Source organism: Eleutherodactylus coqui, chromosome 6 (assembly GCF_035609145.1).
Source record: "Eleutherodactylus coqui strain aEleCoq1 chromosome 6, aEleCoq1.hap1, whole genome shotgun sequence".
Taxonomy (NCBI): domain Eukaryota; kingdom Metazoa; phylum Chordata; class Amphibia; order Anura; family Eleutherodactylidae; genus Eleutherodactylus; species Eleutherodactylus coqui.
Genome location: NC_089842.1, coordinates 31,444,535 through 31,516,623, shown reverse-complemented (window position 1 = coordinate 31,516,623; position 72,089 = coordinate 31,444,535). Strand labels below are relative to the sequence as shown.

General features: G+C 44.9%; 1 protein-coding gene across 1 annotated transcript; it reads right to left on the bottom strand.

Moving 5' to 3' along the window:
• Nucleotides 1-24,054: 24,054 nt before the first annotated feature.
• On the bottom strand, nucleotides 24,055-46,253 carry LOC136572030 (phospholipase A2 inhibitor and Ly6/PLAUR domain-containing protein-like). Its single transcript, XM_066572649.1, has 5 exons — nucleotides 46,139-46,253; nucleotides 45,106-45,219; nucleotides 35,708-35,854; nucleotides 24,819-24,959; nucleotides 24,055-24,381 (listed from the first exon to the last, which is right to left on the bottom strand). Exons 1-5 carry the CDS (start codon nucleotides 46,191-46,193, stop codon nucleotides 24,194-24,196), a joined length of 645 nt encoding a protein of 214 aa, XP_066428746.1. The 5' UTR covers nucleotides 46,194-46,253; the 3' UTR covers nucleotides 24,055-24,193.
• Nucleotides 46,254-72,089: the final 25,836 nt, after the last annotated feature.

Here is a 72,089-nt window from a genome sequence, read left to right as displayed (position 1 = left end):
TACCTCATTTGGCCAGTTCATAGCCTTTAAAAATAAAAGAACTAAAAGTAGAAGGAAACCAATGTGGCTCGACAAGACTGCAAGACGGGCAGTAAGTGAAAAAAAAGCGTTTAAATTAAAACAAGATGGCAGTGAAGAAGCGCTAAAATCATGCAGGGAAAAAAAACAAGGTATGCAAGGAAAAGATCAAAACTGCCAAGGAGAAAGCAGAAAGACTGATCGCCAAAGACAGCAAAAATAACCCTAAACTATTTTTCAATTATATAAACAGTAAAAGGATTTGCACTGAAAGCACCGGCCATTTAACAAATAATGATGAGGGAAAGGCAAATCTATAAAATAGTTTCTTCTCAAGTGTATTCACAAGCGAAAAAGAAATGTCACACGAGATGCAAATGGATAAAACGAACGCCCACTAAATATTACCTGCCTATCGCAGGAAAAAGTAAAGAGCCAGCTAAAAAAGATTAAAAATCGACAAATCACCTGACCAAGGTGGAATACACCCAAGGGTTCTGAGGGAACTAAGTGACATGATAGATAAACCGCAATTTCTTATATTTAGTGACTCTATTGAGACTGGGGTTGTGCCACTGGATTGGTGTATTGCCAATGTGGTTCCAATATACAAAAAGGAGTCTAAAAGAAAGCCTATTAACTACATAAGCACGAAAAATCTGGTAACATGGGCTGTGTGAAATATTTTCCTGCTTCATTTAACAATTAGTGCTCATACATCAGGATGAATGGATAACATATTTCGATTGCTCATAACCTTGTTCACCTCGTCTCAACATCATATCCTGTTCCCTTAAAAACCAACATTCATTAAAATCACCTGATTTTTAACCTCTTACCATCCTATTTGTCCCATTCCCTTGCTAGTTCGTCTTACTGATTTTTTTTCCAAGTAAAAATTATATATTAATTATACCATACAAGTCATGCTAGTCACAATTTGCTGCAATATATGCCACTTTGAAATGTTCTTTTGGCCCACATTTTATTGGTGTGCACTCCACAGACCCGACCTGTATATTAGTACTTTTCAGAGAATTATTTTATTTTATTGCTTCTTAAAACCATATTGGCTTGTAATTTTAGTTATGTGTTTTTTGTTATCTTTAATCCCTTAGTGACGAAGCCTGTTTGCGCCTTAGTGGCGGAGCCAAATTTTGGAAATCTGACATGTGTCGTTCAACATAGCATAACTCCGTAAAGGTTTTGCATATCCAAGTGATTCTGACATTCTTTTTTTGCCACATTTAGATGGTAAAAATATTTTTTCACTGAAGCAGGAGAATCTACTAGATTGGTACCTACCATAAGGGCTGGTGCTGCTACTCTTTTTGTTATTTTCTGCTCTAACCTTGGGGCCGGGATGGGGTGTGAATGCTATGCTAGAATAGCTGCAGCTAGATAGGATCGGCTATCACTCACCCAGCTATAGTTATATGAGGATCAGAAATCTTAGTTCCTTTTTGCAGCAGCTTACTGATGTGGCTGCTGGCAGTTTCTTTTTAGTTCCTGATGAAACCAGGCTTACTGGTGGAAACGCGTCAAACCGTTTTATGGAACCGGGTCGTGATAACGATCTCCTTTTGATTTGCTGGTTGTGATAATGATCGCCTCTTTGATTGGCATATATTACTGGTTTATCCAGTCTTGGGACAGAAAATTGAATATTTTTCAGGATTTAAAGTCACAGGGACATATAATTGTCCCACAGGACCCTTTTATGTTGATGTGAGCCAAGCGCTTTTTGGTCTGGCTTTCTTGATTAAAGATACCTGTCCTGGTATAGAGGGCTTTTTGCATAGAGGCATTGTTTTTGGCCTCTCCCTCTTGCCCTCTTTCTTCCTTTCCCTCCTGCCCTCATATAATAGGGCTATGAGGAATTTTTTGTAATTTTTTTTTTATGTTTGTGTGTCCTATCTCTAGACTTTCTTAAGTCTATTTTAAGTTTTGAGTGGATATATATTAAAAGTTACATTTTAAGCTGCATAGAATCCTAAACCGTGAAAATTCTAGGTGGTAAAAATAGACCCATGGAATTTGTGTATATTTATTAAAAGTGCCAATATTGTCATTTTTTCACATTTTCAACTGTAATATCTCAAATATGTGCAAACATACTGTACACATTTTTGATAGTATATATATTTCCATCTGTTTACTTTATTCTGAATGCATGTTTGAAAAACCTGTGTTTTTTTTAACCATTTAGATGACGTACAAATTTAACATTACTTTTCAGCATTTTGAGGAACACCTTGTTTTCTTACAGCAAGCCAAGTTTGCAAAGGCTCATAGGTGTCAGAATAATAGATACTCCCCCCAAATGACCCCATTATAAAAACTACACCCCTTAATGTATTCACTGAGGGGGGTTATGAGTATTTTCACCACACAGTTTTTTTTTTCAGGAATTAATTCAATTTAGAGGAGAAAAAATAAAATTTCATATTTTTGCAAATACGTCATTTTAAAGACATATTTTTTCCTATAGTGCACGTGAAAATGAGGATTGACACCCCAAAATGGATCCCCCTGTTTGTCCTGTGTTAGAAATATACCCATTGTGGCCCTAATCTTATGTGTGGATGCACATTGGGGCCCAAAACAAAAGGAGTAGTCAGTGTCTTTCAGAACATTAATTTTGCTTGAAGGCGTTTTAGGCCCCATAGCACATTTGTAGAGCTCTTGAGTGGCCAAAACCATAGATAACACCCACAAATGAACCCATTTTGAAAACTAGACCGCTTACCGAATTTACCTAGGGGTGTACTACCCATTTTGACGCCACGGTTTTTGAATGAATTCAAGCAAAGCAAAGGGAAAAAATTGTGGTTTTCGTATTTTTTTTGGCAATTCTGTCATTTTAAAAACAGCTTTTTTTGTACAGCACACACATGAATGAAGACTTGCACCCCAAAATGGATACCCCTGTTTCTTCCTTGTTCAGAGACCCATTGTGGCCCTAATCTTATGTCTGGATGCACAACGGGGCCCAAAATGAAAGGAGTAGTCGGTGGCTTTCAGAACAGAAATTTAGCATGAAGGTGATTTAGGCCCCATTGCCCACTTGTAGAGCCCTTGAGCAGCCAAAACGACAGAGAACCCCCACAAATGATCCCATTTTGAAAACTAGACCCCTTAACGAACTCATCTAGGGGTGTACTTAGTATTTTTACTCTACAATTTTTGAATAAATCTAAGCAAAGCAGTAGGAAAAATTGCAATTTTCATTTTTTTTTGTCAGTTGTGTCAAATTAAAAACTGCTTTTTTTTGTACAGCACACAAATGAATAAAGACATTCACCCCAAAATGGATACCCCTGTTTGTCCGGTGTTTAGAAACATACCCATTTTGGCCCTAATCTACTTAAAGGACACATGGCTATGCCTATAATCAGGGTGCAAAAGTTCAGCTTGGGCCCCCCCCCCCCCCCCTTGGCCTCCACCCCATACTCCCCCGTACCCATACCTAGATCGTGCTGCATACATGATCAAGCACCTTGGCGTAATGTTTCCAAACATGACGCATTTCCTGAACCTGAAAATTTGTTTGTAGTCCCGCAGGCCACTCTCACACACACTGCTTTTTACTGCTATTAGCGCGATGTCCCGAGCGCCGTACTAACCGCGGTATAACACTCCCATTGATTTTAATGAGTTTACTTAAATCTGCGCTTGAACACGATGTTTCTAACGCTGTGATTTTCGAGAGCTGTCTGTTCTATTTTTGCATTTTCATGGTTTTTAACACATCTCATCACCCATTACAATGGGGTGCATTAAAAAACGCTGTCAAACGCTGTAATCTGTGTTCAAAAACGCTGCTCGAAATTCCGGCAAAAATGCCACAATTTCAAGCTGCTTTTTCTGAACACGTGTGTGAGAGTTGTCTTAGGGGGGGTCATGGTTTCGTTGCACTTTAGAACCACAATAAAGAAAAACACATAAAAAACCTGCAGGCGGTATTTAAAGACCGCATATGTTATTAAGAAGCTGCAGACACTATTAATAACTGCATGTGGTTCTGATGCGTTTTTTAATTGTGTGTAAAGTGTGCAAATAAATACAGTAAATCCAGGGGGTTGTATAACTTATACCAGAGAGAGCTAGAGAGATAGACAGACAGACAGACAGACAGACAGACAGATAGATAGATATTAGATAGATAGATAGATAGATAGATAGATAGATAGATAGATAGATAGATAGATAGATAGATAGATAGATAGATAGATATGGGATAGATAAATAGATATGAGGTAGATAGATAGATAGATAGATAGATAGATAGATAGATAGATAGATAGATAGATAGATAGATAGATAGATAGATAGATAGATAGATATGGGATAGATAAATAGATATGAGGTAGATAGATAGATAGATAGATAGATAGATAGATAGATGTGAGATAGATAGATATGAGATATCTATATATATATATCTATATATATATATATATATATATATAGATATATATATAGATATCTCATATCTATCTATCTTATATCTATCTATCTATATCTACTATCTATCTTATATCTATCTATCTATCTATCTCATATCTATCTATATATTATCTATCTATCCCATATCTATCTATATACTATCTATCTATCTATCTATCTATTCATCTATCTATCTGCTATCTATATACTATCTATCTGCTATTTATATACTATCTATCTGCTATCTATATACTATCTATCTATCTGCTATCTATATATTTTCTATCTATCCATCCATCTATCTATATACTATCTATCTATATACTATCTATCTATTCATCCATCTATCTATATACTATCTTTATCTAGCTATCCATCTATCTATCTCATATGAGATAGATAGATGAATAGATAGTATATAGATAGCAGATAGATAGATAGATACATAGTATATAGATAGATGAATAGATGGATGGATAGATAGAAAGTAGATAGATACCAGATAGATAGATAGATAGATAGATAGATAGATAGATAGATAGATAGATAGATAGATATGAGATAGATAGATAGATATGAGATAGATAGATAGATATGAGATAGATAGATAGTATATAGATAGCAGATAGATAGCAGATAGATAGTATATAGATAGCAGATAGATAGTATATAGATAGATAGTATATAGATAGCAGATAGATAGATAGATTGAGGGAGACAGATACACACACACAGACACACATATATACACTTACCCCGGGGTCCGGTCCACTTCTCCCCCATGTGACAGCAGCAGGAGAGGCAAACTCAGAAGCTTCCCGTTCAGCAGGAAGCAGGGGGCAGCACATGATCACTGTGCCCTGCCATCACAAGTGACATTGACATTATAATCACTTATAGCAATGTTACAATCACACATAGAAAGCTTTTGTAGATTCCAACAACTCCTTCTAGGTGCGTGATTTTTTTTACGAGTATTGTGACAAGTGGGGGTTACTTGCCCGGCATCTTTCGCTTCCTTTCCCCTCACCAGGGGTGGCAGCACCGCAATGACGTCCGGAAACACCAGGTAAAGTCTAAGTGCTGGTTTCTCCAGCGTTTATTTCACAGCAAATGTATTCAGCATGTAAATAAAGTCCAGCATATCATATGCAATGTTGCACTGCTGTATGTCACAATGCACACGGCAACATATATCGCTACTTTCAGCTGACCTTCCAAGAAGCTGACTTCACCCCAATAGGCGAGGAAAAAGGGTCCGACTGTCCTCTTTCTGCTCCGGGCTTCCGGGTCCCTCACAGACCAGCACCAGGTCTATAGACCTCGGGGGCCTCAATGGACCGAAGCTCCACAGGCTTCAAGGACACTGAGTTTGTGAGAGAGGGGAAATTTAACCTGTGTAGCCACACCCTTGCAGGTGCAGGTTAACTAAACTAAACTAAACTCAGAGGCCCCCTACAGGCCAGTCTTACTACTGCATTGTCACAGTATACATATATTATTGTGCAAAAGCTTTAGGCAGGTGTGGAAAAAATGCTGTCAAAAACATGTTTGACTCAAAAAAATTTTCTGCAGGAGGTCAATAACACCAGACAGCCGATGTCATTAAGAACTATCATCAGAGTAAAAAAGAACAAGGAGTCCTGGAAGTGATGATTTGATCTCACGATCATCCAGTCTGTCTGGGATTACATGAAGAGATGGAGGGATCCAAGCGAGCCAACATCCACAGAAGATCTGTGCTTAGTTCGCCAGGGTGTTAGGAACAACCTCCCTGCTGAGTTCCTTCCAAAACTGTGTGTAAGTGTACCTAGAAGAACTGATGTTGTTTTGAAGATAAATGGCGGTCACACCAAATATGGATTTGATTTATTTCTCTTTGTTCAGTCACTTGGCATTCTATTAATTGACAAAAAAACTATCAATACCTCTATTTTTAAAAGAATTTTTTGCACACCTACCTAAAACTTTTGCACAGTATTGTATATTTATTATTTTCCTGATTATATGTGCTTTATATGTTTACCCACTTATTTCTATCTGTAATTTCTCTTCTTCCCTCTTCCATGGTGGCTCTTTGTTTTAACTCTGTATCCCATAACCCCTCTGCCTCTGGCTCTCCTCCAATACTTTATTTAATCTTTCTATCTGTGTTAAGGCTCCTTTACATGCAAAGTGAATCTTTCAAATGATTGAAAGATTGACAGTTCTAGCAATCATTTTACATAAGGTGCTAATATACACTAATGTTTATTAGCCCTTTATCAGCTTAATATGCATGTAAATGAGCCTCCAGGAACTGCTTGCAGAACACAAGCTGTGCAGTCAGCTCCTTTGTTCTTGCACAGGGCTGTCAGCTAAATAAAATGTAATCACTTACAGCCCATGGACAACACTGAGTACTCAGTATGAGGTCTGTGTTATTTACTCTCTGTCTGAAAGATGGATTTTAAGCTCACCTTAAAATCATCGTTTAGCCGAAGAGTAAACAATGGTAGCATTTACACACAACGATTATCGCTTATGTGCCATCGTTTGAAGGAATTTTTAGCGATAATTGTAAATGGGGCTTTACAGTTTGCTATGAGTAAGGACCAAATTTAGATCTGAAACGTGTAAACATTTGAGTGTTTTTATCCTGTTGCATCTGTCATGAAATTTTAACAACTTATGAATAAAGCATAAAACTTTTATTAACCCCCTGAGTGACAAAGCCTGTTTACACCTTAATGGCCAACTAATATTTCAGTGGTCTTTCACTGTTGCATTCCAGGAGCCATAACATTTTCATTTTTCCATTGATAAAGCCATTGTTTTTTGTGGAACAAGTTAGATTTTTTAATTGGTATTATTTTTGGGAACATATCTATAACTTTTATTAACTTTTTTTAGGGGGATTGGGGAAAAAATAAATTCTGCTATTTGTTTTTTGGGTTTCCTTTTACCACGTTTAGTGTGCAAAATAAGTAATGTGATAACTTTATTTTCTGCGTCAGCATAATTCTGCTTACACCAATTTCATACTATTTTTCTTATATTGCTATTTTTGTACACAAAAAAGCATGGGTTTGTAATAAACAAGTCATGCCAGATGAATCTAATGTCCTTCTATGATAGTATCACCGACTGGGTTGATCAGGGAAATGTGGTGGATATAGTGTATCTTGACTTTAATAAAACATTCGACAAAGTATCTCATACCATACTTATTGAAAAAAATGACCAAATATGGGACTGACAAGCCACAACTGTAAGGTGGATTCACAACTGGCTGAGTGATCATACTCAAAAAGTGGTAATAAATGGCTGCACATCCAAGTGGAAGAATTCATTAAGTAGGGTACCACAAGGCCCAGTGTTGTTCAACATTTTTATAAATGATCTGGAGGATGGAATCGATGGGAAACTAATCAAATTTGCTGATGAGACAAAGCTAGGAGGGATGGCTAACCCTAGGAAAAAGAGAGTATTCAAAAAGATCTAGAAAAGCTTGAACAGTGGGCGGTGAATAACAGTATGGTATTAAAGAAGAAGAAATGCAAAGTCGTATATCTGGGCAAAAAAATGTAAAAAGCAAACACAGAATGGGAGGAATTGGGCTAAGCAGCAGCACATCTGAAAAAAACTTGGGTATGCTAATAGATCATAGACTAAACATGAGTCAATAATGTGATGCAGCAGCCAAAAAGGCAAACACAATTCTGGGATCTATTAACCCCTTAATGACCAGCCCATAGCCTTTTTACGTCCTGCCCAAGTGGGCTTTATTCTCTGAGGATGTAAAAACATGCGTCCTACAGAGAATAAAGCCCCGTGGGCTATGGACGTGACAGTTCCATGCTGTTGGTGCCTGCAGGTAGCCGACAGCATGGAGCAGTCATCCCGGGCAGCTGAAAGTACTCACCCGGCTTCCCCGATGTCTGCCGCGGTGAAAGGGTCCTCCGGCACCCGGCGCGACTCTTTTGCGCATGTGCGCCAGACAGATGGCATCACGTGCATGTGCAGAAGACTGGGAACCCCGGTGAGTTTAAAATCTCCTGGTTCCCGGCTCCTGAAGGTAGGATAGCGGCGATTGCTAAATTTTTTTAAAAAAAAGTAAAAATAACGTTAATTTCACCTCCCCTCATGGATCGGATCCATGAGGGTAGGTGAAAATACTCACCCCCGGTCCTCAGCAGTGTCCCGGGACCTGAATCCCCTTCTGCGCATGCGCGCCCGATGGTTGACATCGGGTGCGTGCACAGAGGGGCTCAGGACCCGGGAAATTTAAAATCCCTCTGCTCCTGGCTGCCATGTGTAGCCAGGAGCAGAGGGATGTCACTGCAGAGATGATCACTGTTATCCAATGGATAACAGTGATCATTTAAAGTAATAAAAAGTGTAAAAAAGTAATTTAAAAAAGTGTAAAAAAGTTTAAAAAAAAGTTTGAAAAAGTAAAAAAAAAAGTTTAAAACGCTTACATTTCATCTCCCCTCATGGATCATATCCGTGAGGGAGGATGAAATTACATACCTAAGGCCCCCAGATTTATCCGAGGACCTTACCACAGCTTCTGCGCACGCGGCTGTCGCCAAAGCGGTAGACGCATCTGCAAAAGCTGTGGATTGCCGGGATAACTTAAAATCTTCCTGCTCTTGGCTACAAAACTTAGGCAAGAGCCTGGAGATTTCACTGGGGGCTGCGGTGAGTATTTCCTGATCACGTGTTCGCCGTTATCCAATAAGGAGGGGGATACCGGTTTTATTGCTCCATGTGCCCATTCCAACCAGCCTCCGCAATTATCCCTGTCTTCGGAAATACCACACAGTTCACATTATTACTTTTATCTAAGATTTGGGGAGCGCCGAAAAGGGCGCGGAGTGTGTGTGGGGAGGGGGGGATATTTTTAGGGAGTCAATTTTTATTTTTAATGAGCAATGGGGCCTTGAATTTATTCAGTTGTGCCCTGCAATCCAACGGGTGTTCCCTCCATTATAGGCCTTGCCATGGGCCCTGTAAGTAGATTAGGGCCACAATGGGTATGTTTTTGAACTCGGGACAAATGGGGGTATCCATTTTGGGGTGAATGTCTTCATTCCTATGTACACTGTACAAAAAAACTGTTTTGAAATTGAAAAAATTGCCAAAAAAATTGAAAATCGTAATTTTTTCCTTCTGCTTTGATAAGATTCAGTCAAATACTGTGAGGTCAAAATATGCAGTATAACCCTAGATGTAACCCTAGATGAATTTGTTAAGGGGTGTAGTTTTCAAAATGGGGTCATTTGAGGGGGTTCCTTATCGTTTTGGCCGCTCAATGGCTCTATAAGTGGGCGATGGGACCTGGAATTTATTCAATTGTACCCTGAAATCCAACAGGTGTTCCTTTCATTATAGGCCTAGCCATGTGTCCTGTAAGTAGATTAGGGCCACAAGGGGTATGTTTCTGAACACGGGACAAATGGGGGTATCCATTTTGGGGGGAAAGTCTTCATTTATATGTGTGCTGTACAAAAAAAACAACTGTTTTTAAATTGACGCAATTGCCCAAAAAATAAAAATCGTAATTTTTTCCTACTGCTTTGCTTAGATCTATTCAAAAATTGTACGGTTAAAATTCACAGTACACCCCTGGATGAACGCGTTAAGGTGTCTAGTTTTCAAAATGGGGTCATTTGTTGGGGTTCTCAATAGTTTTGGGCGCTCAAGAACTCTACAAGTGTGCTATGGGGCATAAAAGGCCTTGAAGCAAAATTGATGTTCTAAAAGCCACCGACTGCTCCTTTCATTTTGGGCCCTGTTGTGCATCCAGACATAAGATTAGGACCACACTGGGTATATTTATGAAAACAGCACAAACAGGGGTATTCATTTTGGGGTGCAAGTCTTCATTCACTTGTGTGCTGTACAAAAAAAGATGTTTTTAAAGTGACAGAATTGCCAAAAAATGAAAATCACAATTTTTCCTTTTGCTTTGCTTGAAAACTGTGGCATCAAAATAGGTAGTACACCCCTAGATAAATTCGTTAAGGGGTCTAGCTTTCAAAATGGGGTCACTTGTGGGGGTTCTCTATTGTTTTGGGCGCTCAAGAACTCTACAAGTGGGCAATGGGGCTTAAAAGGTCTTCAAGCAAAATCTATGTTCTGAAAACCACCGATTACTCCTTTCATTTTGGGACCCTGTTGTGCATGCGGACATAAGATTAGGGCCACAATGGGTATGTTTCTGAGCACAGGACAAACAGGGGTATCCATTTTGGGGTGCAAGTCTTCATTTATATGTGTGCTGTACAAAAAAAAGCTGTTTTTAAACTGACAGAATTGCCAAAAAAACGAAAATCACAATTTTTTCCTTTTGCTTTGCTTGAATTCATTCAAAAACCGTGCTGTCAAAGTGGACAGTAAATCCATAGATAAATTTGTTAAGGGGTCTAGTTTTCAAAATAGGTTCATTTTTGGTAGTTTTCTATGGTTTGGGGCGCTCAAGAACTCTACATGTGTGCTATGGGGCCTAAAACGCCTTCAAGCAAAATTTCTGTTCTGAAAGACACTGACTACTCCTTCATTTTGGGCCCCGTTGTGCACTTAGATATAAGATTAGGGCCACATTGCATATATTTGTGAACACAGGACAAACAGGGGGATCCATTTTGGGGTGTAAATCCTCACTTTCATGTAAACTATAGAAAAAATATTTGCAAAAATATGAAATTTAAATTTTTCTCCTCTAAATTGAATAAATTCCTGAAAAAAACCTGTGGCATCAAAATACTCCTGACACCCCTCAGTGAATACATTAAGGGGTGTAGTTTTTAAAATAGGGTCATTTGGGGATATCTATTATTCTGACACCTATGAGCCTTTGCTATCTTGGCTTGGTGCAGGAAAATAAAGTGTTCCTCAAAATGCTGAAAAGTAATGTTAAATTTGTACGTCTCCTAAATGGTTAAAAAAACATAAAAGTTTTTCAAATGTGCATTCAGAATAAAGTAAATAGATGGAAATATATATCTTAGCAAAAGTTTGTACAGTATGTTTGCACATATTTGATATATTACAATTGAAAATGTGAAAAAACAATATTTTTTTCAAAATTTTCCCAATATTGGCACTTTTGATAAATATACGCAAATTATATTGGACTATTTTCACCACCTAAATGAAGTACAACATGTGGAGAAAAAACAAAGTCAGAATCACTATGATATGCAAAACCTTTACAGAGCTATTCTATGTTAAAGTACACATGTCAGATTTCCAAAAGTTGGCCTGGTCATTAAGGCGCAAACAGGCTTGGTCACTAAGGGGTTAAGAGAAGCATAGAGTCTAGATTACATGAGGAAATTATCCCACTTCACTCTTCCTTAGTCAGACCTCATCTGGAACACTGTGTCCAGTTCTTGGTCCCCAATTTAAAAAATACACGAAAAATTGGAGCAATTTCAGAGACGTTACCAAGATGTTGGGAGGTCTACAAATCATGTCTAGAGATGAGCAAGCACCAAAATGCTTGAGTGCTCGTTACTCGAGTCGAACTTTCAGTGATGCTCGAGAGTTCGTTTCGAGTAACGAACCCCAGTGAATGACAGCTGAGAGCTGCCCCTGATTGGTCCCTGCGCTGAGCCAATCAGAGGCAACACTCAGTCACCCATTCATGAATTCATGAATGGGTGAGTAAGAGCTGCCGCTGATTGGTGAGGCTGTGACCAATCAGAGGCAGGTCATTCAGCAGGCGGGGATTTTAAATCCCCGGCTGCTGAATACTACTCACAGCAGTTCAGGAGAACTGCCGGCCGGCTGCGCTGAACTCTGTCTGCAGGGACAAGGTAGGTATATATTTTTTTTTACTTTTTACACATTTCTGGATGAATTTCGGGGAAGGGCTTATATTTCTAAGCCCTTCACGAAAATTCATCCCGCGCCCGCCGGCAGCCCATTGCTTTCAATGGAGCTGGCTGTACTGCCGGCTCCATTGATTTCAATGGTCAGTGCTCGTTTAATCGAGACGAGTACCGCATGGTGCTCGCCTTGAGTAACGAGCATCTCGAGCACCCTAATACTCGAACGAGCATCAAGCTCGGACGATTATGCTCGCTCATCTCTAATCATGTCCTAAGAGAAATGATTATATGATCTGGGCATGTTTAGCTTAAAAAAAAGGCTGAAAGGATACTTAATAGCTGTCTACAAATATCTGAAGGGCTGTCACAGTGCAGAGGGATCAGCCCTATTCTTACTTGTACAAGGAAAGACCAGAAGCAATGGGATAAAACTGAAAGGGAGTAGACACAAATTAGATATTAGAAAAAACTTTCTGACAGTGAGGGTGATCAATGAGTGGAACAGGTTACCATGGGAGTTGGAGAGTTCTCCTTCAAAGGAAGTGCTCAAACAAAGGCTGGACAGACACATGTCTGGGATGATTTAGTGAATCCTGCACTGAGCAGGGGGTTTGACCAGATGACCCTGGAGGTCCCTTCCAACTCTACAATTCAATCATTCTATCACTATCATTTTCAAGACTAAATGAAGCCTGGTCGTTGCCTTGATTAACATAATTACATATGTATTTAATAGATTTTACAGAACTGCAATACTCTATGTAAATATGGGCAATGAATATATGTCAAAGAACAGGATTATAAGGCACCACCCAATGGTTGTCCAGGGTTATGCCATTGATTTCAACGGTGAAACCACCATCCTTCGGAATTTAATAACTGACATACATCATGGCATCTTAAGTTTTTTCATGCTTATATTGAGGAGAACTAGTGACTGAGGATGGGAGCATCACCATATGTCTAAGCTGAGCGGAATCAGTATGCTGCCTTCCTACAGCATCTTTAACCCCTTAACGACTGCCCCATCAGGAAACTACGTCCTCAGCAAGTGGGCTTTAATCCTAGAGGACGTAGTTTTATGTGTCCTCTTAGTATTAATGCCCACTTGCCTGAGGACGTAAAAAGCTCCATGCTGTCGGTGCCCGCAGGTAGCCGACAGCATGGAGCTGTCATCCCAGGATGCGGGCAGTCCCCCCGGTATTGCGATCGGCACTATCCAATGGATAGCGCCGATCGCAATAAAGTAAATAAAAGTGTGTAAAATGTTAGATATTCAGCTGCCCTGATGGATTGAATCCATCAGGGCAGCTGAAAATACTCACCCGGCTTGTCCACGGTGTCCCCCGGAGACCTGGTCCTCCCGCACCCACCGCCGGCCTTCTACGCATGCGCGCCAGATGACGACGTCACGCGCATGTGCAGAAGCCCGGGAGCCCCCGGCAGATTTAAAATCTCCTGGCTCCCGGCTCCTGAAGGTAGCCGAGAACCAGGAGGTGTTACCGGGGACTGCTGTGAGCGGTCCCTGGGCCCGCGATCGACGCTATCCATTGGATAGCGGCGATCGTGAAAAAGTAAAAAAAGTAAAAAAAAAGGAAAGTTTCACCTCCCCTCATGGATCGGATCCATGAGGGGAGGTGAAAATACTCATCCCCGGTCCTCAGCGGTGTCCAGGTCTTCTGGGACCGGAGTCCCCTTCTGCGCATTGACATCGGGCGCGTGCACAGAGAGGCTCAGGACCCGGGAAATTTAAAATCCCTCTGCTCCTGGCTGCCATGTGTAGCCAGGAGCAGAGGGATGTCATTGGGGACATGAGCACTGTCATCCAATGGATGACAGTGATCATGTTTAGTAAAAAAAAAAGTGTAAAAAGTAAACAAAAAAGTTTAAAAAAGCTTGCCATTCATCTCCCCCCACAGATCATATCTGTGAGGGAGGATGAAATGACGTACCTAAGGCCCGCGGATTTATCCACGGACCTTACCCCAGCTTGTGCGCACACGCCTGTCGACAAAATTGCAGGCGCATGCGCAAAAGCTGTGGTAATTTAAAATCTCCCTGCTCCTGGCTACAAAACTTAGCCGAGAGCCAGGAGATTTCACGAGGGGCCGCGGTGAGCGGTTCTTGATCACGTGTTCACCGTTATCCAAAAGTAATGTTAAATTTGTACGTCCTCTAAATGGTTAAAAAAAGCACAAAAGTTTTTCAAGTGTGCATTCAGAATAAAGTAAACAGATGGAAATATATATCTTATCAAAAATTTGTACAGTATGTTTGAACATATTTGAGATATTAAATATAGAGATATTAAATAGTTGAAAACGTGAAAAAATGACAATTTTTCAAAAAATTTTAAATATTGGTACTTTTAATAAATATACACAAATTATATCGGTCTCTTTTTACCACCTAAATGAAGTACAACATGTGGCGAAAAAACAATATCAGAATCACTTGGATATGTAAAGCCTTTACGGAGTTATGCTACGTTGAACGATGCATGTCAGATTTCCAAAATTTGGCTCCGTCACTAAGGCGCAAACAAGCTTCGTCACTAAGGGGTTAAGATGTAAATAGCTGCCTGTTCTGAGTTGCTCTCGGTTGCTTTTAATATAATTTAATCACTCTATCTCTATTTTGGGGGACATCTCAACTAAATATTGACGGAAAAGACATTGATATTACAGCAAACAGTCAGTTTCTCTGATATGGTAGGAATACAAATTTAATGCAGACACTATTTTTTTAAGAAGCAACTTTGTTTTAGGGTCACACTGGAGAATACCAATAGAATAACCATCCTCACCATAACGGAATAGCAGTGGATACTGTAAGGCATCGTACGATTGGTGCAACTCACTGATACATTCCAACCTGCTATCATGGCTTTGTAGCACAATATCTCATTGTTTGAACTGCCGTCCAACTATGACCAGAGCCACTTCACTTGCTGTAGGTGCATCAAAACGTGCTCTATGAGCAATGGCTGGGTTTCTATCTACTTCAAACACTGCCCTAAATATTTATCATCTGCTACTAATTTGCACAAACCACCATAAGTGTGCGGTCGCAACATATCAGCAATATAGTCAGCATCGCTGTTAGAATTATTCCCATCACTATTATGAGAGAAAATGTTGAGATCATCCTAGTAATTCACCATTTGCTCCAATATCTCCTCACGCACATCTCTGGAAATGACCGGAGTATCTTACAGAGTAGAGATGAGCGAGCGTACTCGCTAAGGCAAACTACTCGAGCGAGTAGTGCCTTATGCGAGTACCTGCCCGCTCATCTCAAAAGATTCGGGTGCCGGCGGGGGAGAGCCGTGAGTTGCGGGAGTGAGCAGGGGTGAGCGGGGGGGGGGGGGGAGTGAGAGAGAGATCCCCCCCCCCCCCTCCGTTCCTCCCCGCTCTCCCCCGCCGGCACCCAAATCTTTAGAGATGAGCGGGCAGGTACTCGAATAAGGCACTACTCGCTCGAGTAGTTTGCCTTAGTGAGTGTGCTCGCTCATCTCTAATACAGAGTATAGGATATCGCTCTAAACAGGCAAGTACCATCATCAATAATAGGTACCACGGTATGAGGCACCATTGTGCTGTTTATGGTTAAAACTTCAACAACCATTGTCAATGAAATATATGAAAGCTGTCTAAAATAAAATCTGGCTTTGTTACCCATAGCAACCAATCACAGCACAGCTTTCATTTTAGCTCAGCAGTATATGAAATGAAAGCTGTGCTGTGATTGGTTGCTATGGGCAGCAAAGACAGATTTCAGAAGAGTAACATAGTAACATAGTATGTAAGGCTGAATGAAGACAATGTCCATCTAGTCCAGCCTGTCTATCCTACTGAGTTGATCCAGAGGAAGGCAAAAAAAACCCAAGGCCAGAAGCCAATTAGCCCTTTTGGGGAAAAAATTCCTTCCCGACTCCCTAATGGCAATCAGACTAATCCCTGGATCAACCCCTAATAGTTCCTACCTTCCTATATACCCGGATTGACACTTAACCTAAGATTTATATCCTGTAATATCCTTCTTCTCCAGAAAGACATCAAGCCCCCTTTTAAACTCCTCTATGGATTTTGCCATCACCACTTCCTCCGGCAGAGAGTTCCACAGTCTAACTGCTCTTACAGTAAAGAATCCCCTTCTATGTTGGTGATGAAACCTACTTTCCTCTAATCGTAGCGGATGTCCTCTTGTTACCGTCGTGGTCCTGGGTGTAAACAGATCACGGGAGAGATCCATGTGTTGTCCCCTCATGTACTTATACATGGTTATTTGATTGCCTCCTAACCTTCTTTTTTCTAGAGTAAATAGTCCCAATTTGGATAGCCTCTCTGGGTATTCCAGTCCCGTCATTCCATGTATTAGTGTAGTTGCCCTTCTTTGAACCCCCTCAAGCACTGTGACATCTTTCCTGAGCACCGGTGACCAGAATTGTACGCAGTATTCCATGTGAGGCCTGACAAGTGCCTTATATAATGGAAGGATAATGTTCTCATCCTTCGCCCCTATACCTCTTTTAATGCACCCCAAGACTTTATTTGCCTTTGCAGCAGCTGACTGGCATTGGTTACTCCAGTTTAGTCTATTATCCACTAATACCCCCAGATCCTTTTCCATATCACTTTTCCCCAGTGGTACCCCATTAACTGAATATTTGTGAAATCCGTTTCTCCTGTGTGGTGCCCATAGCAACCAATCACAGTGCAGTTTTTATTTCTTGTGCTGTTGAGGTAAAGTGAAAGCTGCATTGCGATTGGTTTCTATGGGCAACAAAGACAGATTTTATTTTAGACAGCTTTCAGAAGAGTGTAGTGCCGGCCTACTCTTCTACAGCCCACCCAGTGTTATCAATCACACAGTCTAAAATGGCTGATAGCAGGCAGCAATAGATAACATTTAAGGAGTACCTCCTTGTAGTCTCTCCATCCATGTCTGTGCTACATTGCTTTCGCTTTTTATATATAGATGTGATCTGACATACATCAAGTCCATAGAGCAAAGGCACCAATTAGAATACTTACAAAATGGGTAAAATTAAATATCAGACCTACCATTATGTAAGTACAGAAGATTATCTTGTAAGCGGGAATACTCCCAGATACGCCTACCTAATAAATAACCCGCAGCCTGCTGTATTCATGAATGCAACATGCAGCACGGATGGAGTAAATCAGCATGACTAGGAGCCAGAGCGTCCTTGTTGTGGTGGTTCAGGATTGCTGCCATGCTGATAGTCTTTTTCACTGAGGCGGTACTTGTCTATATTTCAAACACTAAGCCCTTCACAGTTATAGACAACTTCAAGATTCAATCTTTATTAAACAAACGTTAAAATAGGGGCTAACATGGACAAACTCACATAAACTCATACATATGATCCTCAATAACTAAGAAGGCCCATCTAAGTCGACTTATGAGGATTCCAAATGTATTTCAGCTCACCCTGTTGAAAAATGGATTTGAGAGCCCAAGTGGCATAGCAATGGATTTCCTCCGTCAGGACAATCAAATCAAAAAAATTTTTTCAAAGTTTTGAGGGGAATGGAGACCTGAAACAAATGATAAACAGGGGCCTAATTGAATTCTATTATAGATATTAAACAATAGAGTCAATCTCTAATGGCAGTGCATGCATTTGCATCAACCATCCAACCAGGGTGAAAAGCTATTTGCAAGGTTCAAGGTTAACGGAGCAATAACACAATTTTTTGATTCAAGACCAACAGCAGTACAGGTTTGACACATTTCTCTGTTGATAGTAATAGTTCATCAGGAACCTTTCTAGCTATGTTGCTCCAAAGGAAAGATTTTTGAACCTTCTCCCCCTATGAAACTGAAATACAGAGCCTCTAATTCAACATAACAGTTGTTGGGTATACAATCTCCCTAGGTTCAGTTGAACATTCTGGGCTATGGGCTAAACATCAGTTGGGAGCATAATAAATGTGGTTCACTAGTGTTCCTACATGTCTAGGTAGCAGCAGCCTACATTCAGTACACCAGTATTGCAGCAGTTTGATATATTGATAGCTCAGGGTGTGCAACCCCACAGGTATTTTTATAAGTATCCAATGCTACAGAATATAAAAGGCAATGTCTGCTAGATAGTAGCCCTAAACTCAGCCCCCATCTGTCTGTCCAGTTTCAGAGAGAGAGAGAGAGAGAACAAAAAACAGGTAGAGCCTCAGGCCTTGATGGTAGGCAAGAGGTGACATATTCAATGGCCCATACTTTCTCGGTGGGATCTGTGTTTACATCGGAGATGGATCCCATTTTGGTTTTGTCAGGTCAGCTAAACACGCTGACAATCGAGGTCGCTGAGCCTAAACAGTGGCATCTGACTTTGCGGCTCCAGGCAAGGAGATTAGGATTGAGCTACCTGACAGATTCTCTGGAAACAGGCAGGAATTAGTTTCCTTTAGAGAATCTTGCAGGCTTTTTTTAAGGTTACGTCCTGTTTCCACGGGTGAACAGTCATAGAGGGTGGGCATCATCGTTTCCAGGCTGCAGGGGGCTCCTCAGGCATGGGCTTTTTCCTTGCCTCCCTCCTCTCAGGTCTTATCCTCTGTAAATAGTTTTTTCTGTGCCCTAAATTTAATCTATGATGATCCGGATAGGGAGTCCGTGGCAGAGGGAAAGATCAGAGGTTTGCATCAGGGAGACTCTCCTGTTGAGGATTTCTGTGCCAAATTCCGCCGTTGTGTGATAGAGACTCAGCGGAATGATCCTGCTTTGCGAAGCCGGTTTTACTGTGGTCTGGCTAACAATATTAAAGACCTATTGGTTGCCTATCTGATGCTTCGCAGCCTTGATGATGCCATGTTCTAGGTCATCAAAGCTGGCCGTCGGATTAGAGAAAGGCAAAGTGAGCTGTCCGCTATTTCATCTTTCATGCCTACTGCTGGGGAGGAACCAATGCAACTGGGTTCAATAGTTGGCAACATCAGGAGGGGGCAGAAGTTGCAGTTTAAAGGGCAGTGCTTTGCATGCAATCATACCGGTTGTTTAGTTTAGAATTGTCTTGTCGTAGGCCTAGGACAGAAAAAGTAGGGGGCCTGAATGTGGGAGGAAAGGTCCCTGAAAAGGCCACTGATTGCTTGGATGGCATCCTTCAGGCTAGTTCTACCCACTGAGATCCTTTTTGGCGGTGATGGCAACCCAATCACAGTTTTTCTTGATTGTGGAACTGGTATTAACCTAATCCATCATGAGACGGTCAAACGCTTGGGGTTGGAGGTAAAACCTCTGGATCGACCCATTCCTATTGACACCTCTCCATTATCACAGAATTGCTTGAGATTTTGTGTCCCAGATATATATTTGAAGATCAGATTATTCCATTCTTAGATCATCACTTTATATGTCATGGAATCCCTTCCAATGAGGGAAGTTTTAGGCCTACCATGATTGTGTTTGCATAATCCTGTGATGGATTGGGAGAAGGAAGACATCTCTAAATAGAGTCAGTACTGTAATTCTATTTGTATCTCTGTCAGGCTGTCTTCAGTGCAAGTTGAGCAGTTACCGGAATATATTGCTGATTTTACTGATGTTTTTGCCCCAGATGGGGCAGATAAGTTACTGCCTCACAGGAAGGGGGATTGCACTATTAAACTTGTTCCAGACTGTAAACTTCAAAAAAACCATTTATTCAATCTAACTACACCCGAGAGACAGTCTATGAAAGTTTATATACCCGGGACAGTTTGAAAAATGGGCACATACGTCCCTCGAATTCCCGAGAGCTAAACAAAATCACCAAGCCTAATCCGTGCCCATTGCCTGTCATTCCCGACCCGTTTTTCACAGTTGAATGATGCCAAGTTGGATTTACGTGGAGCACAGAATTTGATTCGGATTAAGAAGGGGGATGAATGGAAAACTGCCTTTAAGACCCCTGAAGGGCATTACGAGAACTTGATGATGTCATTTGGTTTAACAAACGCTCCTGGGGTTTTCCAGTGCTTTGTAAATTTATCACATGCTCTGCTCTGGTATACCTCACCGATATTCTTATCTTTTCGTTGGATTTTGATTCACATATTTCTAATGTTCGTCAGGTACTCCAGGCATTGCACAATAATAATTTGTTTGCTAAAAAGGAAGTGTGTTTTTTCCGTACAAGAGATCACATTTCTGGGACACATTATTACCCTGAAGGGGTTCAATATGGAACCAGAGAAGGTCTGCCTGGTACGGAACTGGGTGCTACCTGAGAATGTGAAGGCACTTGAGAAGTTTCTGAGGTTCGCCAATTATTATCAGAAATTTATTAGGGGATTTTCAGTGGTGGTTAAACCTTTGACAGATATGATAAGAAAGGCTGCTTTCCTTCTAAATGGTCCCCAAGGGCATTACAAACTTTTCATGCCTTGAATAGATGTTTTGTGACGGCTCCGGTTCTGGTGCAGCCAGACTCCTCCAGACCTTTCGTGGTGCAGGTTGATGTCTCAGAAGTTGGGGTTGGGGCGTTGCTGTCTCATGGGAACTAGTGCGGTGCAAGATCTTTGTCCTTGTGAGTTTTTCTCACGCATATTTTCTACTGCTGAGCAAAACTACAATATTGGTGACAGAGAGCTGTTGGCTATTAAGTGGGCTTTTGAGGAGTGGCGGCACCTCTTAAAAGGGGCTTGGCATAAGGTGACAGCTTATTTGAACCACAAGAAACTGATCTATTTAAGAGTCAGCCCAAAGACTTAACTCACGACAGGCACGGTCGTCACTTTTTTATAGTTACATATTGTCCTGGCATTAAAAGTGTTAAGGCCGATGCGCTTTCCAGGAGCTTTGTCCCGGTGGTTTCAGATGAACCCCCTGTGTCCATTCTTTCTGAGGGGGTTGTAGTGTCAGCAGTTTCACCAGATTTGGAGGAACAGGTTCGTAAGGCACAGGATTTAGCCCCAGCAAGCCTTCTGCTGGGAAAGTGTTTTGTCACTGTTCATTTGAGGCTGCAGGTGCTGTCTGAAGTATATAGTTTCATGTTGGCTGGTAACCCGAAGATTAATAATACCTGAAAATTACTAACAAGAACTTTTTGTGGCCATCATTATGATGAGATGTTTTCAGTTTTGTCTCTTCTTGTGAGGTTTGTGCCAGAACAAAATTGCCTCGAGCTGCCCCTGCTGAGAGGCTGATGTCTTTGCCGATACCAGTGAGACCTTGGACTCATTTGTCTATGGACTTTATTACAGATTTGCTGCTTTCTGAAGGTAATACTGCCATCTGGGTTGTGGTAGATCGTTTGAGCAAGATGTGTCATTTTGTGACTCTTCCCAGTCTTACCAATGCTAAAACCTTGTCCAGATTGTGCATTACTCATATTGTGAGATTGCACGGCCTACCAGCAAATATTGTCTCCGATCGTGAGGTCCAGTTTGTTTCCAGGTTCTTGTGTTTTGTTTGCTCTCAGTTGGGAATTCAGCTCTTTTTTTCCTCGGCATATCACCCAGAGACTAATCGACAAACTAAGAGATGTAACCAGAGTCTGGAACAATATTTGCTGTGTTATGTTTCAGAGAAGCAGGAGGAATGGTCAGGTATTTGCCTTTGGCTGAACATGCACTTAATAGATTGTTTGAATCTATAGGGGGAATCGCCTTTCGTTTGCAGTTATGGGTTTCATCCCTGTTTTGGTCCCTTTTCCAAGAGGGTGTCAGATGTGCCATAGGAAAATGCATTTTCCTCTAATATTGAGGCAGTGCGGGAGGTTATTCAGAAGAACCTTCAGAGGATGGTTCAAAATTTCAAGCGGGTAGCAGATAATAGGCGTTCTGAGGGGACTAATTTCTTGGTGGGAGACTTGGTGTGGTTGTCAACTAAGAACATCAAACTCAAACAACAGTCCTTCAAGTTAGACCTACAATTTATCGGCTCTTTCATAATCATTGAAAAAATTTATCCTGTATCGTTTCATTTGGAGATTCCTAGTTCTATGAAAATAACTAATGTGTTTCACAAATCTCTCTTAAAGAAGTTTGTTGATTCAGGAAATGCTTCATCTCCACCAGCCCCAGTTTTGGTGGATTATTCAATTTGAGATAAATCGCATAGTGGACTCTCGTCAAGTTAGGAGATCCTTACAGTAGTTAGTACATTGGCATGGTAATGCTCGTCAGTAGAGGACATCGGTACCAGCTGCTGATGTCCATGTGGAAAGGATTGTGAAAAACTTTCACAGACTAAATCCAAATCGACCTGGTCCTAAGTGTCCTGCAGCCCCTTCTAAAAGGGGAGGTACTGTTGTGGCGGTTCTGGGATTACTGCCATGTTGATAGTTTCATGCAGGTTTTGCAAGTGGTTCTCCAGCTTTTGGCTCTGGTGGGTGTGGTATTAGGTGAGACTAATTATCAGGCTTTTTAGTCTTGCTGAGGCGGGACAGAATTGCCATCTAATCTTCAGTCTAGCTGTGACTGTGGTCTCAGTCAGAGCTCTCTTCTGAGAGTTTATGTGCCTGCTGCATCTAAGCTAAGTTTGTGTTTATTTTCTATTTGTGTTGTTTGTTTCCCCTGTCCCATGTAAAGTTAACTAAGGGCCGAGGCACAAGGTCAGGTACGCCCTTGTCAGGGCAAATTGCCCGCATTTAGGTGGATTCCCATCCCTGGTGTTATTTACATAGGGAAAGAGTACACATATTTTTGTTTTTGTTGTTAGACAGCTTGGGCACATTTGTGTAAGATCTGCAGGTTACTGATCCAGCACATCCTGGGTAGATGTGACAGACCTGTGGTCACACTGATGACCCTGGGAGGCTGGGATGTGTGAGGTCTGAGCGGTCCAGAGTCTCCCAGCTAGTGGGGTGTAATATTCTAACTGACACTGAGAGGAACTGACACTGTTAAATTCTACTGCTTCGCTCTCTCCCTCTCCCTCCCCCTCCATCTCTTTCTATGCCACTTCTCTCCCCCTCTCTCTCCATGCCACTTCTCTCTCCCACCCCTTCTCTCTTTCTCACTCTATGCTGCTTCTCTCTCTCTTTCCCCTACTCCTTCTCTTTCCATGCTGCTTCTCTCTCCCACTCACCCCCTCCATGCCGCTTCTCTCTCCCACTCATCCCCTCCATGCCGCTTCTCTCTCCCACTCACCCCCTCCATGCCGCTTCTCTCCCACTCACCCCCTCCATGCCACTTCTCTCCCACTCACCCCCTCCATGCCACTTCTCTCCCACTCACCTCCTCCATGCCACTTCTCTCCCACTCACCCCCTCCATGCCGCGTCTCTCTCCCACCCACCCCCTCTCAATGCTGCTTCTATCTCTCTCTCCCCCTTCTCCCAGTCTCTCTCTCTGAACCTCTGCTTCAACTGTTCCTCTCCTTCAAGGCTGACTCTCCACTTCAACTGTTTCTTATCCGCAGCTTCTTCCTCACTTAGGCCCTCCCCATGCCACTTCTCTCTCCCACTCCTCCTCTCAATGCTGCTTCTCTCCCTTTCCGCCTCTCCCTGCTGCTTCTTTTTTTTCTCTCCCCTCTCTCCATGTCTCTTCCCTCTCCCCCTCTCCCTTTCTCCATGCTGCTCCGTGCTACTTCTCTCTCGCCTTGCTACTTCTCTCACCCTCTCTCCATACCACTTCTCTCTCCCTCTCCCCCTCCATCTCTCTCTATGTTGCTTCTCTCTCACTCTTCACTCCTCTTTCTCCCTCTTTCCATGCCACTTCTTTCCCACTCCCCTCTTTTAATACCACTTTCACAAATTATTGAATTATTGGTGGAAAGCCTTTTAGAAGAAAAAATAAAATTAAAGAATAAAAAACAATAAATACAGCAAAAAAGTTTATTCATGTATTAAAGATATTTGTCAGCCAAGGGTTATTAGAAATAGAAACCTGACAACATAAAGGAACCCTATAAAATATCCCATCCTGTAAACTTCTCTTCTTTCAGGATCCTTTACAACTGTTAGAGAAACAATTTCAGCAGTAGAAGACACAGAATGGCTGGAGTCAGGACGACTTTATGGGCACTTATTGCACTACTAGTGCAGGTAAATGTAGATTTGATTGTTGATCCTCCAGCAGTATAAGAATGGCTACCAAGATCACATAAGGACTTTGTTGCGCATCCTCGCACGGCTGTTGACAGTAATCCTGCAAAGATACACAAAGATTTTATATACCACAATATGAGGCCTCATAAATGAAGATGGTCAAAAAAAAAACACTGGCCTTACATACCCTAGCAACCAAGCAAAATACAACTTTTTCATAAATTATCCTAGAAATAAAAGCTTTGCTACAATTGGGCAGACTTTTTTGATTGAGGTCTTCCATAAATTAGGTTTATTTAGTATGTTTTCTACCCCACTTAAAAAACCCAATAAGCTATAAGATGTCTGCATGTGGAAATGGAAATTTTTTTCTTCTATTGGCCATACTAGTAACAGCAAATACTTTTACTGGCCCCTAAATGGGCAGTCGAGGACTATTTAGTTCACTAGTTAAGTGTTTGTAAGAAATCTTATGTAGAGATCAATCATAGTTAAAGGTTCTCAATAAAGTGAAGTACAAAAATTAGTTATTGAAACCTGGTATTTCTGTTCCCTGGAGAAGACACATATTCTCATCTGCTGTACATTGGATAGTATCTGAGGTGTAACACCAGGTAGATTGGGCAGAAACGCAGGATTGGCAGATTACTCCATTGGGGTTATGGCTTTTTGTGGGAACTAGAAGAGAACAGAAGAAAAATAAAAAGATGACTTGTATTCACAGCACATAAACCATAATGTATAAACGTATGAAGAACCTTCATCATCCACCCTTCAAAGTGATAAAACGGTTGTCCCTCTGTTAGAGCCTATTAGCATCACAATCAGGACACTTCTTGGTCACCTTCTCTATACAGTAGAAAGAAGTCAGTGATCTTCCATGCAATACACAGACACAAGAGGTCCTTCATAGCGAGATCAACTCAATACAAGCGGTCTCTAACCTATCAACAGAGAGATGATTTACTACATGAACCACCAGTGATACCTATATATTACCCATCGGGCAATGATGGAAAGATGTTCTGCAGGGCAGAAGTCCCATTTAAATCATTCACCTCAATAATAAACACTGAATGGCCCCTTTATTAGAGACCCATCTGGTAATGCTTTGGACATTCTTTGACCTTCTAAACCACAGAAGTTTCTTACGATGTAGATTCCACATGGCACTTAAATCATTCTACAGGAATATTGGCCAATGCAGACAGAAAGCTTCTTGGAGCTGTCGCAAATTAGATAGAGATACTGATGGGCTCTGAATAGCTGACAGGAAAGGTTCATCGATCCATGCTGCTTGCAAAAAAACTGACCTCTCACCCCACGGTGCAACAGAAATCTGGATTCATTTGACCAAATGGTGTTTTTCCACTGCTCAGTGATACAATTTTTCCACTCATTTACGCTCTGGAGACTCACCTTTCTGTTTCTCTTTGACACAATGGTGCTGGAACTGCTCATCTGCTGTCATAATATATTTATGCTAAGGAACAGTGAGTTGCACATTTGGACAAGTTCGTTGGAGCACCAGTATTGTTTTGGGCTGCTCTTGACTGTGCTGCACCTATTCATTAGGATGATTCATGACATCCTCTTCTGACCCCTTTTAGCAATGAGTTGTTTTTGTCCACAGGAAGTATTTACCCAATCTCTTCATTCTTGGTATACTCAGTAACTGTGTTATACAAAAACCCCAAAAGGTTGGCAGTGAAATACTGGCCGTGGTGTCACCTTGTGCTCCTGGGACCCATAGTTTTATGGCTTTCCAGGAATACACTGCCACAGGTGTGGGATAATTGAGTTTGCTGGGTATAGAGTTCTCCAGTGAGCCAATCACCACCGAACATAAATACCTGCCACTCTGGGTAGAGGTTTCTGGTTTCTGTCATTTCCCTCCCAGCACCCTTGTGTTTGCATTTATGCATGTTTGTCTGTAGGTGTGAATAGTGGCATGTTCTGTGTGTCTGAGCAGGTAGCCAGACTTGTGGTGAACAGTCCTGTTCAGTATGTGTTGGTGTGAACAAAATGTGGTCTGAACAGTTCTGTTCCATGCATTCATTTGCGTGTTGGTGTGAATGGTGTCCTGTGCTGCTTGGATTGTTTACCATCTAGGGCAGGGGTGTCACTCATTTTCACCGAGGGCCACATCAGGCTTATGGTGACCTTCAAAGGGCAGATTGTAAGACTTTATAGTAAGGGCTCATTCACACAAGTGTATTTGCGCACATAATATGCAGTGAGTAGAAGCCATTGATTTTTAAGTGTTCCTTCACATGATGTATCTATTCGTACTGCATGACATTTTGTTACGTACTACGCACCGCAATAGCCCATTGAAGAGAATGGGTCCCGCAAATACGTGGTAAATGTGCAGGAAACCTATGTATTCACTGCATATTTGCGCACCATCTCAATGGGCCCATTTGCGTTCTTTTTTGCGTGCCCAAGTATGTAGGCATAAGCGATTTTCGAATGCGCAAATACGCAGCGTATTTGTGCGACCGAAATAAGATTATGCCCGTGTGAACGACCCCTATAGTGGCCGCAGTAGTAATAGTGTCCCGTATAGTGGTCACAGTAGTAATAGTGACTCTCGGAGTGGCCCCAGTAAAAATATTGACCCCCACAGTGGCCCCAGTAGTAATGGCGACCCCCCTCCCACAGTGGCCCCAGTAGTAACAGGGTACCCCACAGTAGCTTCAGTAGTAATAGCAACCCCCACAGTGACCCCAGTAGTAATATATACCCCGTCACTTGTAACCCCTCAGCAATATTATCCCCATCAGTAATATTAACACCACCAACCAGCAGCAATATTAACCCCCCAGCAGCAATATTAACCCGCCCCCCACACACAGCAATATTAACCCCACACCCACCCAGCATTAACCCCGCCCACACACACACCGCAATATTAACCCCGCCCACACACAACACAATATTAACCCCGCCCACACACACACAGAGCAATATTAACCCCGCCCACACACACACAGCAATATTAACCCCGCCCACACACACAGAGCAATATTAACCCCGCCCACCCACACACAGCAATATTAACCCCGCCCACACACACAGCAATATTAACCCTGCCCACACAAAGCAATTTTAACTCCCCCCCCTCACACACACACACAGCAATACACACACACACAATATTAACCCCGCCCACACACACAGCAATATTAACCCTGCCCACACACACACAGCAATATTAACCCCCCCAGCAGCAATATTAACCCTGCCCACACACAGCAATTTTAACCCCCCCCCCCACACACAGCAATATACACACACACACACACAGCAATATTAACCCCCCCCCCCCAGCAGCAATATTAACCCCCCCCCCAGCAGCAATATTAACCCCCCCAAACCATATACTTACCTTCTCCTTGCAGTCAACGCCCCTCCCACTCTGCTCACGCTGAGCCTGGGTGAGAGTGTAGCCCAGGACACTTCCCCTGTGTCCTCTCCTGCGGCACTGAAGAGCAGGGGACTCAGGGGAGGAGGATCCTGGCTGCACACTGATGTCAGTGTGCGCTGGGATCAGCGGTAATAGCGCAATTACTAGTGGGGACCCGCGGCACCCTAGCTGGTAATTGCTTCAGTGGTCAGCGGCTGTCGGCACCCTGTGGGCCACATAAAATGAGGCAGCGGGCCTTGTGTTTGACACATGTGATCTACGGAGAGCCAGGTCATTAGGTTCCAGCATGGGGCCATCCCTATTGGGACAATCACCCCGCTTGCAGGCAGGACTCATGGGGTAAGTTGTCTAGTGAGTGTAGGGACTTCCTAGACAATGAGGACCCTTGTAATGGGCTAGTGGACTTAAGTATATTGGCCAAAATATGAACTAATACCTCATATAGTAGCATTTCCATCTGTTTATGTGCAGGTATGTCTGGTAAGTGTTTGGGGTGTTTGTCAGTCATTGTGCCATGTCTGCTAGCGAGTCCCATTTGTAGTTCACTAGTTCAGGTATGAAGGAAATGTAACACTCAACTAGTCTAGCACTGATGACCAGGCCTTTTCAGAAGTCGCAAATGTCCCATTTGCACGGGACAACGCTTGTTTAAATGAGCGCACACGTGACGTCACCTAGTTGTTCACGCTCGTGCAGAATGTTTAGACAGGCAGATAATCGCTGAGAATAGCTACCTTCGTGCGCACGTTTCGTTAAGTGCTTCATATTCTATGCAATGATTTTTATGCGGGCTGAAACTGAGTGACAAACTTAAAACAAAGGATTCTGATATTCAGAAAATTTGTTACTTGATTTTATGCTGCACTCTGTGGTCCCATGTCTAATATCCGTACATGGACGCTCCAGTTATGAGAGGGCTGAGGACTCTAATAAAGGATCCATTCTGTGTACCTTAAATGTGATGCCAAAGCACAGGTGGTCCCAAGTAAAGGGATAAACTTTATGGGGTCACTGTTTATTACAGGAGAGTAGAGATAAGCGAGCGTACTCGTCCGAGCCTGATAATCGTTCGAGTATTAGGGTATTCGAGATGCTCGTTACTCGAGACGAGCACAACGCGGTGTTCGAGTCACTTCCATTTTCTTCCCAGAAAATCTTGCCTCGTTTTCTGGCCAATAGAAACACAGGGAAGGCATTACAACTTCCTCCTGTGAAGTTACAGCCCTATCCCACCCCCCTGCAGTGAGTGGCTGGGGAGATCAGGTGCCACCCGAGTATATAAACTGGGACCGCCCACGGCTCGCCACAGATGCACGCTGAGAGACATTAGGGAAAGTGCTGTCTTGCTGTAGCTGCTATAGGGAGAGTGTTAGGCTGTTATCTTAGTCTTCAAGAACCCCAACGGTCCTTCTTAGGGCCACATCTGACCGTGTGCAGTACTGTTGAGGCTGCTTTTAGCAGTTTTGCACATTTTTTTTTTTTTTGTATATCGGGCGTGCAGACCATAGCGTCCTCAGTCTGCAGTCATTTTACTGAGTATAGGGGCAGTACTGGTGAAGCAGGGACAGTGGTACAGGGAAAGAGATATACTGGCTATATAGGCAGTGGACTTTTTCAAAAAAATTGGAAAAAAAAATCTTTGGGCTGCCTGTGACCGTGTTCAGTTTACTGCGTGTCTGCTGGGGGTACTAGTAGTCGCTCATTAATACCCAGCCTGGCGCATAATTTTTTCTGGCTGCACTGTGCTTTCAATAACCACAGTCATCCTCCAACAGGGAAATCCATATACAGGCTATACAGGCAGTGGGCTTTTTCCCAAAAATTGGAAAAAAATACTATATTTGGGCTGCCTGTGACCGTCTTAAGTTTAATGCGTGTCTGCTGGGGGTAGTAGTCGCTCATTAATACCCAGCCAAGCCTGTGACCGTGTACAGTTTACTGCGTGTCTGCTGGGGGTAGTAGTCGCTCATTATTACCCAGCTAAGCGTTACAGCAGGCTTGCGCATAATTGTTTCCTGGCTCTGTGCCCGTTACATGATCGCCGTCATCCAGCCAGAGGGAAAGAGTATACATATATACGCTGCATACGGTGTCTGTCTGGTTTTTCACCTCACCATTTTAAAAAATTGAAGCAAAATACTTACGGCCTACCACTGGCCTTTGGCCACCTGACTGGTTCTGCCCTGTGAATTCCAGTAGCTCAGTCATACGCACCTAGGTCTGACTACAGGCTTGCGCATAATTGTTTCCTGGTCTGCTGTGCGTTCCGTAAGCGAAGTCGGCCTCCAACCAGAGGCCAATAAGCGGCACGTTTAATTACAGCGTTCTGTTTCTGCTCTACTCGTAATACACCATGCTGAGGGGTAGAGCTAGGCCTAGAGGACGTGGACGAGGACGCAGAGGCCCAAGTCAGGGTGTGGGCACAGGCCGAGCTCCTGGTCCAGGTGTATCGCAGCCGACTGCTGCGGGATTAGGAGAGAGGCAAGTTTCTGGGGTCCCCAGATTCATCTCACAATTAATGGGTCCACGCGGTAGACCTTTATTAGAAACTGAGCAGTGTGAGCAGGTCCTGTTGTGGATGGCAGAAAGTGCATCCAGCAATCTATCGACCACCCAGTCTTCTACGGCGGCCACAGCTTCAACTCTGAATCCTCTGGCTGCTGCTTCTGACACATTCTGAGGAGCAGGCAGACTCCCAGGAACTGTTCTCGGGCCCCTGCCCAGATTGGGCAGCAATGGTTCCTCTCCCACCGGAGGAGTTTGTTGTGACCGATGCCCAACCTTTGGAAAGTTCCCGGGGTCCGGGGGATGAGGCTGGGGACTTCCGGCAACTGTCTCAAGAGCTTTCAGTGGGTGAGGAGGACGATGACGATGAGACACAGTTGTCTATCAGTGAGGTAGTAGTAATTTCAGTAAGTCCGAGGGAGGAGCGCACAGAGGATTTGGAGGAAGAGCAGCTGGACGATGAGGTGACTGACCCCACCTGGTTTGCTAAGCCTACCGAGGACAGGTCTTCAGAGGGGGGGGGGGGGGAGTGCAGCAGCAGGGCAGGTTGGAAGAGGCAGTGCGGTGGCCAGGGGTAGAGGCAGGGCCAGACCGAATAATCCACCAACTATTTCCCAAAGCGCCCCCTCGCGCCATGCCACCCTGCAGAGGCCGAGGTGCTCAAAGGTGTGGCAGTTTTTCACTGGAAGTGCAGACAACCGACGAACTGTGGTGTGTAACGTTTGTCGCGCCAAGATCAGCTGGGGAGCCACAACTACCAGCCTCACCACCACCAGCATGCGCAGGCATATGATGGCCAAGCACCCCACAAGGTGGGACGAAGGCAGTTCACTGCCTCTGGTTTGCACCACTGCCTCTCCCCCTGTGCCCCAACCTGCCACTGACATACAACCCCCCTCTGAGGACACAGGCACGAGTGCCTACCGTCCTGCACCCACACCCTCACCTCCGCTGTCCTCGGCCCCATCCAGAAATGTCTCTCAGCGCAGCGTCCAGATGTCGCTAGCGCAACTGTTTGAGCGCAAGCGCAAGTACGCCGCCACGCACCCGCACGCTCAAGCGTTAAACGTGCACATTGCCAAATTGATCAGCCTGGAGATGCTGCCGTATAGGCTTGTGGAAACGGAGGCTTTCAAAAGCATGATGGCGGTGGCGGCCCCGCGCTACTCGGTTCCCAGTCGCCACTACTTTTCCCGATGTGCCGTCCCAGCCCAGCACAACCATGTCTCCCGCAACATTGTACGCGCCCTCACCAACGCGGTTACTGCCAAGGTCCACTTAACAACGGACACGTGGACAAGCACAGGCGGGCAGGGCCACTATATCTCCCTGATGGCACATTGGGTGAATTTAGTGGAGGCTTGGACCGAGTCAGAGCCTGGGACCGCTCACGTCCTACCCACCCCCAGAATTGCGGGCCCCAGGTCGGTGCTGGTATCTGCGGCGGTGTATGCTTCCTCCACTAAACCACCCACCTCCTCCTATGCAACCTCTGTCTCACAATCAAGATGTGTCAGCAGCAGCACGTCGCCAGCAGTCGGTGTCGCGCGGCGTAGCAGCACAGCGGTGGGCAAGCGTTAGCAGGCCGTGCTGAAACTACTCAGCTTAGGAGAGAAGAGGCACACGGCCCACGAACTGCTGCAGGGTCTGACAGAGCAGACCGACCGCTGGCTTTCGCCGCTGAGCCTCCAACCGGGCATGGTCGTGTGTGACAACGGCCGTAACCTGGTGGCGGCTCTGCAGCTCGGCAGCCTCACGCACGTGCCATGCCTGGCCCATGTCTTTAATTTGGTGGTTCAGCGCTTTCTGAAAAGCTACCCACACTTGTCATACCTGCTCGGAAAGGTGCGCCGGGTCAGCGCACATTTCCGCAAGTCCAAGACGGACGCTGCCACACTGCGGACCCTGCAACATCGGTTTAATCTGCCAGTGCACCGACTGCTGTGCGACGTGCCCACACGGTGGAACTCTACGCTCCACATGTTGGCCAGACTCTATGAGCAGCGTAGAGCTATCGTGGAATACCAACTCCAACATGGGCGGCGTAGTGGGAGTCAGCCTCCTCAATTCTTTACAGAAGAGTGGGCCTGGTTGGCAGCCATCTGCCAGGTCCTTGGAAACTTTGAAGAGTCTACCCAGATGGTGAGCGGGGATGCTGCAATCATTAGTGTCACCATTCCTCTGCTATGCCTCTTGAGAAGTTCCCTGCAAAGCATAAAAGCAGACGCTTTGCGCTTGGAAATGGAGGCGGGGGAAGACAGTATGTCGCTGGATAGTCAGAGCACCCTCATGTCTATATCTCAGCGCGTTGAGGAGGAGGGGGAGGAGCATGAGGAGGAGGGGGAAGAGACAGCTTGGCCCACTGCTGAGGGTACTCATGCTGCTTGCCTGTCATCCTTTCAGCGTGTATGGCCGGAGGAGGAGGAGTAGGAGGAGGATCCTGAAAGTTATCTTCCTAGTGGGGACAGCCATGTGATGCGTACAGGTACCCTGGCACACATGGCAGACTTCATGTTAGGATGCCTTTCTCAAGACCCTCGCGTTACACGCATTCTGGCCACTACGGATTACTGGGTGTACACACTGCTCGACCCACGGTATAAGAAGAACCTTTCCACTCTCATACCCAAAGAGAAAAGGGGTTTGAGAGTGATGCTATACCACAGGACCCTGGCGGACAAACTGATGGTAATATTCCCATCCGACAGCGCTAGTGGCAGAAGGTGCAGTTCCGAGGGCCAGGTAGCAGGGGAGGCGCAGAGATCAGGCAGCATGTACAGCGCAGGAAGGGGAACATTCTCCAAGGCGTTTGCCAGCTTTATGGCTCCCCAGCAAGACTGTGTCACCGCTCCCCAGTCAAGGCTGAGTTGGCGGGAGCACTGTAAAAGGATGGTGAGGGAGTACGTAGCCGATCACACGACCGTCCTCGGTGACGCCTCTGCCCCCTACAACTACTGGGTGTCGAAGCTGGACACGTGGCCTGAACTCGCGCTGTATGCCCTGGAGGTGCTTGCTTGTACTGCGGCTAGCGTCTTGTCAGAGAGGGTGTTTAGTGCGGCTGGGGGAATCATCACGGATAAGTGTACCCACCTGTCAACCGACAGTGCCGACAGGCTTACACTCATCAAGATGAACAAAGCCTGGATTTCCCCAGACTTCTCTTCTCCACCAGCGGACAGCAGCGATACCTAAGCAATACGTAGGCTGCACCCGCGGATGGAAGCATCGTTCTCTATCACCATCAAAAACGGGGACCTTTTTGCTTCATCAATCTGTGTATTCTATTAATCCTCCTCCTCCTGCTCCTCCTCCTGAAACCTCACGTAATCACGCCGAACGGGCAATTTTTCTTAGGCCCACAAGGCTCAGTCATATAGATTTTGTAAACATTTTTTATACGTTTCAATGCTCATTAAAGCGTTGAAACTTTCACCTGAACCAATTTTTATTTTAACTGGGCTGCCTCCAGGCCTAGATACAAATTAAGCCACATTAACGAAAGCGATTAATGGGTTTCACCTGCCCTCTTGGTTGGGCATGGGCAATTTTTCTGAGGTACATTAGTACTGTTGGTACACCAATTTTTTGGGGCCCTCGCCTACAGTGTAATCCAATTAATTTTTTGCCCACCTGCATTAAAGCTGACGTTACATCAGCTGTGATGGGCAATGCAATGGGATATATTTATGTACCGCTGGTGGCTTCCTGGCACCCACCCATGCTGTGGGTCCACAGGGAGTTGTAACTGCATGTGTCTACTTCTAAAGAACCCCAGTCTGACTGGGGCATGCAGTGTGGGCCGAAGCCCACCTGCATTTAATCGGACGTTACCTCAGCTGTGATGGGCACTGCAATGGGATATATTTATGTACAGCCGGTGGGTTCCAGGGAGCCACCCATGCTGTGGGTCCACAGGGAGTTGTAACTGCATGTGTCCACTTCTAAAGAACCCCAGTCTGACTGGGGCATGCAGTGTGGGCCGAAGCCCACCTGCATTAAACATAACATTACCTCAGCTGTGATGGGCAATGCAATGGGATATATTTATGTACCGCCGGTGGCTTCCTGGCACCCACCCATGCTGTCGGTCCACACGGAGTTGTAACTCCATGTGTACACTTCTAAAGAACCCCAGTCTGACTGGGGCATGCAGTGTGGGCCGAAGACCACCTGCATTTAATCGGACGTTACCTCAGCTGTGATGGGCACTGCAATGGGATACATTTATGTACAGCCGGTGGGTTCCAGGGAGCCACCCATGCTGTGGGTGCACACGGAATTCCCATTGCGGAGTTGTACCTGCCTGTGACTATTTATAAAAAACCGCGTTCTGACTGGGGCATGCAGACACCTTGACAGAATGAATAGTGTGTGGCACATAGGTTCCCCGTTGCTATGCCCACGTGTGCAGCTCCTGATGGCGGTGGCACAGGATTGTATTTCTCATTGCTTCTGTACAGCATTGTGGGCTATCGCCCCGCCCCTTTTAAAGAGGGTCGCTGCCTAGCCATGCCAACCCTCTGCAGTGTGTGCCTGCGGTTCCTCCTCATGGCAGACGCACTTCTAAATAGACATGAGGGTGGTGTGGCATGAGGGCAGCTGAAGGCTGTGCAGGGACACTTTGGTGTGCGCTGTGGACACTGCGTCGTGCGAAGGGGGGGGGGGGGGGTTGGTCAGCATGTAACCCAGGAGAAGTGGCAGCGGAGTGTCATGCAGGCAGTGATTGTGCTTTGTTGGAGGTAGTGTGGTGCTTAGCTAAGGTATGCATTGCTAATGAGGGCTTCTCAGAAGTAAAAGTTGTTGAGAGGGGGGGGGCACTCTTGCCGCTATTGTGGCTTAATAGTGGGACCTGGGAACTTGAGATGCAGCCCAACATGTAGCCCCTCGCCTGCCCTATCCGTTGCTGTGTCGTTCCCATCACTTTCTTGAATTGCCCAGATTTTCACAAATGGAAACCTTAGCGAGCATCGGCGATATACAAAAATGCTCGAGTCGCCCATTGACTTCAATGGGGTTCGTTACTCGAAACGAACCCTCGAGCATCGTGAAAATTTCGTCCCGAGTAACGAGCACCCGAGCATTTTGGTGCTCGTTGATCTCTAATGCTGATATTAAATTTTTTTTTTAGCTAATAACCAGATTGTGCTAATAACAGAATGACATGCCACCATTGTGGCCAGTGATTGGCTGCGGTGGTGACGCGTCAAAATAAGCATGACTTCTGGAGTGCAGTAAACAGATGGGTGGGGAATGAACAAACCATTGCCATGGGAGCCATGAAGTATACTGAAAGGAGAGTACAAAATTTTGGTCTATTGTAACTAACTCAATACTGTGCAGACCTGAGAGAAAGTGTGCCACATTATCGATGGCATCCGTAATTATGCAGAATGGAAATTAAGCTCTGTTAGTAAACTAGGAGCAGTAAAGTCTATGAAGAATCAACCAAATCTCATTTGTATGTAGAACAAAGCAGAAATGGATGACTTACCAGTTGGAAGAGTAGGAGTACAGTTGTCAGTGCTGCAGCATGATATGCCAAGCGCAATTCGTCCTTGCGTTATGCTCATGGTGCCGCTTAACTTGCATTCAGATGAAGGTGTGCATCCCCTGATCAGATTTTCAGACCTCACTGCCTCTACAAGTACAAAGATCAAACTTTTTTTATTTTTAAAATTTCACCCTTCTATCTGTGCATTTTGCACCTTCAGTATTCCGGACAACTTTCAGATTTTTGACATGTACAGATAAAACCTAGATTGTTAAATAAAAAAAAATCATACTGACCTTGTAAGGATTAATATTAAAATGAATGACTTATTAACAACTGATTAAAATTAGGGCCACATAAATCATATGACAAAACAAAACAAACATGGACTGACAACATGGATCGTGCTTAATAACCCAGTGACCGGGTGGTATGAGGGTATCGATTCCCCTCCAGTAGCCAGTCAGGTTAAACCCTATTAACAATATTAGGGGACTGGGTCACTAGTTTATAGCGGCACATCACATAACGTGGGATAGTCAGAGAGTATCAAATTTCCAGTTTAGGATAATAGAATAACTCAATTTATGATTCAGAACTGGAAACCAGCTGACTGTTTGTGTCGCCGCTTTCAATACACTTTTATACAGTAGGGATTTATATAACTGGTCAGATGTATGTATTTCACCATACACGGTAAGTAATCACTCAGGTGTTTTTGCGTGTTTCAATGTTAGCAGTAGAGAGATTACTTCACGAGGTAAGCAATCACTCAAGTGTTTTTTGGCGTATTTCAACGTTGACAATAGAGTAATTACTTCGAAGATAAGCAATCGCTCAAGTGTCTTTACGTCTTTCAACGTTTAGGAGTAAGGTAGTTGCTCCAACAGTAGGCAATTGCTCAAGTGTCTTTTCGTGTTTCAACTTTTAGGAGTAGGGTGGTTGCTCGACGCGTTTCTCCGTCCCTGTCTGGCGCGGTTCCTCAGGAGCAGGGCCGAGGATCGCCCTAAGGTATACGTGATTATCCCTATTAGTCCTATTGTGGTGATTCAGACCCTTGTTGGTAGTCCTTTAAATAATTAGACTATGTCAGTAATTAAAACAGAGTTCTCCTATTACTTCTCCCCCTGCCTTGGCTCAGAGACTAGGTGTAGGGGGTCACTGTGCTAGATAAATTAGCACAGAGAACAATCTTATCCTAGACATATTAATCAGAGACCATCTCTAGTCATACCGAGACCGGCTGGTGTGCATTAGTCTCAAAGTGAGTAGGTGGGAGTTAGACGTCCCAAATCCCTCCCCACAAGAGGGATATCAGAGAGCAAAGATTTCTCTCCTATAGCGCATAATGTATCATGCCCAAATGTAGCAGAGGGCTATCTAGGTGGACCAATTGGTCCAAGCACATTAGCTCTGGACTAATGTCCTGTTACAGCCTGTAGCCTGTAGAGGCTAGTCAGGCTCTTGGTCCATAAAAAGATCCTTGTTACAGATATGGATCAAGTATCCAAACGCGCCTATGTGGGTTAGCAGCAGTACCCAAGATGCAAGACAAAGCTGCGTTGCCCCACTAGCAAGGGGAGGTATAGTGCAGGTGGAAGAAAGGAGAAAAGGTATAGCGCCTGCGGCTCTGATGGTGAGTGACTGGCAATGAAGTCCCAGAGCTCACAACGGGGATTAAAAAGAGATGTAGCTCCTCCCATTTCCGGGGGCCTGTCAAAAGTTGGCCAATGTGCTCCCTTTCGGGGCGGATTTACTTATATGCAAATTAAGGTCAGAAGTGGATGCTGTCATAGAAGAAGATATCGTGTGGATGATTTATCACACATTATTCAATAAAGATAAATAGTCTGAAGGATGATCAAACATGGCCATGTTCAATGTTCAAGTTTATCCCCTATTCATCCCATGATAGGGCGGGGATAAGTCCGACACAGACCAGGAGTTACTTAGTGGTACAGTGGATGCTATAGACTTCTGTTGATGTTGTGAATCCATGGTTCAGATCGTTAGCAACTAAAGGTTCAGAGGAATGTAAAGGTTCAGAGGAAGCAATTGAAATTTAGGGTCGCGTTTAAACCAGAGTCCTCAGAGTCAAACGGAACTGCTCTAATGATGAAGATTTCCAAAGAGAGAGCGAAGGATTAAAGCAACGTTTTCTGGAGAGAGACTATCGAAGCAATATCATTGAAGACGCACTGAAACACGCAAAATCACAACCAAGACAAAATCTTCTAACTCCTCGACAACGCGACAATACAAGAACCTCAAGGATTATTGGGACTTTTGACACAGGAACGAAGGAGGTACGGCACATCTTGGAACACTATTGGACCATCCTTTCCAATGACCCAGATCTGAGAGACATCATACCAGCATACCCGATGATAACATTCCGGAGGGGTCATAACCTCAGGGATCATCTTGTCAAGAGCCACCTAACCCCCTACATGGCGTCTTGCCCATGCCACAGGAACTACGTCGGGAAGACTATTCAAGAGTTCCGGCATTGTATCCTGGGTCATATAGGAAATATCCGACGGCGCGAGAAAACACCACCAGCGGATCACTTCCTAACAGTCCATAATGGCAATCTGAATGATCTGAAATTCCAAGGAATTGAAAGCCTGCGAACCAATGTCAGACGTGGCAACACTGACAAGAAGCTTTTACAAAAAGAAGCGGCCTGGATTTTCAGACTAAATATGGTAACTCCCGCTGGTTTAAACGCGACCCTAAATTTCAATTGCTTTCTCTGAACCTTTACATTCCTCTGAACCTTTAGTTGCTAACGATCTGAACCATGGATTCACAACATCAGCAGAAGTCTATAGCATCCACTGTACCACTAAGTATCTCCTGGTCTATGTCGGACTTATCTCCGCCCTATCATGGGATGAATAGGGGATAAACTTGAACATTGAACATGGCCATGTTTGATCATCCTTCAGACTATTTATCTTTATTGAATAATGTGTGATAAATCATCCACACGATATCTTCTTCTATGACAGCATCCACTTCTGACCTTAATTTGCATATATGTAGGTTGACATTGAGTTGATCTACACCCGACTTCCCTACTTACATGCAAAAGAGTATCACTTGATCCTTAATAATTTGGGGCATACATGCTTTATATGATAACATCCCAGAGACCATCATCGAATGGGATCTGTATATCTTGGGCTCCCTGTCACTATCAGTCCGTTATCCACGGATATTTCTGCAAGTCTGGCCGTGATGTTTTCTCCTCAGGGGGATAAACATAGACATCATGAGGCTCAAATTACTTTGGAGCCTTGACAGTGCCCCCTCCGTGGCTGATTATACATGCCGAATGCCTGTGGGCGGTGGCACAACGCTGCAGCCACTCCCACGCTGCCTCTGTGACTCACCCCACTCCGTAACGGCTTACTCCGCCCACGGACACCGCCTCCAACTGACGACATCACGATGCCGCCCGCCCGCCCAATTGGGACGCACGGAGCGCGATGACGTCATTCTGCAGCGTCACATGCATTCCAGCGTGGAACGCGGAAGTACTACGCTCCAGAATGTGCTGCCAATCACGGCCACTTACTAAACAATCGGGAAGGCGAACTGAACACACTAGGAGCAGTTCTACTGTCCGGACTATAACCCGCATTAGAAAAGGGATCTGTTTGTACTGGGATAGACGGATCACATCGCTATTCACTTATATAAGTAAATCCGCCCCGAAAGGGAGCACATTGGCCAACTTTTGACAGGCCCCCGGAAATGGGAGGAGCTACATCTCTTTTTAATCCCCGTTGTGAGCTCTGGGACTTCATTGCCAGCCACTCACCATCAGAGCCGCAGGCGCTATACCTTTTCTCCTCTGGTCTCGGTGTGACTAGAGATGGTCTCTGATTAATATGTCTAGGATAAGATTGTTCTCTGTGCTAATTTATCTAGAACAGTGACCCCCTACACCTAGTCTGAGCCAAGGCAGGGGGAGAAGTAATAGGAGAACTCTGTTTTAATTACTGACATAGTCTAATTATTTAAATGACTACCAACAAGGGTCTGAATCAGCACAATAGGACTAATAGGGATAATCACGTATACCTTAGGGCGATCCTCGGCCCTGCTCCTGAGGAACCGCCCCAGACAGGGACGGAGAAACGCGTCGAGCAACCACCCTACTCCTAAAAGTTGAAACACGAAAAGACACTTGAGCAATTGCCTATCGTTGGAGCAACTACCTTACTCCTAAACGTTGAAAGACGTAAAGACACTTGAGCGATTGCTTATCATCGAAGTAATTACTCTATTGTCAACGTTGAAATATGCCAAAAAACACTTGAGTGATTGCTTACCTCGTGAAGTAATCTCTCTACTGCTAACATTGAAACACGCAAAAACACCTGAGTGATTACTTACCGTGTATGGTGAAATACATACATCTGACCAGTTATATAAATCCCTACTGTATAAAGGTGTATTGAAAGCGGCGACACAAACAGTCAGCTGGTTTCCAGTTCTGAATCATAAATTGAGTTATTCTATTATCCTAAACTGGAAATTTGATACTCTCTGACTATCTCACGTTATGTGATGTGCCGCTATAAACTAGTGACCCAGTCCCCTAATATTGTTAATAGGGTTTAACCTGACTGGCTACTGGAGGGGAATCGATACCCTCATACCACCCGGTCACTGGGTTATTAAGCACGATCCATGTTGTCAGTCCATGTTTGTTTTGTTTTGTCATATGATTTATGTGGCCCTAATTTTAATCAGTTGTTAATAAAAGTCATTAATTTTAATTTTAATCTATATCTGTGAAGGGCGTTCCTATGACCATATAGATTTGAAATACCACTGTGATTTTTGACCTTGTAAGGATGGGTAATTCAAGGAGCCATAGACCCAGTTCTTCCAAAGAGCATATAGGCATTTATTTAAAGCAATCCATCTTCACATGGCAAACAGAAAAGTCCATAGACATGTCCCTCACACAGTCCTGGCACAACTAACAACAGAACTGCACTGACCACCACACTAATTGCCCAGGTGAGCCTTTATAGCAGTGAATCCTCCCACAATCCTTTTCAGGAGTCCTATAAAGTCATTCATTTGCTGCTGGTCTGCCTCTATATCCTCAGAGCAGACACCCTGCTGCAGCTCCACCAGTGCAAATAAGTGCTAACAAAACATAATACATTTTACTCAGAACTTTTCCCTTAGCTGTAGTACATGGTTCCCAGGAAAAGAAAGAGATAGGTAAAGCATTAGGTGGCCAGCCTAATGAGAAAAGCAAAGAAGCATTCACACTAGAGATGAGCGAATATATTCGTTTCGAGTAATTACTCGATCGAGCACCGCGATTTTTGAGTACTTCCGTACTCGGGTGAAAAGATTCGGGGGGAGGCGTGGCGGAGCAGGGGGTAGCAGCGGGGAACAGGGGGGAGCCCTCTCCATCTCCCCCCACTCCCCGCTGCAACCCCCCACTCACCCACGGCGCCCCCCGAATCTTTTCACCCGAGTATGGAAGTACTCTAAAATCGTGGCGCTCGGGCGAAAAAGGGGCGTGGCCGAGTAGGTTTGCTCATCTCTAATTCACACCCATTCACACAAAAGTGTTGTATAAGTAAAGGAACCATGCATAACAACTAAGGTTATACATGTAATGCTTATGACAAAACAAAGAAAACCTCATACATCTTCACAGACCCTTGTACTTATATATTTTCTGAGAGTAGACACCTGGTGCATTGTCAAAATGCCACTCTTGTATATAGTACACAGGCGCCTTCATGCAATTTTGTGTCAAATTGTAATTTGTCATAAAAGATGCATTAAAACTGATACTAACAGCTAAAACAGCGCTTAAAAAAGTTACATGCACAATAACTCCTTAAATAGCAGGTCAATATTTGCAGAGTTCATACAGTATATATGCAGCAGCATCAATGTGATGTAAAACAACAAAACTTAATTTTACTTTTAGCAGTTGCCGTTTCTTGGTACTAATCGTTTTTACCCAGCTCCCGGAAATGCCAGGGCTTCCTGTAGAGCTCAACATTGAAACAACTGGTCAGTCAAGAATAATAGATAAGAAGCAAGAATCAGCACAGCAAACACTAATACAAAAACTAAGAACTTGCTGTTAGATCACAGGACATAAGATGCAAGTAACCAGATGAGGAGGATGAAGATGATGATTCAAGACTTCTCCAGAGCAGCGCCAGTCCTCTAGAATGCACTACCTCAAACTATCTGGGCAATCCCCCGCACAAAAACTTCAGGCGTGCTCTAAAAACGCACCTCTTCAGGGAGGCATACCATATCTCCTAAACCAAACCCTTCTTTACTCTGCCTGATAACATGCCTGCAATCCCTGGCAGCTGCAATCAACCGCCCCCTGCAGTCATACTGATTCAGCCACTATTAGGCTCAATTTTGACCATTTTGACATCTCCAGCCCCTTTACCTTTTGTATCACCCCATTGTTTCTAGTATGTAAGCTCGTTGGACCAGGCCCCGCACCCCTACTATTTCCATCAATTGATTACTACATGTAGCCATGGTTTTGTTTCTGTTCCCCCTGTCTTGTAAGCGCTGTGGAATATGTTGGCGCTATATGAATAAAGATTATTATGATGATTAAATTAAAACTGACAAAGGAGACTGAGACAGATAGTATTGAATAGAAATAACCAGAGAAATGTGTTTCCTAATGGTATCTCTCCTTGTATCTTCCCAAATCTCTCCCTGACACTTTCCCTAAGACCAGACACCCCTGTCCCTAGGTAGCCCTTAGCTATCCTTATCTGAAATGCTGTTCATGAAAGCAAGAGGGCACTAGGAACTATGTAAGAAGCCAAAGAAGCAAACAGAATAATAAACCGAGGGAAGGCAGAAACAAACAGGGAATGAACAGATAAAGGCCACAAAACTAGGAAACAAGATGGGTCTAGACAACCATAGGAACAAATCAATTTACTAGAACAAACCAGACTAAAACAAGGCACTAGAACTAAGCAAAGAATACTGAATATAAATGCACTTTGTTACTGCGCAAAATTACATAGAATGCACTGCACTCATCGCAACTGTGACACAGCTCCTCAGCCATCCCATAGAAACCATTCAGAGAGTGCAGGCCTCTTCCCATTTGTCGTATGTTGCAGAGTTCGATACTTCTGTGACCTGTTTGTGCAATTTTGAAAATTTATGATGTATATTTTTTAAATCTTCGTTTTCTTTTATGTATTTTTAATGTGACTATCCTGTCATATCTGTTTCTAACGGCATACTTCATTTTTATTTTCATGTTTCCCCTTGCCTTCTCTTATTGTTTATTCAAGTTTCATTCCTTGCTTCACTAAATTGCAGTTTTGTACTTGATAAAGGAGCATACGGGCTCCGAAACGCGTTGCACTCTGTCTTGTATACGTTTGTATACATTTAATAAACTATTATTTATTTCATCTTTAAGTTTCCAATTTTGTCCTCAAGTTCTGGTACCTCTCATAGCAACCTGGTCTACACTTGACCTTGCCTTGGGGCTGTAATATAGTTTGGGACACTCTGGGCGCAGGGGTTTTCTTCTCTACTTTCAGATAAATAAATAAGAGTTTATGATTTTTTTAAAAGGGGCTAGGAAAAAACGAAAATGGTAAAAAAAGGCTGGGTTCTCAAGGGGTTAATTCCAGCAATGATAAAATATATGTATTTTAAGTGGGAAAAAGTGAAAGAAAAGCTATATCAATTTGGTAATGACATAATTGTAGTGACCCACAGAAGTATTATTTATACTCCATGATCAATGCCGTTAAAAATAAAAAGCATGTCGAAATTGCAGATTTTGTTATTATATTCTCTAGCAAAAATGGAATAAACAGCAAATAAAATGTTATATGCTCCCAAAAATTGGATAAATAAAGACTAAAGTTCATCCAGCAAGAAGCAAGCCCTCATAGAGTTCTGTCAACGAAAAAATAAAAATGCTATGGCTCTTGGAATGCGGCGACAGAAAGGCAAAAAGTGTTTGTTTTTTTCTATATAAAAATAGCAAAACATAAAAAAAACTGTATAAACTTGTTTTTGCCGAAATCGTGCCGACCAGAGAATAATGCTATATCTTTATGTATTTTGCACACTGAAGGCCTTAAAAATGAAATCTCATTTTTTTTCCCCAATTCCCCCTAAACAATGAATAAAGGTTATACAATACATTAAATACAACTTGTGGCTATATCAGAGGAGAATTTAAAAAGTTCTGGCTCTAGGAATCCAACAATGAAAAGAACTGAAAAATGAGCAGGTCATTAAGGTGCAAACAGGCTTCATCACTAAGGGGTTAAGTGCTTTTAATTGATGTGTTGGCACAAAAAAAGTATTTTCTCTATACTTTTGTATTTTCTGCACACTTCCTTCTTGTGTTCATCTATCCAGAGGATTGGTCAGGAGTAGAGATGAGCGAACGTACTTGGCCACGCCCCTTTTTCACCCGAGCACCGCGATTTTCGAGTACTTCCGTACTCGGGCGAAAAGATTCGGGGGGTGCCGTGGGTGAGTGGGGGGTTGCAGCGGGGGGTGGGAGGAGAGGGAGAGAGAGAGGGCTCCCCCCTGTTCCCCGCTGCTACCCCCCACTCCGCCGCGCCTCCCCCCGGCGCCCCCCGAATCTTTTCACCCGAGTACTGAAGTACTCGAAAATCGCAGTGCTCGATCGAGTAATTACTCGAAACGAGTACGTTCGCTCATCTCTAGTCAGGAGTTAAAAAAAAAAAAAAAAGGCTGGAAAACCCCTTTAACCACTGAAAGGAGTGCACACTGTAAATATGCATCAGATTTTTGTGCTGATTTGCAAAACGGACATATTTAGGTCTATTCTGCTGCTTAGATCGGAGGAAGGGAAGAGGCCTTTACACAGCATACATGTATATATGAGAGAAATACATTTGCTTTTAACCCTTTCCTGCGAGCCTCACATTAATTACTGGACTAATATTTTACATTCTGTTGGATAACACTGTCTGCTCCGGTGCACAGCGCCACCTGCTGGTTGATGACAGATCATCCTTCTACTGTGATAGGGAAGTGTATTTTTCTCTGTTTACGCCTGTTTATCATTATGGATAACCTACAGAACCACAAGATAACTACTCCAGTTTGGAAAAACTTGAAAGTACTAAGTGTCCTGCCTGATAATTAATATATATATATATATATATATATATATATATATATATATATATATATATATATATATATATATATATTGAGAGATTGTATTTATTTTTAGTAGACTAAGAAACTCCATTAAAACTTCTATATAAAATTCGGCATTCCAGTGTTTGAAATTCTACTCTGGTCACCAAGACCCAAATAGCCCCGGTCATGAAAGTGTTTGTCATATAACTCACCGCCAAGGACTCGTGAATGTACAGACCCACACATAAATCCAACCGGACAAGTTACGCTGCTGCCTGAGCAGGTTGAGGATGTAGATGAACACTTCGTACATGAGAGAGCAGAACCTAGAGAGATGTCACACAGCACACAGTCAGCACATTTATCACTAATTACACTCTTGTTTTCTGCTGCAAAGTAACTGGGATCAGCGGCATCGGAGACAGAAGTCTAAAAGCTCATCTCCCAGTATGAACAGGAGGAGAGGTAACATCTGTCACACAGACTTATACTGCTATAGTAGAAGTATTCATATGTCTTATTACTGCCACAATTCCTGTTATATATTATTTTCTATCATTATAAGGTCACATGCACACCGATGATAATTCTGGATGATTTTCGGATCCAAAAATCAGTCTGAAAATGGGACAGGAACAGCGTCCATTCATGTGAATGTGTATATGCAGCATGTCCTAATATTGTCTGATTTTCAGATGAGAATATCATTGTCCCACACATCAGACAGCACAAGGACGGGATGTCTGATCAGAGTTGTGCTAGAGAATCTCAGCCACAACTTCTTTAGTGCCCGTGTGCGTGTACCCTAAGGGTATAGTTACACTTCCATTTATCAGTTGTAATTCCATCTTTGTTCCATTATTTTGGAGCAGAGATACAGAATTAAAATGGGAATAAACATTTCTGCTTGTTTTCTCCTTTGATTTCAAGGGGTTTTCAAAAAACACGTAAGGCTTTCAGTTTTCTTCGTTTCTATTAGTTCATTTTGTGCCATTTGTTCCATTGAAACACGGAAACCTAATAGAGTAGAAGCGGACTAAAAACTTTCAGCTTTCTTACTGCCTTTTTTTTTTTCTTTAAATGCATTGAAAACACTGAGGAAAAAACGAACATGCTTGTTTCAAATTTAATTACATTGCTCCAAAAAAGGAACAGAGATGGAATTATGACCCGCAGCACTAATGGGAGTGTGATTGAGAAATCCACAGAAATAGAGCAAATACAAAGGCAAATAATTCAACCTACTTGTTGCTGTAAGAGCCGAGAAGAGGCTCAGAAATCCAATCAGAGAAGTCATCATTTAGCACAGGTGTTCTCGAGAAATGAAAACCTTGGATGAGCCTCCTGATTTATCTGTTTTTTTGGGGGTGGGACGCAGGAGGAGCTTAGTAGTTTCTAAGAAATGAAAACCAGCTTACTGGAAAATAAAAGTTACAAGTTACCTCCCATCACGCCGTTATCTTGATTATAAAGAATGTATCTCCAGTAAATCTTATACTGGTTCTCTATTATACAAATAAAAACTAAGAGACATCTAAGGACTAGAGATGAGCAAGCACCAAAATGCTCGTGTTACGGTATCCTACCCGATGATACGTCAGCCCGGGTTGCCCTAGAACTTACCTGCAACCCCTGTCCCTGCCTACTTGCCTCCACTCCTGCCTAACCCCAGGCAGGCACCTGGGCGGCGGTCCCTACACACGCTAGGCACCGAGGAGGGATGCTGGCGTACCAAGATGGAACAGGGTAGGATACCGACAGGAAGGGGAGATGAATAAACCAACAGAAAATATAGCAGACCGAGGCAGATGGATAACTTGGCAGATGGATAACCTGGCATATAAAGCAAAGCTGAGACACAGGAGACTGTCAGAGGCAAGACACTAGCACACTGGAACAGAAACCAATAACTGGCAGTGAATGGACCTCACTGCCAGCCTTATAAACAGAAGCCTCCGCCCAGGGGCGGAGAGGGGGAAGCGACGCCTTCCAGCAGAATCTCATAACAGGGACTCGTGCACAGAGCTGCACTCACAGACGCCCGCGCGCACGCCGCCGCCCGGAGCCACGAGCGCGCGCACCGCGCTGACCAACCACCTGCGGCCCCGGCCGCATGGTAACATTACCCCCCTCTGATGGGAGACCTCCGGGACACCGCCACCATATGCAGGCCTATCTGGAAACAGTCGGTGGAAACGCCGCACCAACACTGGAGCATGAACATCACGTGCGGCCACCCAGGAATGATCTTCTGGTCCGAAACCCTTCCAAGACACCAAATATTGTAGGGTTCCTCGACACAGACGAGAATCCAGGATCTCCTGGACTTCGTATTCAACTTCATCCCGGACCAGGGTGGGCGGAGAGGGACTGGAGGTGGGCATCACCGAAGGGACAAAAGGTTTCAATAAAGACTTATGGAACACCCTGTGAACCCTCCATGTAACTGGCAAACCCAGTTCGTAGGCGAGCGGGTTCACCACATGTGTGATGACAAACGGACCCACGTAACGTGGCGCCAGCTTCAAGGATGGGATCCTTAATTTGAGATTTTTAGAAGACAGGTATACCTTCTGTCCCACCCTGTAAGGTTCAGATACAGACAGACTCTTCCCACTACGCAACTGCATACGAGTCCCCGTTGCTTCCAAGTTTTTCTGTACCTATTTCCATACTCCCCGAAGCGTATCTGTGGCGACATCCGCTGCAGGACAGACCGAAGAAGTAGGGATTGCTGTAAGGAAGCGAGGATGCTGACCGTATACACAAAAGAATGGAGATACCCCAGTGGAAGAACAAGTGCGGTTGTTTAGCGCAAACTCTGCCAACGGCAGGAACTCTGCCCACTGATGAGCCTTTTTCGCTTGCAAACAACCGTAAATATTGCACTAAATCCTGGTTCTTCGGTAATCTCTAAAACGTAACCTTTATTCAAAGTCTCGAATAAAAAGGATTTGTTTACTCAAAATCCTAGCTTACAGACACACGAACAAAAAAAAGAAGGATTTAAAATCTAACCCCTATCAACTGATGGGGAAAGAGCAACCAATGAGCCACCTTTGAAAAAGTGTCTGGCAACAATAGTACCGGAAAATCAATAATTCACAATTCTTCTTAAGTTTCTAGTCAAAAAAACTTGAGATTAAAAATATAATCAAGTTTGGCTCAATGGAACTAAACGTACTGTTCCCACCTTCGTGAACAAATACTACAGCTATTCAATATGGATGAATACTGTCAATTTTATCAACAGGCCGTGGTTGTGTATCTAGAATGTAATTAGACATGCTTTTTACGGCTAGTCGAAGAAAAGATAATAAATACAAAGCTGACAATAGTCAATCACTATGGCTCAACATAAAGTCTCTGTGAGCCTATGGCAAACAGGCCAAAAAAGTGCAGTGCATCAAGCTGCTAAATAGGTTCTTAATAGGGTCCAACGCGTTTCCGCTACGGATAACGTAGCCTCATCAGGAACCATCAGAGTTATGAATCAATAGGTCAGCTATAAAGTAATCGGTAAGTCCCAAAGTGGGGAGCTACCCTTCTTTAAATAGAAGGAAATTAAACGGTCCTATCACTTAATAAGGACAGATAAGCCCAGTTTCCCCCAAAATAAAGTTGCAGGGGTAAGATTGAGAGGCTGAGGCTGGTTGCTGCCATTTTTTATTTTGTTCCTGCAACTCTGTTCTGGGGGAAACTGGGCTTATTTATCTTTACCTAGTGATAGGATCGTCTATCTCCTCTCAGTGGATGAAGGGTATCTCCCTACCTTGGGACTTACCGCGTTGAACCCAATTAAGGACCTATTTAGCAGCTTGATGCACTGCACTTTTTTGGCCTGTTGTTTGCCATACGCTCACAGAGACTTTATGTTGAGCCATAGTGATTGACTATTGTCAGCTTTGTATTTATTATCTTTTCTTCGACTAGCCGTAAAAAGCGTGTCTAATTACATTCTAGATACACAACCACGGCCTGTTGATAAAATTGACAGTATTCATCCATATTGAATAGCTGTAGTATTTGTTCACGAAGGTGGGAACAGTACGTTTAGTTCCATTGAGCCAAACTTGATTATATTTTTAATCTCAAGTTTTTTTGAGACTAGAAACTTAAGAAGAATTGGGAATTATTGATTTCCCAGTACTATTGTTACCAGATACTTTTTCAAAGGTGGCTCATTGGTTGCTCTTTACCCATCAGTTGATAGGGGTTAGATTTTAAATCCTTCTTTTTTTTGTTCGTGTGTCTGTAAGCTAGGATTTTGAGTAAACAAATCCTTTTTATTCGAGACTTTGAATAAAGGTTACGTTTTAGAGATTACCTGAGAACCCTCTCTGTGACGAATTAATTATACATCCAGGTGTTTTTCCTGCTACTGTGAAATCTTGGTTCTTCCGCTCAGTCTGACCATTAGTTTGCGGGTGGAATGCTGAAAAGAAGGAAAGCGATGTTCCCAGGTTTCTGCAGAAGGCACGCCAAAACTGCGACACAAACTGAACCCCGCGATCAGATACAATGTTTTGGGGAACTCCATGTAGGCGAATTATTTCTTTTACAAAAATCTTGGCAAATTCTTTTGCCGAAGGTAGCTTCTTTAACGCCACAAAATGTGCCATCTTTGAGAACCGGTCGACCACCACTAAGATAGTGGTGCACTTCTGGGATTCTGGTAGATCAGTGATAAAATCTACCGATAACTGCGACCATGGACTGGAAGGAACCGGTAGCAGTCTCAGAGGACCCTCTGGAGGACGCCGCTGACTCTTATTGCATGCACAGAGCATCCCCTAACAAAGTCGTGGATCTCATGAGACATGCCTGGCCACCAGAAGTGTCTGGAACAAAGATCCAGGGTTCCCTGAAACCCCGGATGCCCTGCGAGAATCGACGAGTGAGATTCATCCATGATTACAAGACGTAAGGTCTCTGGCACAAACCATCTGCCCTCCGGCACCCCCGAAGGAGCGTCCTGCTGAGCATTCTGTAGTTGAGGGATGAAGTTAAACTCTACAGCTGCCACCACCACGCCAGGTGCCAAGATATTCTCGGGGGTCATAGTCTCACTTTGCGGCACTGCAAAACTCTGTGACAGGGCATCCGCCTTCACGTTCTTCTCTCCTGGAATATATGTCACGACGAAATTAAACCTGGCGAAGAACAACGCCCACCTGGCTTGACGAGCTGTGAGTCTTTTAGCATTGGCGAGATATACCAGATTCTTGTGATCAGTATACACAGTAATTGGGTGTCTAGCACCCTCAAGATGGTGTCGCCTCTCTTCTAAAGCCCATTTGATAGCCAGTAATTCACGGTTACCCACATCGTAGTTGCGTTCTGCTGAATTAAACTTCCGCGAAAAGAACGCACATGGGCTATACCCAGATCTCCCACTGACTTCCTGCGACAATACTGCTCCTGTCCCCACCTCAGACGCATGTACCTCAATGAAAAAGGGTAGTCGTGCGTCCGGCTGTATTAGCACCGGGGCAGTCGTAAATGCCCTTTTTAGATGACTAAAGGCCTCAAGGGCTGCAAGCGACCATTTTACCAAGTCGGCCCCCTTCTTAGTCAGATCGGTCAGGGGTTGAGCAATAACCGAGTAATTCTTAATGAATTTGCGGTAAAAATTTGCAAAACCTAAAAACCGCTGGAGAGCCTTAAGGTTGTCTGGTCTGACCCATTGGGAGATTGGTGCTACTTTATCAGACTCCATCTGGATCTCCGTGGGTGAGATCACATAACCAAGGAAAGATACTTGTTTAGAACCAAATGTACATTTCTCCAACTTGACAAAAAGTTGATACTCGCGCAAACGGGTCAGAACCAACCTCAGGTGCCGCACATGTGAATCCCAGTCAGGAGAATACACCAGAATGTCATCAAGAAAGATGACCAGAAATACCCCCAGGAAGTTGTGAAAGACCGCGTTCATAAAACCCTGAAACACAGCGGGGGCATTACAAAGTCCGAAAGGCATGACCAGACATTCAAAATGTCCTAACAGGGTGTTGAACGCCGTCTTCCATTCATCTCCCTCTCTAATGCAAATTAAATTGTAAACCCCCCTTAAGTCCAGTTTGGAGAACCAGTGGGCCACTACCACCTGATTCAACAAGTCAGGAATTAGGGGCAAGGAACACTGGTTCTTCACTGTGATTTTATTCAAGGCCCGATAATCCCCTCTGATGGGAGACCTCCGGGACACCGCCACCATATGCAGGCCTATCTGGAAACAGTCCGTGGAAATGCCGCACCAACACTGGAGCATGAACATCACGTGCGGCCACCCAGGAATGATCTTCTGGTCCGAAACCCTTCCAAGACACCAAATATTGTAGGGTTCCTCGACACAGACGAGAATCCAGGATCTCCTGCACCTCGTATTCAACTTCATCCCGGACCAGGGTGGGCGGAGAGGGACTGGAGGTGGGCATCACCGAAGGGACAAAAGGTTTCAATAAAGACTTATGGAACACCCTGTGAACCCTCCATGTAGCTGGCAAACCCAGTTCGTAGGCGAGCGGGTTCACCACATGTGTGATGACAAACGGACCCACGTAACGTGGCGCCAGCTTCAAGGATGGGATCCTTAATTTGAGATTTTTAGAAGACAGGTATACCTTCTGTCCCACCCTGTAAGGTTCAGATACAGACAGACTCTTCCCACTACGCAACTGCATACGAGTCCCCGTTGCTTCCAAGTTTTTCTGTACCTTTTTCCATACTCCCCGATGCATATCTGTGGTGACATCAGCTGCAGGACAGACCGAAGGAGTAGGGATTTCTGTAAGGAAGCGAGGATGCTGACCGTATACACAAAAGAATGGAGATACCCCAGTGGAAGAACAAGTGCGGTTGTTTAGTGCAAACTCTGCCAACGGCAGGAACTCTGCCCACTGATGAGCTTTTTCGCTTGCAAACAACCGTAAATATTGCACTAAATCTTGGTTCTTCGGATGAATACTGTCAATTTTATCAACAGGCCGTGGTTGTGTATCTAGAATGTAATTAGACACGCTTTTTACGGCTAGTCGAAGAAAAGATAATAAATACAAAGCTGACAATAGTCAATCACTATGGCTCAACATAAAGTCTCTGTGAGCGTATGGCAAACAGGCCAAAAAAGTGCAGTGCATCAAGCTGCTAAATAGGTTCTTAATTGGGTTCAACGCGGTAAGTCCCAAGGTAGGGAGATACCCTTCATCCACTGAGAGGAGATAGACGATCCTATCACTAGGTAAAGATAAATAAGCCCAGTTTCCCCCAGAACAGAGTTGCAGGAACAAAATAAAAAATGGCAGCAACCAGCCTCAGCCTCTCAATCTTACCCCTGCAACTTTATTTTGGGGGAAACTTGGCTTATCTGTCCTTATTAAGTGATAGGGCCGTTTATTACCTTCTATTTAAAGAAGGGTAACTCCCCACTTTGGGACTTACCGATTACTTTATAGCTGACCTATTGATTCATAACTCTGATGGTTCCTGATGAGGCTACGTTATCTGTAGCGGAAACGCGTTGAACCCAATTAAGAACCTATTTAGCAGCTTTATGCACTGCACTTTTTTGGCCTGTTTGCCATAGGTTCACAGAGACTTTATGTTGAGCCATAGTGATTGACTATTGTCAGCTTTGTATTTATTATCTTTTCTTCGACTAGCCGTAAAAAGCGTGTCTAATTACATTCTATTCTTGATTTTATTCAAGGCCCGATAATCCACACAAGGCCTCAATGTCCCGTCCTTCTTCTCTACAAAGAGACCTGCCCCGGCAGGGGACCTGGACGGCCGGATATGTCGTTTGGCCAGAGCCTCCGAGATATAGGACTTGAGGGCTTCGTGCTCACGGCCTGACAAATTGAAAATGGCTCCCTTAGGGATGGGACTGTCGGGAATCAGATCAATTCCACAGTCCCACTCCCTATGGGGAGGCAGAGCCTCAGACAGTTTTTTGGAGAATACATCCTGGAAGTCTGACAAATACTCCGGAATAAGCACAGTATCTGCGGAGCACATGGCTATAGTAGTTAGGTGATTATGACAGGATGACCCCCCAATGAGTCAATTCCCGGGTGGACCAATCAAATTGGGGATTTTGCAGTGCCAACCAGGGCATACCAAGCACCACATCAACCGACATCTTTTCCATAACCAGGAAAGACAGATTCTCAGAATGGAGAACACCCACAGTGAACTGCAGAATGGGAGTCCTCCATTTAACAACACCTGCAGAGAGAGGGGTCGAATCAATACCAATGAAGTGCATGGGGGCTTCAGCATAAAAAACTCTGTTATCAGAGGTCTGACAAACTTTAAATTAATCAGATTAACGGCAGCACCCGAATCAATATAGGCTTGACTGGACCGAATAAAATTCCGGAAGCCAACCTGACAAGGCACCAACAACCTAGGGAGTACCTGTGACCCTAGGCGACCCTTCAGGGAATCGCCTAGGATCGGTAGTTCTTCCTCCGCTTCAGACTGATATCGTCGTTGCTTCCGTGGACAGGTTGCTACTCGATGTCCGTCTTCCCCACAGTAGAGGCAAAGATGGTGAGTCATCCGGAACTGTCGCCGTTCCCCGGGACTTAGCTGGTCCACTTCCATAGGCTCGGCCCCTGGAGCTGGCATGGGAGAAATGAGAACTGATCTACAGGACTCCCTAGTTTTACAGGCCTGATGTTCCTTTTCTCTGGATCTCAGTCTCCTGTCAGCCTTTACTGCCAATACCATTGCCTCATTAAGTGTTATGGGAGCGGGATGGGAAAGAAGTAGATCATTGACAGCATCAGAAAGGCCTAACAAAAACACGTCTTTGAGGGCACCATCATTCCAGGATGTTTCACCGGCATACTGTCTAAACCTAGAGCAGTAGTCTTTAGTACACTGCTGCCCCTGACGCAAAGCCATGAGGTGAGATACGGCTAACCCCGCCCGGTCCGGCTCATCAAAAATACCTCCTAGTTCCTGAAAAAATGAATCTACAGACTGCAGGCAAGCCGAACTCTCAGGTAAGGAATAGGCCCATGTCTGGGGGGGACCCCGCAGCAAGGACAGAATCAATCCCACACTCTGGAACTCTGAACTGTGGGATCCGGGCCGCATTCGAAAATACAGTCTACATGCCCCCTGAAAAACAAAAAACTTGCTTCTCTCCCCAGTAAACACCTCAGGGAGAGGAAATTTGGGTTCAGGAATAAATGGGACGGCAGGAACCTGCACCAACATCCGCTGCTCCTGGGCCACCACACGACCGGACAGGTCTTGGATCACGCCCACTAGCTCCTGCACATGATTAGTAAGGACGCTCAAAGTCTCCATTGGAGAGCAAACAAAAACCCGCAGGGTAATTTTAAGGGCCAGTTATTATGTTACGGTATCCTACCCGATGATACGCCAGCCCGGGTTGCCCTAGAACTTACCCGCAACCCCTGTCCCTGCCTACTTGCCTCCACTCCTGCCTAACCCCAGGCGGGCAACTGGGCGGCGGTCCCTACACTCGCTAGGGACCGAGGAGGGACGCTGGCGTACCAAGATGGAACAGGGTAGGATACCGACAGGAAGGGGAGATGAATAAACCAACAGAAAATATAGCAGACCGAGGCAGATGGATAACCTGGCATATAAAGCAAAGCTGAGACACAGGAGACTGACAGAGGCAAGACACTAGCACACTGGAACAGAAAACAATAACTGGCAGTGAATGGACCTCACTGCCAGCCCTATAAACAGAAGCCTCCGCCCAGGGGCGGAGAGGGGGAGGCGACACCTCCCAGCAGAATCTCATAACAGGGACTCGTGCACAAAGCTGCACTCACAGACGCCTGCACGCACGCCGCCGCCCGGAGCCAAGAGCGTGCGCACCGCGCCGACCAACCACCTGCGGCCCCGGCCGCCGCCGCATGGTAACAGCTCGGGTGCTCGTTGCTCGAGTCGAACTTTCCGCGATGCTCGAGGGTTCGTTTCGAGTAACGAACCCCATTGAAGTCAATGGGCGACTCGAGCATTTTTGTATATCACCCATGCTCCGCTAAGGTTTTCATTGGTGAAAATCTGGAAAACCCAAGAAAGTGATGGAAACGACACAAAAACGGATAGGGTAGGCGAAGGCAACATGCTGGGCTGCATTTCAGGTTCCCAGGTCCCACTATTAAGCCACAATAGCTGCAAGAGTGCCCCTCCCTAACAATTTTTACTTTGCACAAACTCTCATTAGCAAGGCACACCTTAGCTAAGCACCGCACTACCTCCAACTAAGCACAAGCACTGCCTGCGGGACACACTACTGCCTCTTCTCCTGGGTTACATGCTGCCCAACCCCCTCCCCCGCCAAACGACACAGCATCCACAGCGCATACCAATGTGTCCCTGCACAGCCTTCAGCTGCCCTCATGCCACACGCTGGCTGCATAGCCACACCACCCTCATGTCTATTTATAGTGTGTCTGCGATCAGGAGGAACCAAAGTCACACACTGCAGAGGGTTTGCAGGGCCAGGAAGCGATCCTCTTTAAAAGGGGTGGGGCGATAGCCCACAATGCTGTACAGAAGCAATGAGAAATCCAATCCTGTGCCACCTCCGTCAGGAGCTGCAAACGTGGGCATAGCAATGGGGAATCCATGTGCCACACAGTATTCATTCCGTCAAGGTATCGCATAGCTCAATCCACACTGCAAGGGGAAAGCCATCAGCACTCTGCCCCCTACCCAAGTTAGTCAGTGTCTTTGTGCCAGACAGGTCAAACACAGCGATGGGAACTAAGTGGGCACCAACAGCATAGGTGGGTCCTAGGAAACCCAAGACATGAACAAAAAATTGATCTGAGCGGCCAAACATGGCAGACTTGCACCGCGCCCACGACATAGACCTCGGCCCACAGATTCAGCAATCCTAGGCAGGAAGCGGACTTTCACTGCACCCAGGACATAGGCTTCTGCACAAACCCTCAGCAATCGCGGGCCTACAGCAGGCTCCAATGCTAGCGTAGCTGTGCACGTCTCATTAACGCTGTATTGCTCCTGTAGTTTGTCCCAATGCAGTGCCCCAGATAGTAGAGCTAACGTCAGATTAAATACAGGTGGGCTTCGGCCCACACTGCATGCCCCAGTCACCCTGGGTTTTTTTTATAAATAGTCACAGGCAGGTACAACTCCGCAATGGGAATTCCGTGTGCACCCACAGCATGGGTGGCTCCCTGGAACCCACCGGCGGTACATAAATATATCCCATTGCATTGCCCATCACAGCTGAGGTAATGTCATGCTTAATGCAGGTGGGCTTCGGCCCACACTGCATGCCCCAGTCAGACTGGGATTCTTTAGAAGTGGACACATGTAGTTACAACTCCGTGTGGACCGACAGCATGGGTGGGTCCCAGAAAGCTACCGGCGGTACATAAATAAATCCCATTGCATTGCCCTGCACAGCTGAGGTAACGTCAGATAAAATACAGGTGGGCTTTGGCCCACACTGCATGCCCCAGTCAGACTGGGGTTTTTAATACACAGACACAGGCAGGTACAAATCCCCTATGTGAAGTCCCTGTGGACTGACAGCATGGGTGGCTCCCTGGAACCCACCGGCGGTACATAAATATATCCCACACTGCATGCCCCAGTCAGACTGTTTTTTTTTATAAATAGTCACAGGCAGGTACAACTCCGCAATGGGAATTCTGTGTGCACCCACAGCATGGGTGGCTCCCTGGAACCCACCGGCGGTACATAAATATATCCCATAGCATTGCCCATCACAACTGAGGTAATGTCATGCTTAATGCAGGTGGGCTTCGGCCCACACTGCATGCCCCAGTCAGACTGGGGTTCTTTAGAAGTGGACACATGTAGTTACAACTCCGTGTGGACCGACAGCATGGGTGGGTCCCAGAAAGCCACCGGCGGTACATAAATAAATCCCATTGCATTGCCCTGCACAGCTGAGGTAACGTCAGATAAAATACAGGTGGGCTTTGGCCCACACTGCATGCCCCAGTCAGACTGGGGTTTTTAATACACAGACACAGGCAGGTACAAATCCCCTATGTGAAGTCCCTGTGGACTGACAGCATGGGTGGCTCCCTGGAACCCACCGGCGGTACATAAATATATCCCACACTGCATGCCCCAGTCAGACTGTTTTTTTTTATAAATAGTCACAGGCAGGTACAACTCCGCAATGGGAATTCTGTGTGCACCCACAGCAGGGGTGGCTCCCTGGAACCCACCGGCGGTACATCCCATTGCAGTGCCCTGGACAGCAGAGCTAACGTCAGATTAAATACAGGTTGGCTTCGGCACACACTGCATGCCCTAGTCAGACTGGGTAATTTTTTTTTGGGCCATGTACGTGGAACACCGCGATGGGAACCCATAGTATGCACCGACCCCTGTAATACTCCAGTAGCTGGGGTATACGCACACCCCACTAACAGTTATGTTGCAGAAGTCTAGGGAGACCCTATTAACACTTCTGCAGTTACAGTATTGACGGACCCCAGTAACATTTCAGTAGCTGCAGTATAGGCAGAGAACAGTATCAGTTACATTTCAGCAGTAACGATATCGACAGACCCCTGTAACATTTCCGTTACAGCAGTATAGGCAAAGCCCAGTATTAGTGGGATTTCAGTAGTAACAGTACAGACAGACAGACAACACCTGTGTGGAAAAGCTAGTATTTTCTAAGACAAGAGAGGGGCATTTGATTGCAATGAAAAGGATACTCGAGGTACTGAAAGTCTGCACTCCTTCTCATCTCAAGCTGGAAAAGGGAAAGGCTTCATTCCTATGGTTTCCGTTGTCCATTTCAAAGTGTTAGCAAATAGCAATCCAAGTTTCCGGCTACTACCACGCATCTTTCTTAGGAATTACCAAAGATGATCACAAATAAAGGCCTCATCATCGGTCAGTCCAAAATCATTCAGGGAGTATGTGGTTCTCAGCTGGCCTGCTTCCATTTAGGGTCTGTACCTGTTACCACTCAGTCCCTTGCCCTGCAGGGATGGTGTGTTCTATAGTCACCTGTATTCCGACCTCAGCTGTACGCTAATCTTTGGACTTAGCAGTACCAAGAACTTTTAAGCCACCAATGCTCTACCAGTCGGCAGAAAGCTTCAGCTAGGGATAACGGAATGCTACCGCGGTTTTGTTTAGTTGGTTTTCAGGATGTGGCCAGGATTAAGTTAGCCGTGGCGGGGGGGCTTTCTTATTGTGTGGTTTAAGGTGAAATTCTTGGACTGCCCCCAGACGGACCATTGCGAAAGCATTTGCCAAGAATGTTTTCTATGTTGGAGGAGGAGGAGGGGGATGTCTTTGAGGCAGTACGTGTCCTGTCCCCGTGTCCGTGGTTATATGCACCTTACCAGTAACCGCGTTGGTGGGAAAGTGGTCGCAATTGTGGACCTATTAGCGCGGTTTTATTTAGTTGGTTTTCAGAATGTGGCCAGGATGAAGCTGTGAAGTGTCGATATAGTAGCGCGGTTTTATTTAGTTGGTTTTCGGAATGTGGCCAGGATTAAGTGGGCCGCGGCGGGGAGGGGGTGGTGGGGGGCTCTCTTATTGTGTCGTTTAAGGTGAAATTCTTGGACTGTCACCAGACAGACCACTGTGAAAGCATTTGCCAAGATTGTTTTCATTATTGGAGGAGGAGGGGGATGTTTTTGAGGCAGTATGTGTCCTGTCCACGTGTCCGTGGTTATATGCACCTTCCCAGTAACCGCGTCGCTGAAAAATTGTTGCGCCTGGGGTCCTAATAGCGCAGTCTCGCCACCATCATTTTTTTGGCAAGCCTCCGTTTCCACATACCTGTAACATAGCAGTAGCAACAGTATAGGCAGAGCCGAGAATTAGTAACATTTCAGTGGTAAGAGTATGGACAGACCCCAGTAAGATTTCATTGGCAGCAGTAGGGACAGACCCCACTAACATTTCATTTGCAGCAGTATAGACAGACCCCTGTACCATTTCAGTAGTATAAGTATAGACAGACCCCAGTAACATTTCAGTAGTATAAGTCGAGACAGACTCCAGTAACATTTCAGTTCCAGCAGTGTAGACAACCCCATTAACACTTCAGTAGTATCAGTTGCGACATGCCCCAGTAACATTTCAGTTCCAGCAGTGCAGACAGACCCCAGTAACATTTCAGTTCCAGCAGTGCAGACAGACCCCAGTAACATTTCAGTTCCAGCAGTGCAGACAGACCCCAGTAACATTTCAGTTCCAGCAGTGCAGACAGACCCCAGTAACATTTCAGTTCCAGCAGTGCAGACAAACCCCAGTAACATTTCAGTTCCAGTAGTGCAGACAGACCCCAGTAACATTTCAGTTCCTGCAGTGCAGGCAGACCCCAGTAACATTTCAGTTCCTGCAGTGCAGGCAGACCCCAGTAACATTTCAGTTCCTGCAGTGCAGGCAGACCCCAGTAACATTTCAGTTCCAGCAGTGCAGACAGACCCCAGTAACATTTCAATAGTATCATTAGGTACAGGCCCCAGTAACATTTTAGTAGCCACAGTATAGACAGACCTCAGTAACATTTCATTTACAGCAGTATTGACAGACCCTAGTAATATTTCAGTTCCAGCAGTGCAGACAGACCCCAGTAACATTTCAGTAGTATCATTAGGGACAGGCCCCAGTAACATTTCAGTAGCAACAGTATAGACAGACCCCAGTAACATTTCATTTACAGCAGTATTGACAGACCCCAGTAACATTTCAGTTCCAGCAGTGCGGACAGACCCCAGTAACATTTCAGTAGTAGTAACAGTATAGACACACCCCTTTATCATTTCCGTTGCAGCAGTGTAGGCTGAGCCCAGTAACATTTCATTTGCAGCAGTATTGACAGAGTGCAGTAACTTTTCAGTTGTAATAACAGTATAGACAGACCCCAGTAACATTTACGTTGAAGCAGTATGGGCAAAGCTGCAGATTCACATTTCCCTGGCAGCAGTGTAGGGAGAGCATATATTTTTTTAACATTTCAGTAGTAGCAGTATAGTCAGACCCCAGTAACATTAATGTAGAAGCAGTATGGACAAAGCAGATTCACAATTCCCTTGCAGCAGTGTAGGGAGAGTACAGCATTTGCTACATTTCAGTAGTAGCAGTATAGTCAGACCCCAGTAACATTAACGTAGAAGCAGTATGGACAAAGCAGCAGATTCACAATTCCCTTGCAGCAGTGTAGGGAGAGTACAGCATTTGTTACATTTCAGTAGTAGCAGTATAGTCTGACCCCAGTAACATTTACGTAGAAGCAGTATGGGCAAGGCAGCAGAAAAACATTTCCCTGGCAGCAGTGTAGGGAGAGTACAGCATTTGTAACATTTCAGTAGTAGCAGTATAGACAGGCCCCAGTAACATTTACGTAGAAGCAGTATGGGCAAAGCAGCAGAAAAACATTTTCCTGGCAGCAGTGTAGGGAGAGTACAGCATTTGTAACATTACAGTAGTAGCAGTATGACAGGCCCCAGTAACATTTACGTAGAAGCAGTATGGTCAAAGCAGCAGAAAAACATTTCCCTGGAAGCAGTGTAGGGAGAGCATAGTATTTGTAACATTTCAGTAGTAGCAGTATAGACAAGCCCCAGTAACATTTACGTAGAAGCAGTATGGGCAGAGCCCACTATTAGTTACATTTCTGTTGCAGCAGTAGAGACATGCCCCAGTAACATTTCCGTTGAAGCAGTATGGGCAGAGCCCAGTATTAGTACAATTACAGTAGTATAAGTATACACCAAGCAAGGTAACATTTCAGGAGCAGAAGTATCAGCAGACCGAAGTTGCATTTCTGTTGCAGAAGTATAGTCAGACCCCTCTAGCATTACTGTGGCAGAAGTATAGGTAGGCAACACAGAGTTATATTTCTGTAGCAAAAGTGTAGGCCAACCCAAGACACAGTGGTGTACCATGAGTGCAGGCGAAGCGAATAAAAATTACTTGGATTACATTGTAGGCGAGGGCCCGGAAAATTGGTGTACCGACAGTACAAAAGTACCCCCCCAAAAATTGCCCATGCCCAACCCAGAGGGCAGGTGAAAACCATTAATCGCTTAGCGTACTGTGGCTTAATTTTTAACTAGGCCTGGAGGCAGCCCAGTCAAAATAACAATTGGTTCAGGTGGAAGTTTCAATGCTTTAATGAGAATTGAAACAGATAAATATTATTTAGAAAAGTTAGATGAGCCTTTTGGCCCACAGAAAAATTGGCCGTTCGGGGTGATTACGAGACGTTCCAGGAGGAGGAGCAGGAGGAGGAGGACGAATATCATAAACAGATTGACAAAGGTCTTTAGGTAGCGCTGCTGTCCGCTGGTGGAGAAGAGAAGTCTGGGGAAATCCAGGCTTTGTTCATCTTTATGAGTGTAAGCCTGTCGGCACTGTCAGTTGACAGGCGGGTACGCTTGTCCGTGATGATTCCCCCAGCTGCACTAAACACCCTCTCTGAAAAGACGCTAGCCGCAGGGCAAGCCAACACCTGCAGGGCATACAGCGCGAGTTCAGGCCACGTGTCCAGCTTTGACACCCAGTAGTTATACGGAGCAGAGGCCTCACGGAGGACGGTGGTACGATCAGCTACGTAGTCCCTCACCATCTTCTTATAGTGCTCCCTCCGACTCAGCCTGGACAAAGCTGGCAAAGGCCTTGGAGAGTGTTCCCCTGCCTGCGCTGAACATGCTGCCTGATCTCCGCGCCTCCGCTTCTACTTGGCCCTCGGAACTGCGCCTTCTGCCACTAGCGCTGTCAGATGCGAAGTTTACCATCAGTTTGTCCACTAGGGCCCTGTGGTATTGCATCACTTTCAAACCCCTTTCCTCTTCGGGAATGAGAGTGGAAAGGTTCTCCTTATACCGTGGGACATTGCTGGACGGGGCCGAGGACAGCGGAGGTGAGGGTATGGGTCCAGGCCAGGAGACGGTCGTACCTGTGTCCTGAGAGGTGGGTTGGATCTCAGCGGCAGCTTGGGCCCAGGGGGAGAGGCAGTGGCGCAAGTCGGAGACGGTGAACGGCCTTCGTCCCGCCTTGTGGGATGCTTGGCCATCATATGCCTGTGCATGCTGGTGGTGGTGGCTCCCCGGCTGATCTTGGCGTGACAAAGGTTGCACACCATTGTTCGCCGGTCATCCGTGGTCTCAGTGAAAAACTGCCACACCTTAGAGCACCTTGGCCTCTGCACGGTGGCTTGGCGCGAGGGGGTGCTTTGGGAAACAGCTGGTGGATTATTCGCTCTGGCCCTGTCTCTACCCCTGGCCACCCCACTGCTTCTTCCAACCTGTCCTGCGGCTGCAATTTCCTCCCCCTCTGAAGACCTGTCTTCAGTTGGCTTATCACACCAGGTGTGGACAGTCACCTTATCGTCCAGCGGCTCTTCCTCCGAATCCTCTGTGCGCTCCTCCCTCGGACTTACTGCCCTTACTACTACCTCACTGATAGACAACTGTGTCTCATCGTCCTCCTCACCCACTGAAAGCTCTTGAGACAGTTGCCGGAAGTCCCCAGCCTCATTCCTCGGACCCCGTGAACTTTCCAAAGGTTGGGCATCGGTCATGACAAACTCCTCCGGTGGGAGAGGAACCATTGTTGCCCAATCTGGGTAGGGGCCCGAGAACATTTCCTGGGAGTCTGCCTGCTCCTCAGAATGTGTCATTTTCATGGAGGGAGGAGGCTGGGAGGAAGGAGGAGCAGCAGCGAAAGGATTCAAAGTTGCAGCAGTGGACGGCGTAGAACTCTGGGTGGTCGATAGATTGCTGGATGCACTTTCTGCCATCCACAACAGGACCTGCTCACACTGCTCGGTTTTTAATAAAGGTCTACGACGTGGACCCAAAAATTGTGATATGAAGCTGGGGACCCCATAAACTGTCCTCTCTCCTACTCCCGCAGCAGCCGGCTGCAATTCACCTGGACCAGGAACTCGGCCTATGCCCACACCCTCACGTGGAACTCCGCGTCCTTGACCGCGTCCACGTCCTCTACCCCTACCCCTCAGCATGGTGGATTAAGAATCGATCAGAGACAGAGCAGTGTAAAAATGTTTGTGAATTATTGCCGCGCAGTTGGTGGCTGCCAGCGGTAATATAACGCTAAATGAAGCCAGAGATAAATTATAAGGAAGGCTGCATGCAGGCCTTGCTGTGCACTATGCAGTTTGGATAAATGTGAAGTTCCACAGGCTACACAGGCAAATGCACTGGGTCACCGGTAGCCGTAAAAAGGATTTCTTTTTTAAATTTCTTTTTTTTTCTATGCAATGCAGGCTGAGGCTATGCAGTGTGTATTGCACTTTCAATCTATGGGTATCTGACACACCGTACACTTCTAAGGCAGCTGGCGTGTAACACAGAGCGTTGTACAAAATTTGGGGTTTCTTGGCGTACACTTGGAGGCAGACAGCGCTGACGTTACGCTAACTGCGGGTAGAAAAATATTTAAATGAAGGCTGCACGCAGGCCTTGCTGTGCAATACTGAGGTACTACAACTCCCAGCAACCACGGAGTTAAATGCACACGGCCACAGATAGCCCTAAGCAGGAGCTTTTTTGAGGTACTTGTTGACAGGATTCTATAGTAGCACTGTCCCTGCCTGACCAATACTGCCTCTATACTCAAGTACAGACTGCAGCCTGAGAACGCTATATCCTGCACGCCTGATATACATAAAAAAAAAAAAAGTTCAAAACTGCTCACAGCAGCCACAACAGTAATGCACTAGGTGAGCTGTGGCCCTAAGAAGGACCGTTGTGGTTCCTGAAGACGCTAACACTCTCCCTATAGCAGCAGCACTTTCCCTGATCTCTCTTAGGGTGTGTCTGTGGCGAGCCGCGGGCGGGCCCACTTTATATACTCGGCGGTCACTTGATCTCGCCAGCCACTCACTGCAGGGGGGTGGGATAGGGCTGGAAGGTCACATGAGGAAGTTGTAATGCCTTCCCTGTGTTTCTATTGGCCAGAAAATGGCGCAAATTTCTCAGGGAAGGAAATGGAATTGAATCGAGTGCTGCGTGGTGCTCGTCTCGAGTAACGAGCCTCTCGAGTTCCCTAATACTCGAACGAGCATCAAGCTCGGACGAGTATGCTCGCTCATCTCTACTAAGGACCCTTTTACACAGAACGACCTGTCTGGCGTAGATGCACAACAAGTTGTCGCAGCCATAATTGTTCCTGGGCTTTTATATAGTAACGATCATCACCCAGTGAATAGAAGCAGAGCTGGCTGGGGGTTGTTCTGGCCTGCTAGAATTGAATGACTGCCTTTTTATACAGGCCAATCCGTCATTCAGTTTTCTGCATGCATAAACGATGAACGAGAAGCGAACAAATTTTCATTCAGTCGAGGCATGCATTTATACTGAATGATAATCATTAAAATTCCTGCTGGATGTGGGAATCTGAACGATTTATCAGCCCTTATAAAAGGGATCTTCACCTGGAGCAGGACACAGGAGTCCAGAAAAAAACTCAGCAGTCAGGAGGGGACAGAATCAAGTAATGCTGTGTAACTACCATGCACAGAATGACTGTGGCATCTTACCAGCACTGGATAGAAACCACAGGTCAGTAGTTAGGATAGCCAGGAATCGTTATCAGGAAGGGAATGAGGTGCATAATGTAGTCAAATGGAAAGCCAGAGGTCAGCAATGGGAGGTCTCGGTTTGCAGTACAAAGACATGAGGCGGGTAACGTGGTCAGAGAGGAAGCCAGAAGTCAGTATCAGGAGGTATTGCAGAAATAGTGGAGAAGCTGGTAACATGGAGCTGGATTAAACTGTGCTGTGAAGTATAGTAATCACGTGCTGATACAGCGGCAAGGCAAGGCCAGGCTTTTATAGGATGTCTAATCAAGAACTGAATGGAGCTAGGACATGGGCTGGGTTAACAGGATCTAGAAGAAGGCAACAGGTATACAGGGGAACTGTCCAAAGAGCTGATGGCTCAATAAGAAGGGCTACTGTTCAAGATGTCCCAGCGGCTGGCATTCCCTGGTACCTTCAGTGGAAGTCCCCTGTGAGCCAAGGTGCAAGTATGTTCTCTTCTGGCTCATACGAGTTTTCCTCTGGCCCATATTCTTTCCACTGCACAACGTACTGCAGTTTTCCGTGGTATGTTCAGGAGTCCAAAATCCTTTCAATGACGTAGTCATGCCCTTGGACCTTCACAGGAGGGGGAGGCAGTTGCTGTCTGCTGGAAAGGCCTCAGTAGGGACACATGGAAAACTGGGTGGATTTTTAGGCTGCCCGGGAACTTCAAGTGGAAAGCCACCTGGTTGACCCTCTCTGTAATTGGAAAAGGTCCAATAAACCTTTGCCCAAATTTGGTGGAAGGTAAGTGGGTTTTCAGATTTCAGTTGGATAACCATACCTTCCCTCCAACCCAGAAAAGTGGAGCCACTTGACGATGTCAGTCTGCCACTTCTTTGTAGGCCTCCTGAGCTTCCCACAAGGCCTCCTTTAATTACTTATAAGTATCTGCCAATACTGCCAATTTGTGGTTGACCATCGGGATAGGAGTGTTGGCAGGAAGGCTAGGGGTGAAACCAGGGTGCCTTCTGTAGTTGCATAGAATGAGCTATGGGTGGTAGAACTATGTTAGACATTGTTATACGTGAACTCTGCTGTTGGTAGATAATCCACCCAGTCATTCTGAAGATGGGAGGTGAAGCAGCGGAGATACTGCTCCAGGGTCTGGTTAGTTCTCTCGGCCTGGCAGTTGGACTAAGTATGAAAGGATAGATTCACAGTAATTCACAGGGCCATGCAAAAGTGTTTCCAGAACTTCGAGGAGAACTGAATCCCTCTGTCCGAGATGATATCATCAAGAATTCCATGTAGTCAAAAAATTTCCCGGATCATCAACTCCGCGGTGTGCTTGGCAGAAGGAATCTTATTTATGAGAGCCATCTGTCATTCCACAACAACCAAGATGGTAGTCATTCCTTTCTAGGGGGGGCAGGTCAACTATAAAGTACATCAATATAGATCCCTATGGCATGGATGGGAAACCCAGAGGGCGAGCTTGTGTTGTCTTGTTCTGAGAACATACCTCACAAGAGGTTACATATCTCTTCACATCCTTCCTGCAGTGAGACCACCAGAAGGAACAAAGCAGGAGTTTCAAATTCCTTGTGACCTCAATGTGACTGGTCAGCTTGAAAATGGGGACCAGTTTGAGGACTTAAGAGTCGACCAGCCTTGGGATCATATAGTTGCTGTTCTCGTCTCCAAAGTCCATTGTTGAAAGAGAGTTTCACGTCTTTAGAAGAATGACTTAAGAAAGGGACACTTTTGTAGCCTCCCATAAGCTTTGTTAGGAGGTCCTGTTACTGGATGATGGGCTCCCACCATGAGATGCCTCCATTTGGTGAGAGCCACCTTGCTAGCCAGAAGTTCCTTGTTCCCAACATCATAGTTTTTATCCTTGGGTGATAAGATGTTGGATAGAAATGCACAAGCATGCAGTTGCATCTTATCTCTGATTCATTGTAATAGGATAGCTCCCACAGCGGAATCGGAAGCACCCACCTCCACGAAATAAGGCAATTCTGGTCTCGGGCGGATCAGTATCGGTGCTGAAGTAAACAGTCTTAAGTTACTACTAAGCATCTTGTGCCTCCAGGGATCAGAAAAACATGTGCTTTCTTTGTTAGGGAGGTGATGTGAAAGATGACTTTTGAGAAGTCCTTGATAAATCTTTTGTAGATAGGCTACTGCTTGGAGTACAGGAGGTTCCCGGTTCGAGTCCTGACAATGGTACTGTGTGACAGCTAAGTCCTGAGAGATAAAGAAAGAAGATGGTTACTGCCAGCTGGGTGAAGGGCTGGTGATAGAGCATAGTGTAGGGCAATACATTTCTTATGCCTCCCAACACAGCAGGACAGCTCTAAAATCCCCATACTGTTCTGTGGATTTCAAGATGGTTGGAAGGCAAGGCTTTACTCAAATTATCCCACGAGGTTTTCTGTTATGACGCACAAAAACATGCTTGTATTTACAACAGTGCATTTCCTATGGTGTGTGCACATGTCCGTACAACATAGGGAATGCACGCATTGTTTTCAATGGAGCTGCGGCACCCCTGCATTCTTTTTTAGGGTAGGGCTTTACATATAAGCCGGGGATAGCGGCAGAAGTCGCCACTGAGCTGCAGCAGGTGAGTATTCTTTTTTTTTTTTTTTCTTACACTATTTTTCAAAAGGCTTTTTGGGGAAGGGCTTATAAAGCAACTTCTGCCGCTGTCTCGGGCTCTATAGTTCACAGCTATCAGCAGCTGGGGATTTAAAATCCCTGCCTGCTGGTAGCTCTTATTGTGATTGGCTGAAGACACTGAGCCCCGCAGCCGAAGGGAAGTGAGTGTTTTCTTGGGAGTTTTTTTAACACTTTTCTTTGTTTTTCAGGGAAGGGCTTACATTTAAAGCCGTTTCCTGTTTTTCATGGGTGTCGGCAGCTGGATCCTCCACTGCAGCTGTCATGTGTGACAGCTGCGGTAGGGAATCCTTTATTCCCCGCAGGGATTTAGAATTCCTCTGCTGCATCTGTCACAGATGAGGCAGGTGCAGCAGGAAATTCTAATTTAATCTTAACAACAACCTATATCCTATCATCAACGTGTTTCCTCAGCCATTTGTTATATAGTTGATTCATCAGGATCACAAAGATTGCTAATAAATGTGCATATGGCATTGATGTTTTATGTGCTTGTGAGTAGCTGTGCATAAGATTTAACTATTGTCTGTATTAGTAGTTCATCAGGGTGACAGTACTTCATATGAAGCCTATATCTTTGGCCATGTGTACTCATACAGCCACACAGCATGCATGATCTCCGGGTTATTAAACCCTGGGTAGAGTCATACAGCGTTAATACCTTGCTGATGGTGCTTGGCAACCTCAAACACACACAGCCTCAGGGTTAACTGCTGCCGGATGTGATAGACTATTGGCATGCAGCCCTAATATCTGGCTGCATGCACCATGAGGCCGCACATACACACACACAACCAACGGGTTTGGTATCCCAGAGCAAACTGACAGTCCTGGTAGGCTTTCATTCTGCCTACGTTTAAGTAGCGGTAGCTCCACCTTCTGATGAGGGGGGGGGGGAGGGCACACTCTTTTTCACCTATGAGCAGTAATTTCCAAAGCGTCACTTGTCTTTTGTCGCGGTCTCGCGATATTTGATGATGTCCTTTAGGTCCCACGCATACGCTGTGAATCCAAGGTCCGGGGACTTTGACTGCAGCATACTCTTGCCATCTTCTCGCGATGACATTCTCCTCTCGTGCATGCGCATTAGGTTCAATGATTGCACCCCATACGTGTTAATGGCCCTACATGTTAATGGGTTACTACTAAAATATCTCCTATGGGGCGCATGTGCCATATCGCGGAAGATTAGGTAATATTCGAATATAGTCCCGTTTGACACTGACTGCTCATTTCACCAGTATGTAAATGATGCCAATGTTAGTTACTGTAAAGGTGCATAGTGCATACCTCCTTTTTCCATTCCAGGTGTCAATTATAAACGACATTAAATACTGATAGAGTAAATCAAACCATTCTCACCCGTCCAATCCGTGTATTTATTATAGTCACCAAGGACATCATAAATAATGAATACATAACTCAGGATATGCTGTCCATCTGATCTATTGACATATAGATCCAGATTTGGAATTCTTGATGTTAATGAAGATTTTTGAACCATACGATGTTTTGCAGGTAAGTAAGGTTTTATAAAAAGAAAGAGGTACAGGATTTTTATCTGATATTATCATGCGTCCCTAACTTATATGGGTACAGCGGCCATATATCCCTTCTAATGGAGGAAGGGTACTCCATGTGGCAAAACTATTATATATTAATATATTATGCATAAATGATATATTATATTAATATATATAGTATGCATAAATGATTACACAAGGGGTCAAATGGAGATCCAAACTTGCTCCCTTTATTGATAAATTACAATTTTTCGATGTCCCCTTTATTGGTTTCTATGTCCACTCATGATGTCACTAAATATCAAGAATATTCCTTCATTTAAAGCATAGTTGTTAGTATCCCATCCTCTATATCCCATGATGGATATATAGCAATTCCTGCATCCCATATTAAATGTAAGCCACAAAAGAGAGACATTCATTTAAGCCTCTAGGGGTACATGACTCGAAACAGTGGATCCATGCTGGCTCTTTTTGGAGAAGTTTCTTGTCAATGTTCCCTCTGCGTCCTGTGGGTCTCAGTATTTCAATATCCTTGAATTTAACACACTTTGGGTTATTGTCATGTACCTCTCGTATATGATTTGCCAAACTTGTTTGTTCTCCTCAATTAATATTGCCCACATGGACTAGGACACGCCTTCGAAACTGTTGAGTTGTCATCCCTACATAGTCCCTGGGGCAGGGGCATGTAGCTACATAAGTCACTGCTGATGATCTACATAGTCTTATAAATCTTGCCAGTTGCCGAACTTGTAAAGGAATCTCCCTTTTCCATGAATCCACAGGCTTTGCATCCAGAGCATGTATATGATCCTTTGATTGAACTGTGTCCCAATCACATCTGGTTGTCAAGTGGCTGTGTAAAATGGCTGTGAACTAGGTGGTCCTTGAGACTTCTTCCTTTTCTATACGTAATAGATGGTTTTTCGAGGAGACAATTCATTAGGTCTGTATCTTTTCTCAGGATATCCCAGTATTTCGTGATTATGTCTCTAATATTACTGGATCTTTCATCAAATGTACCAATAAGTTGAATCTTCTGGTTTCCTGTTCTTCATTTTTGGTCATCAGGAGTTCCGTTCTGGGCTTACCACAGGCATATTCTCCTGCCTCTGAAATGGTCTCACTCGGGTATCCTCTTTGTTTAAACCTGCTGGCCATATCGTCCGATTTTACTCCAAATTCCTGTATATTAGAGAAATTTCTTTTGGCTTTCAAGAATAGGCCCTTCGGTATGCCTTTTTTAATGCCAATGGATGGTCACTCTCAAAATGTAGTAAATTATTTGTGGCGGTAGGTTTTCTATAAATCGTGGTATCTAATAGGCCAGTGTTGGTCTTGGAGATTTTCAAATTCAAAAATGTTATGGAATCTGGATGGATCTCTGAGGTGAATGTTAAACCGAGGTCATTGTTGTTGAGGGAGGCCACAAAGTCTTTAAATTCCATACTAATCTTGACCATAGGATTAGGACATCGTCGATATACCTGATCCAGAGCTCAATCTTTAATGTCCAAAGATCGTTTAGTTCTCCAAAGATGTGGTTTTCCTCTCACCAGCCCAGGTATAGGTTTGCATAAATGGGGGCACAAAGGCTCTCCATAGCAGTACCCCTGAGCTGGTGGAAGTACTTGCCTTTGAAGAGGAAATAATTATGCTCTAGAACGTATGTTAATATCTGGAGCATAAAGTTGTTATGCGACTTTTATTGTGTACCCCTTTGATTAAGGAAGAACCCTGCCGCTTGAATCCCTCCCTGATGGGGGATTGATTAACACATATGGGGCGTGATCTTTGAGCCTAATGCACATACGTGAGAGGAGAATGTCATTGCGAGAAGATGGCAGGAGTATGCTGCAGTCAAAGTATCCGTACCTTGGATACACAGCGCATTCGCGGGACCTAAGTGACATCATCATATATCGCGAGACCTCGGCAAAAGACAAGTGACGCTTTGGAAATGACCGCTCATAGTTAAAAAAGAGTGTGCCCCTCGTCATCAGTAGGTGGAGCTATCACTACTTAAAAGTAGGGGGAATGAAAGCCTACCAAGACTGTGAGTTTGCTCTGGGATACCAAACCCGTTGGTTGTGTGTGTGTATGTGCGGCTTCATGGTGCATGCAGCCAGATATTAGGGCTGCATGCCAGTAGTCTATCACATCCGGGGGCAGTTAACCCTGAGGCTATGTGTGTGTTTGAGGTTGCCAAGCACCATCAGCAAGGTATTAACGCTGTATGACTCTACCCAGGGTTTATCAACCCGGAGATCATGTATGCTGTGTGGCTGTATGGGTACACATGGCCAAAGATATAGGCTTCATATGAAGTACTGTCACCCTGATGAACTACCAATACAGACAATAGTTAAATCTTATGCACAGCTACTCAGAAGCACATATGGTTAAACATCAATGCCATATGCACATTTATTAGCAATCTTTGTCATCCTGATGACTCAACAAACGGCTGAGGAAACGCATTGATGATAGGATATAGGTTGTTGTTAAGATTAAATTAGAGGAATAGAGTCCATTTCTCATACAGACAGCGTAATGATATCAGTCATTAGCTAACGAATGGTCCTGTGATTACGTAGACGGATAATTTCATTAGCAAGTAGCTAGTTTTTCCTGATAGGGGCTAATAGAGACCATAAGTACATGATTGATTAGGCTTATCAAAAAAAACTATTCCTGACACAGGCTGTGGCTCTTGGGAGGTCAGCTCTATCTAGGACTATATAAGCCACTTGCTAGCAGCTTTATTATTGTATAAGGTTAGAATATATATATTTAACCTCCAGCTAGGAGAGCAATTAGAGAGATCTTTAAGATACTGTGACCATCAGGGATATATCATCATCCAGAGCTCCAGAGAAATGCATTAGGGATGCTCGGAAATAGAAGCCTGTCCCTGTCATCCAATACCCAAGCTTGGTGACAACATTTGTGGTTTGAAAAGTATAAGCCCTAGATTGGTGGCTGCTACCATGCAGCGCGGTGTGCCGCTCCGGCTTCGGCTCCGGCGTCCTGGAGCTGTGACGTCAGGGCTCTCCCGGCGACGTGGGGCAGCCGGTGTGCGGCGCCGTGGGCGGGTCCGCCCGTAGGGCGCCGCCCGCACCCCTTCCTCTCTCTTGTACTGTGAGTGGGGGAGTTGGCTCCTCCCACTCTTCGCCCCTGGGTGGAGCCTTGCAGTTATAAGGCTGGCAGAGAGCTGAGCTCACTGCCAGTTATTGGTTCTGTCTGCTTCTAGTTAGTCGGTCTGCAGCTAGTCTCAGCCAGCTCCTAGTTTGCTAGTCAGCTTCCTCAGCTTGCCTGTAGCTCAGTCTTTGTTCTGTTGGTCATCCCATCTGTTTTGCTGTCGGCACTCTGTCCCCCGTCAGTTAGTTCCATCTAGGCAGTCGTCAGGTCCCTAGCCAGAGTAGGCCGCCTGGGGTTAGGCAGGTCGAGGCAAGTAGGCAGG

Bases quoted from the DNA above. Each gene is read 5' to 3' on its own strand.
- LOC136572030 (XM_066572649.1), bottom strand. From the start codon at position 46,193: ATGATGACTTCTCTGATTGGATTTCTGAGCCTCTTCTCGGCTCTTACA. The intron at 45,220-46,138 runs GTAGGTTGAATT...ACATCTCTCTAG, and splicing joins CTCGGCTCTTACAGCAACAA to GTTCTGCTCTCTCATGTACG. The intron at 35,855-45,105 runs GTGAGTTATATG...TTGTACTTGTAG, and splicing joins ACATTCACGAGTCCTTGGCG to AGGCAGTGAGGTCTGAAAAT.